The 72,089-nt window shown below is 40.0% G+C and overlaps 2 protein-coding genes and 1 pseudogene across 2 annotated transcripts in view; 2 read left to right on the top strand and 1 right to left on the bottom strand.

Annotated features, from left to right (window-relative positions):
• The window catches only part of GZMK (granzyme K), a 10,002-nt gene extending 2,035 nt beyond the window's left edge, over window positions 1-7,967 (bottom strand). The window contains exons 1-4 of the mRNA XM_055325822.1: window positions 7,864-7,967; window positions 7,390-7,537; window positions 1,020-1,170; window positions 1-258 (exon numbers count right to left, since the gene is read on the bottom strand). The exon at window positions 1-258 is cut by the window's left edge and continues 12 nt beyond it. Coding sequence (XP_055181797.1) covers window positions 1-258; window positions 1,020-1,170; window positions 7,390-7,537; window positions 7,864-7,927 — 621 coding nt within the window. The 5' untranslated portion in view covers window positions 7,928-7,967. The remainder of the gene's footprint in view (window positions 259-1,019; window positions 1,171-7,389; window positions 7,538-7,863) is intronic.
• Window positions 7,968-30,602: 22,635 nt separating this feature from the next.
• On the top strand, window positions 30,603-40,889 carry ESM1 (endothelial cell specific molecule 1). The gene is made up of 4 exons (XM_055325409.1): window positions 30,603-30,686; window positions 31,315-32,065; window positions 35,624-35,776; window positions 39,372-40,889. Exons 2-4 carry the CDS (start codon window positions 31,762-31,764, stop codon window positions 39,467-39,469), a joined length of 555 nt encoding a protein of 184 aa, XP_055181384.1. The 5' UTR covers window positions 30,603-30,686; window positions 31,315-31,761; the 3' UTR covers window positions 39,470-40,889.
• Window positions 40,890-63,490: 22,601 nt separating this feature from the next.
• Window positions 63,491-63,830, top strand: LOC129509378 (ATP synthase-coupling factor 6, mitochondrial-like; annotated as a pseudogene).
• Window positions 63,831-72,089: the final 8,259 nt, after the last annotated feature.

Genomic DNA, 72,089 nt, shown 5'->3' with positions numbered 1-72,089 from the left:
CTTCTGGCCTCTGGTGTCTCCTGCACATACCATGTCTGCAGTTATAATAGGGTTGTGGTTGTAATAACTTGGGCTGTTGCAAAGTTTTCGATTTATGACAGTAACAGTGACTTCGCGAAGGGTATCAGAGATCCTTAAACATTGTGGGTCGGTGGCTCCCCAGCCAGTAACCTGGCATTTTGTTCCAGCTCTGATATCATTTTTGGAGCTTGGGTGGAGCAGCTGGACATATTTGTCAAGCGTTGCAGCCGTGTGAAGCTGACAGATTGAAAAGAGAATAAATGATCATTCATTCCCAGTAGTATTCTGCTATTAGTCTGAGCAATATATGTGTGGTCCCTCTGGTCTAGGAAGGCATCCCTCTTCTTGAATCTACTTTGGTGGTAGCCTGCAGCTGTATTTGTGGTTGTTGCTTTTCTGAAATGCTCTCCAACCCCTGTAGAGCTCAATGATGCTCGGGGAGGGAGCTTAGACAGAGCAGGAATTTTGCCCAGTCTTAAGCAAACTGGCCTTTGCTCTGCATTGGATGGTTTTCTGTGGAATAACATCCATAGGTCATGACTTTGAGGGCTGGGCTGTTTCCTGCAGGATAAGACCCTTGAGTATGGTCTAGACTAAGTTTGAACTAAACTAAGTATGGTCTAGACTAAGTTATAACTCACTTATGTGTCCCTGAATTCACTTGTCTCTGTTGCATATAGGACTTGTATTTTTTATTTGTTAATGATAAAAGCACTTGGGAAAAAGGCTTTCAAAGGGGGATCCTTGGATTTGTTGGGATGTTCCCTCCCACATATATGAGCATCAGGGCTGCTTTTCCTTGTTTAAACACAGACCTGATGCATTGGTGATAAATTCTTGTTTCTTTCAAAGCAGTATGTGGAGTAAAATGGGCCCTTCCAGGATATGTCACAATTACCTCAAACATGTGGCTGGTGCTAACAAAATGTTTTTATGTAACAACTGAACTATGGTGTATAAGAATGCTGGAGAAATGGAAGGAAGGCAACACTACATACCTTAATCAGCATAATGTCATTTGACTTATGATGTGATATTAATCTTGAGAATGGTATGAATTTTTCAACCTCAAATGTTTGTTTGGAGGCTTCATTCTTTGAGAGAGAGTGTGCTCCTAAAATCACTTTGAAAAACTGGACTTTTTCATGCCTAAAAAAAGAAAGAATAGAAGTAATAGATCAAATCCCAAATAGCCTAGTGAGGAAGAGAAATGGTGGAAGACATACAGGAACAAGGACCATCTCCAAGGTAACCTATATGGATTAGGTGGAGTGACAGAGGTCTTAGTGGACCCAAGCATGAATGAATGATATCAAAGGCCAAAAGACTTTCTCTCAGACCCACCCCGCTTCCCTAGTATCGCAAAAGAATATCAGGACTTATATCCTACTTATATCCTACTGTGGGGAAAAGAAGTAAAATTCTAATTGACTGATATCAAGTTTACAACAAAATTATATTAATATATGTAAAATGAAATTATGTTTCTCAAGTTGTGGGTTGAGATTTATACCCACCATTGTTAATTTTTAATTAAGGTAAAATATACAGAACATAAAATTTATAACTTAAACCATTTTTAAATGCACAGTTCCATGGCATTAAATATATTGACATTGTTGGTCATTTATCACTACCATCAATCTCCAGAACTTTTTCATCTTCTCAACATTAACTGTTTTAGTAACTAAAAGGTAAAGACTCAACTGTGCATTTGCTAATCTGGTATATCCAGACCTCAACCCAGGGCATCATGGGGAATAAGATCCATTATGTGGCTGTCAGATAAGCTATGTTCTGTCCTGTTAATTAGAAAGATAATTCAGACAAGGATAGAAAGCTTTCCTCAAGGTGAAAAATCACTCCTGATTTGAAATATAGATACTGTAGGGTTAGTAGCCACTGATAACTCCATTGTGGAAATTTAGAGGATATAAAAAGATGAGTAAGATAAAGAAACAACAGATGTTTTTCTGTTTTGTTTTGTTTTGTTTTGTCTTACCCCAGTAATATACAGCTCCAGTACCAGTGTTTTGATAGTGCCACAACTGATTTGATTCACTGCATGTTGAACAAAATTATATTTACCTCTAGTTATGAAAATAGAAATAAGTTTTTTTGAGATCTTGACAACACCTTGGGGCATTCAGCATACTATAAAAAAAAATCCCATTTTGATGTGTGCCATTAGGAATCAGCTACAAATCCGTTAGAAAGCAGGGAAGATTCTAAAAAGACTTACACTCGTTTACATTTAACTGCTTCATTGTCACTTGGAAAAGGGATCAAGATAGATTACATTAAAAACTTCCATACCCAGTCAGACGGAGAAAGACAAAAACCATAGGATTTTGCTTATATGTGGAATCTAAAAAAAACAAAGCAAATGAACAAACAGAAACAGATTCACGGACACATAGAACAAACTGGTGGTCACAGAGGGGAGGGGTGGGCGGATAGGCAAAATAGGTGAAGGGAATTAAGAGGTACAGAATTTCAGTTATAAAATAACTCAAGGGGGGGATCCCTGAGTGGCGCAGTGGTTGGGCGCCTGCCTTTGGCTCAGGGCGCGATCCTGGAGACCCGGGATCGAATCCCACGTCAGGCTCCCGGTGCATGGAGCCTGCTTCTCCCTCTGCCTGTGTCTCTGTCTCTCTGTCTCTCTGTCTCTCTCTCTAAAAAAAATAAATAAATAAAATAAAATAACTCAAGGGGTTGAAAAGTACAGCAGAGGGAATATAGTCAATAGTATTGCAATAACTTTCATGACAGTATGTGAGTATACTCATAGTGAGTATTTCATGATGTGCGTAATTGTCAAATCACTATGTTATACATCTGAAACTCATAATATTGTATGTCAACCATACTTCAATTAAAAATAAAAACAGAAGCACCTGGGTGGCTCAATGGTTGAGCATCTGCCTTTGGCTCAGAGGGGCAATCCCGGGGTCCCAAGGTGGAGTCCCACATCTGGCTCCCCCCGAGGAGCCTGCTTTTCCCCCTGCCTATGTCACTGTGTCTCTCATATGTAAATAAATAACATCTAAAAATTTTTTTTAAATTAAAATAAATAAACACACACATTCATTCACACACTCAGATTAAAGATTAATAGGAATTAAAAGCCACAGAAACATACAGAAAAAAGAAGAAAGTGTTGTATCAGGTTTGAAAAATAAGCTCAGGACTACAATGGGGTAGGTTTGCATATGGTAGGGCTCTGCTGGGAATGACCACTCTTCAGTTTCTACCAAAAGAGTTTATTTTGGTCTATTTTGGGAATTTCAGCTCTATTTGTTGAAAAGTTTGCCTATTGCAAAATCAGGATGGGGATGAAATTTCTCAAAGGATGTGGATCAGATTTCCTAGGATTGATTTAAACTCAAATTCAACATACTCATGAAACCCAAACTTTGGGGGGAGGGGACAGTGGAGAATGATAACAAATCCCCAGGACTACTGCTTTAACAGAAAAGATGGATACATGCATAAATAATGAACACAAGGATGGCTGTGGAGTATAAATGCGGGTGTAGAAGATGAATTTTGATTAGGGGATGGATGCTGAGAAAATTTTTGGTTTTCCTCATCTTTTGTCAATTTCCTTGATTAGTTAATGCCTTTGAAATATTTTGGTTATTTTTCTCTCCACTGGGACATGTTACTACTCAAAACAATGCAAACAGACCATGAATGGTTTTGGACTTTCCATTTCCTGATACACTTCAGCTGTAATCTATACTACGAAGGTCAATTTTTCTCCCCACAGGATACCTGGAATTACCTGAGTTCTAGGATGCCACCTCCTTAGCTAAACACAGGTCTGAATTCACACAGAGAAGTAATAAAGCAGTGTTTTCATTTGTTTATTGTAGGGTTTCTCCGCGGGTGGTCTTTGTTTCAGAATTATCTGGAGATGCATGTTTAAAATGCAGCTTTCTGAGTTCCACCCTGGACTTACCTAGAACAAAACTACATGTAGAGCAGGAATCAAGGTGTTGCTTAAATAATCTTTTTCTATCTACTGAAACATCATTTCTTTTTTTTTTTAAGATTTTATTTATTTATTTGAGAGAGAGAGAAAGAGCACCAAATAAGGAGGGTGGAGCAGAGGGAGAAGGAGACTCCGCACTGATCAGGAAACCCAATACCGGACTTGATCCCAAGACCCAGAGATCATGACCTGAACAGAAGGCAGACAGTCAGCCCACTGAGCCATCCAGGTACCCCAAAACATCATTTCTACTGGGCCTAAAAAGAACCCTTTCACAGTGTTGTTCAAGCTGATGTACTGTATAGCCCTAATTGATGGAAGAGTTCTTTGGCCAAAGATGACACACATGATAAGTAGGGAAACCGAGCTTTTGTGATTCCAAGTCCAGTGTTCTTTTCCATGAAACTTCTGGAAGCCCCATGCCAAGCCCCATCAGGCCCCTTATTTCCTCTGCCAGTTTACCTTGACACTGAGCTGTGTTTCTGCTTTGGCCCACTCCTCCAGGGCTGACAAAGACAGAGTCCTTACTCCCTGGAGGTCTTTTTAGTCTAAGAGTGGAAGGAATTACTTGGCTGTCAGAGAGGGATTGTTACAGTCCCATCCTCAACATGCCTTGGTCATCAGACTTGTGCCTCAGTGACTACCATGGAAGGTACAGATAATAACATGATGACATGATATAAAAGTTATTATGTTGCTCTGCTGTGCCATGTTTTGTACTAACAGTTTACATATTGTCCCTCAATATTAGGATTATCCCCACTTTGCAGATGAGAAGACTGATGCTCAGGTAACTTCACAAACTTGAGAAAGCCCCATCGATATTAAGGGGAGGCTCCAGGATGCAAATACAAGTGGGATTGCAGCTCATCTGGTTTGAGCCCAGGCCTGAACCTTCACCATTCCACTCTGGATGCCCTGAGTGGTCTGAGATGGGGTGAAGCCACATGAAAGGGGCTGTGCCAGTTCATCTAATTTATAGCCCAGGTAGGTGAGAGAAGTGGGGCTCAGTGTGTGTGGGGAATTCAGGAAGACAGTGGAAAACAACTGGTGAAAGTTTTGCTTCTGATAAATTGAAATGTTGAAAAGATTAGACAAGAAGTTTTTTAATGGGTTTCCTTTTATAGTTGGCAAGGCAACTAAATAGAAGGGCCAAGAGATGCAGTAAGGACTGCGTGGATGGGTAGAGAGAAGGGGGCACCTCAGATTTGGCTTCCTTCACCATGAGAGCTGAGCCTGGAGTTAGTAAGCTATTCCCCCAGGATACTTGGGAGTACATTTGTGGGAAGCCACCATTAAACTATTTCATAAATATTTTGGATTTCATAAAGCTTAATATTTTTCCAAGCACCAAACCGCCTACATTTTTACACCCAAGTGTCCTGGAGAGGAAATTTGATCCACATATTCTGGAGTTCTTTAAACTCTGGCCATTTAAAATGGTATTTAGCAAGAGTTGGTTTTTCTTTTCTTTTTTTCTTTTTTTTTTTTTTATTCCAAGATCTCTTTTCCCCAATTTGTCAGTTTGAGGACGCACTCCTATCAAGTCAAGTTCACTTGACAAAATTTTAAATTCAAATTAATAATATTATTTACTTTTGGATAGCACTTTATTGGCTTGTGAAGGACTTCACACACTGTGTTTATGGCTTAGAAAAAAAAGAAAGTCCTCTGATTTATCTTCTTCTTTCTATCCAGCCTTTGTTGAACATTTATAATAAGTCAAGGTCTGTGTCTGGGGAAGTTAGAATCCACCTGAATGTGTGCTGTAAGGATATTTGAAGATGTACGTATTTTGAAATGAATGAACATTTTTTGATAGTCACCCTCTGTCTGGCTGGTCCCCGGGAGACAAGTGCTCTAAAAGGGACAGAAATGATAGGGACACAATAGTGATTTCTATGACAGCTAAAACTCCATTTGAATGAAGTAGCCATATTAAGCTGGAGATTAGTAGCTTGCTATTTAGAAATAAAGCAGAAATTCTCACTTTCTGCAAGCTTCAAAATTTCTAAATTTGTGACTAGTCTTATTAAAATGGGGGCAATCGACATGGAGAAACAAATCAATTCAGTTGTTCCATAGCCTGGCAAGCAAACTATTATGGCTTTTCCTTTTGTAAAGGTTGCAGTTTCCCAAGAATTTGGGACTTTTTTAGCTGGGGTAAGAGAATCGCAGACTGAAATGTACTTTGAGAAAGTTTCTGTTCTAAGCATCTCAGGGAAATAGATCTTTCTTTCCTTGTAGAAATCATCTATAACTTTTTTTTTTAGCCTGCTGGGAAGCTTGTTGCCCCCTTACAGCTGTGATTCCCAAACTGTGGGCCTCAGGCCTCTGGGGTGGGAGGTGGGGCATAGGAGTTAACATAAGAGGTCTAAAAATCTATAACAAAGCAGGCTTCTCCTACATATAGCAATAACAGCTGCAACTTATTTGTGCTTACTGTATGCTAAGCATATTAAAATATTCAAATAGATACTATTTAATTCTCCAAACCCCATGAAGCAGGAACTACTATTATCATTCTCCTTTTGTAAAATGGGAAAGTAGAGGTGCAAACCCAGGCTGCCTTATGAGGTCAGGAACACCGCTGCTCCAATTCCTACCATTGTTGTTGCCTTCCCTGGCCCTCCACAGAGGACTTGGATCTGTCCAATGGCCTGCCTGGGAGAAGTGCCCAGATCTCCTTGAAAATGAAAACTCGGATGTGCAAGAGAGAAAGTAAACTCCATCTGTTGATCAGTAATTAGAGAAGCTGAGAGTAGATCAAAATCTTGCCATTCACCACAGCATGGATGGACTTAGAGGACATTATGCTTGAAGAAAAAAGCCAGAGAAAGACAAATACCATATGATTTCACTTATATGTGGAACCTAAAAACAAAACAAAACAACAAAACAAACAGTAACAACAAAAAAGAGAGAAACAGACTCACAAATACGGAGAACAAAGTGGTGGTTGCCAGCAGGCAGGAGTGGGAGGATGAACAAAATGGGCAAATAATTAAGAGCTACAAACTTCCAGTTAAAAATAAGGAAGTCACAGAGATGAAAAATACAGCACAGGGAATTGAGTCAATAATACCCTTAATCACGGTGAGCCTATCATAATGAACATAATTATTGAATCACTATGTTTTATACCTGAAATTAATTTTAATATGATATGACAACTATATTTCAACGAAAGAAATACACATATATGTATGATGGAACTGTTATTCATACCCCTTGACATTACATCCCTGTTCATCAAACATTACTGTGCTCATTAAACTTAGAATGTTAGAAACATAATTCTCTTCTGGGAGAAGTGAGCTTCGCTTCTAGCCGGTGGAGGTAAAACACACAAGCCCAGAGTAGGTACTCACCGAGGGCGGCAGTGGGCTGCTGATAGCACCCATTGTGGGTGAATCAGCACTCCTCCACAGAGATGTTGGCCGCGGTACTGAATGGAGGCCATGAATGGCCTGGAATGTGCCAACACTTCTCTCCCTCCAATAATCTCCATGCTGAAACCTGCAGAAGAAGACCCAAAGATTTAATATGAAAGATCCAAGAAGATTATTTCATGTAATTCTTTTGACAGTCATTATATCATTTCAAAGATTTAAAAAACACTACAATCACCTAATAGCTATTATAATTTTACTGATAAGCAATTGTATAATACACTTAATAATATATAATTGTATATAACTTAATGATTTAATGATAAATATAAGTCATAATAAAGTTTAGAGGGATAGACATGGTTGTGAAAAATCATTTTAATTTAACAGTAACAACACAATCACTAGAAATTCATTTAATGCACAGATGTGGTAGGTATAGGAGATACTTACACTGTGCAGTCATGTAAGCTCCAGCAATTAGGAAAAATAGAGGAAAAGAAGAAAACTTCATCATTTTAATAGCTGTAAGAAGCTTAGATGAAATATTCTGACTGGTGAAGGGAGAAGGTTCTGAAGACTGAGCTTTGACTTTGAAAGTTTAATCTTTCTCACCACAAGTGTTCCAGACAGTAGTGTTGGAACGTGAATGTTGGTTTTTCACACCTATGTTTAAAAGTGCTTCTCAATTTGAGGAGACCAGATCTATGGTTTTAGCACTTTTTATATGTATATGCAATAAAGAACTCATTACAGGAGGTAACTATCTTCAATATCTGTATGAGTACTCATGTTATAAATGGTGAAAAAGTAAAAAATATCCAAGTGATAAGAACTTAATAAAGTTGCAGACAGAATCCAAAGATGTTCATTGCTCTATGGCAATACATATTATTTTTCCTGGTGGAAAAAGGTGCCTATCATATTTGGTTTCTCTCTATTTTCAATTTGGACATAGATTTATTATGTGGAGAGACATGGAACCTTGCACAAATTGTGATTACATTGTAATAGGGCTTAGGTAAAGTCCGAACATCATCCAGAAAAACCCATATATTTTGTAGCAAACTTATTCTTACTCATACTATTTACTCTAAATTTGACCAAAATTGTATTAATTTTAGTTACACTTTTGAGAGGTTTCATAATATATTAGAGAGGAACAAGAGTAACATATTTTTAATTCCAAGTCTCTCCTTTATACTCATTTTTAATTGAAAATAATCATGTGATTATCCAGGGCATTGATAATATCTTTTAAAAATCAGAGACCACATTCCATAATTCTCCCCAAGAACAGATGATAATCTTTTGCCAGGCTTTCTATGGTACTTTCTCCTTCACTACCAAAGCTATTAGACTTAAGACTCTACAAGATTCTATTTGTGCTTCATATTGATCATCAGCACAAATTTCATAAAATGAGTACAAATAGATAAATCTGGCACTGAAACCCTAATCCAGAAATACTGACCAAGATTTACCTTGAATTAATAGAACTTATTTTCTTTTTTCTAAAATGTATGCATCCTATCCTCTTTTATATATATATATAAAGGAAAATTGAAGTCCAGAGCTGTTATACTTGGCAGGTTGCAAGAAAGTCCTACCAAATTGTTGCTTTTTTAGCATAAGACAATAGGAATAATAATAAACAATATTATAAGGGTATATGCTATATAATTTAATTATATAAGTGCAGTGTCTTAAATTATTTTCAAAATTCTCTTTACATGATTATTTATATGTTTTCATGTCTTCTTATGTTTGCGAGGCAGGCAAGTCAACTATTATATTACAACTGAAGAAACAGGCTCAGGGAGGCTAAGTAGTTTATCTAAGTTTACACAGCATATGGAACTGGAACCAAATTATTTGCTTGACCAAAATAATTTGTATGTCAATAAATACACTGTCAGAGCACAGAATTTGAAAAATATCCTGTTTTCACCTTACAAGGATACAGCAATAGTAAAGTTCTTCTGCATGTTAAATAAGTGGAATTAACAACAAAACAAATGTAGAATAGTGACTTCCTGTTGCAGAGTCCTGTGGGTGAGACAAGGAGGAGCCGGATTAAGAAAAGCCACAAATTTATTATATGTGCTGCTGAAGCGAGCATGAGAAAAGCCACAAATGTAAACCAATTTGTTAGTGCCAGCCTAATGTCCTTATGAATTTTCAAGTCATCCTTGTCACTGCTAATGTACCTTAAGGAAATCCCACATAAGCCACTTTTCCAAGCTGTAAAGTGGACCTGATGATTCCAATTATCTGCTATATCCCAGTGATGTTGGGCACATAAGGGAATTAACGTGTGACCTGCGGAAGTGGTTTGAACTCTAAGGAGGAAATGAACTGTGTAAGAGGCAAAGCTTCATTTCTGGAGGAGTTGGGAAGCATGGTTAAAAACATCTCTCAGCTGCTTATTTCTGTGTAGAGAAGACTAATATGCACCTAGCTTTTTCCAAATTGCTAAGCATTTTCAACTGAATTTCCAGGGAGGTGGCCGTCAGTCTTGTTTTGTGGATGGAGACTTGCTGGAGATTACAGAGCTAGCAGGTGGCGGAGTCGGTTCTTAAACACTTATGTGCTGGCCCCGGGCTCGGGCTCCATCGTTGCTTTCAACCTGACCACATCCCTCCACTGCCTTGGGAAGTCCCTGAGGTTTAGTCGTGCTGAAAGATAAGCTGGCTCTGCAGAGGGGGAAAGGGATTTAGCCATATACACTGCAATTAGACATGGGTGAGATTCAGTTCAATTGGGAGGACAGTCTCATAACTCTTTCTTGTAGCTGACCTGGAAAATTCTGAGAATCAATTTGGTTTATAGTAATGAGTTATTTGCTTTTGGCTTCAGACCGATGGACCAGTTAATAGTATCATTTGTTATTATATTCAGGATCCTGGATTTGAGAACAGTGAGCTGTGTAACGTGATGAGCTCGGCGATCCAATTTATTTCTGGGTGTTGGTTTTGTTCTGTTGAGTCTGCTGTGGAGAGAGCCGTGTTTGCTTTGGATGGGGCTTTGCAGCAGCTGTGCTGGGCTGAGCGAGTGTGAGGTGGTGCTCAGCGCCAGGTTGGCTTCTCGAACCAGGGACCTTGCGTCTGCCTTTGCTGCGTGATGTTCAGCAGTCCTCATTTGCTGCTCTGAGAGATGCTGTTTTTGAGCACAGAGTTTTTGTTTTCCTTCATCCCTCCTCTCTCTTTTGATCCTCCAATGTTTTAGGAGACCCTCATAGAACAGCTGTCTGCCCAAAGACCACGTGTGGTTCTCTCCATTAGGCTGCTTTCTTTACCAGACTAGACACCTGCTTCATCACGTTCATTAGCCACGCCCTCTAAAGCCATGCTGCTCAGAACATGGTCCCAACTGTCTCCGTCCGTGACCTGTTCATCACCCACCAGGGGCAAACTGAGGACAGAAACCAAGTCAGTTTAGAAGAAATTATAGCCATTTATCAGGGCTCCACACTAATTTATTTTAGTTAATGAAATTCTACTTATTATCTGTTCAGTCTAACCATAAAACAGGGCATATATTCTTTATGCCTTTTATAAAACTTAATTTTTCTATTCACTTATGTTGCATCGTATAAAGTATCAGTCCACAGTGGACTGACTGAAACCAAACAAAATAACAACAAAAACCCAAAACACCTGGTCTTCTCTGCAGGTAGTTTGACCACTGCTCTGCAGGCACAGCTGCAAAGCAGATCTGTTTCAAGCCTTTCCCTTCTCTTCCTTTTTAGCCTCCTTTGAAAAAATTTCCCAAGAGAAATTTTTGAGTCTTGGAGATTTCCAAGACTCCCCTGGCTGCCCAATCCTCCTCAGTCCTAGAATTTGGCAGAGTTCCCCTGGGTCCTTCCTTTATGGCCCACCACCCGAAAGCCTTGATTTCTGTCCAATAATGGCTTAACTCATTTGGTAAATGAATCTGCTAACAATTATAATAAAGTATGGCAGTTTTGAAAATTGGCTGGGAATGGTTACTGGGGTGCCATATGATGACAATGTGTCCAAAGGTCCTAAGAAAATATACATCCACTTTCACATTCCACCCATGCCTCTCTTGAGATTTCTTAAAACGGATGAGCTTGAGAACAATCATTAAGGAAAGCAAAGTTCCCCTTGACTGGGACCTGGGCTGGGGCTTTGGCCTGAGCCTCAAGAGTAGAAGGTTTCTCAGTGGTCTTGGTAGTCAATGGTTTCTCTTTGGCAGAGACATTGGGTGAACTGGGTTGCAGCTTATGCAGTTCTGCTTTTTCCTGAGCTATTCAAATGCTCCTGAAAACCACTCCAAGGCCTCCTCTTGGTGGAATGGTAGTGGGGATGAGAGTGGGTTGGAAGGAAATTTGTTGTATCTTCCTCCTTCTTAACTTTCTTCGTCAGAACATATTTTGCATATGAATCACCTTCCTTTCTTAAATATGAATGTTTCCTACCCACCACTGCTGAGTTAAGTAACACAATAGTCCTTTCACCTCCTCCTTTCTTAACTCCAAGTCAGTTATGGGATGGTAGCAGTGGACAAGAAGAGCAATGGCTAAATACAGGATGTAGGCAGAAGGATCAACCATGGGAAAACACCTCTAGAGTTGGCTCCAGGCAACTGCCAAGCTGGGTGCCTGGTCAGACACTGTCTTTCTCTCAGCTGTTTTTCCAGGTACAAGCTGACATCTCTTTCTTTTCTTCTTCAGGGTGGCTTTTGAGTTCATTTTCACTGAGCTGAAATGTTATGGGAGAGATGAGGGAAGTCCCACTTGGGGTGGTCCCTGAGATGTCCTGGACCTGAGGCAGATCCAGAAAATTTTGCACTCATGCTGTCTGCAGTCTTTGTCCTCAAAGATTTACACCTGTGAAAATCCTTTCAGCAGGAATGACTGCCAAAGGAAGGTTTGCAGCCCTGACCTCTCTTCCCAGCTCCAGGCCAATGGGGAAATAGGCCTTGCACAGAGGAACTGAGGACTTTTGAGCCTGGTGGGGTTTTAGTGAGAAAACTGGGGTCAGCATGTAGGTAAAATCAAGGAAAGAACCAAAAGAAAGGTGGAAGAGCAGGAAAAGAAGGGAAGGAAATAAATATTGTAGAGAAAGAAGGAAACAATCAATCAAGGATGAGAGAACACATTCACTTATATTTAAACATCTCAGATATGTACCAAGCCAGATATATCAGCTTTCTACAATAGAAACAGATCTTTAGAAAGGAATCATCTTATTATATTGAAAGCAAGTCAGCTGTTTGAACTAATCAGAAGGGTTTCATAAAGTCACAGTAGGCAAAGTAGTAGGTATTTCAAAGAGGATGATGAGATTTTTTGATGAGGCTATGGCCCAGCTGGAACTCAAAAACTCAGTTGTTTCATTTAGATGAGATCAAGTAGAAATTATCATGTAGTTCTAAGTATGATAGAAATACTCTTACCAAAGACTGATGCTTGACCAAACAATACACACGCACATGTGCACACACTCTAGCACATCTCCATCTCTACCCTCACTATCCCTGAAAGCCTATCTACTCTTTATCACAAATTTCAAGTGGATCAAGGATTGTCTATGAAAAAAATGAAATAATTATAAATCTAAGTGAAATGGTAATTTTTTAAAAAAGATTGATTTATTTCAGAGACAGTGAGTACACAAGCATGCATGAGCAGGGAGAGGGACAGAGAGAGACAATCTCAGGCAGACTTCCTGCTGAGCTCAGAGTGGTCTCTTGATTTCATAAACTCTGAGATCATGACCTGAGCCTAAATCAAGATTTGGACCCTTAACCGACAGAGCCACCCAGGTGCCCCTGAAATAGCAAATTTAAAATACTATTTAATAGGGGAAGGCAGAAGGGAAACCATCAATGTTAGAGCATATAAGATTTTATGACTTAATGTAAGGCAAACAATACTGTAGGTAATGTCCAAAGACTTATGACAAAATGTCATTTGTATTGGAAAACATTCCCCTCTGAAAGATAGTATCTTTAATATATGAAGTGCTCTTACAGAATTGATCAAAAAAGATAAGAATAGTAATAAGTGGGTTCAAATGGTGAGCAAATAAATATAAATACACATAATATCTTAGTTGAGCTTCCTCACATAAATAATATTTTAAATCTTAGTGATTATAAAATAAAAAATAAAGCACAGTGCACATTTTTTGGAAAGCTTAGGAAGTATAGGTTTGATACACAAAGAGCCTAACAACAATAGTACACTGATAAAAAGATCACTAGACTAAGAAAAGAGAATTGAATAAAGGCATCATCTCCTACGTTTTCATGGTTGGTGGGTCAGTTGATGGATTTTTAGCAACAATGTTATTGTGATATTTCTCTCAGATCTTGAACTGTATAAATTGTCTTTCCAGTTCCTTAATTCACTTTTTCTTCTTCTGAAAGTCAAAATACACACTTCTATTCTCGCCAGAATTTCAAGTCACCGGCCTTCTTATAATGTAGTCATGTCCATTAGTTCTTCTGCAACTGCCTGACTTCTTTTTAGTCTGAACAAGACAGTCAAAGTAACAAGGCCCACCTGTCAACTCCAGGTTTGTCTACCCTCTTACTTAATCTTCTACTATGGAATTGTCCAACTACACTGCACCCTTAAAATTTCCTTTCTCAGATTCTGGCTTAAAGAGTACTGCTGCAGAAATCACAGATCTGAGTTGGCTACCGCAGGGTAGGGTGTTCACTGTGCTCTAGAAATTCTTTTACTCATCTCTTGTTCATTCTCTAGCTCATGGGCCAAAATACCCTTTCCAGACTTTCTTCATCTTCTCCAGGACCCTTTTCCCCACTTTACTAGATACTGTCCTGTCACATTCTACTTCAGAAGTTGAAAGAGAATCTGTCTCTTTATCTAACTGCTTATCTTTTCTTCCTGCTTATCTTTTCTTCCCTCTATACTTCTGTAGAGGGACACCTTTATTCTTCTCATCTCCTGAGGACTTCATGTTTTAATTATTTCTTTAAATTGCAACTTGGATTTCTACATGCTCTCTAGTTCATTCCTTCAATATTCATTCATCATCCATCTATCTAACTAACCCTACATTAATTTTGTATGCAAGCAACCAGACCTATCTATTCATGAAAGGTATTCACTTGAATATATTTGCTCCTCAGTTTATCATTCCTTTTCTTTCTTTCATAATCAATTTTTCACTCTCTTGTCATTTTGACAGACTGTTTTCATTTCTCACTTTGCTAGTGAAACACAATTTCAGTGACTCTTGTGGGCTTCTCTCAGTCCTCATTCTTTTTTATTTCTTTGAATCCTTTTGCTCTGCTTACCAACTTTTCCTGGAAGCATCTTCTATCCCTAACTCCTGATACCTTGTCCTTATGTTCTTCACCCCTTTGATCACTATTTGTCTCTTTACTGCCCTTCCTCTTCCTGTTCTCCAAATTCCGTCTAGAAGTCTCTCTATTCTCTACAGCTCAGCCTTTTTCAAAGTGGGTGCTACATTGCACTAGCCACATGTGTGATGATAGCAGTTGTCCTGAAGCAAAAAGCATTCTGTTGTCCAAGAAGTTTCAGAAACAAGTAGGCAATTCAACAAAATTAAGTGTAGTTCTGGTCTTTAGGACTTCTTTGAGCTTTTAAACGCTTATATGCATTGTCAATATCTAGGGGGCTATATGGAGTTAGAATATGCTCAGTTTCTCAAATTTATTTTACCACAGAACATTTATTTTTACAGAACGTCTCAAGACACCTGAATTCCATACAACTCATGATGGAAAACTGCGTATATCTTCAGCTTTCCATTGTGACCTTTCTTCATAATCTTGCTCCACCAACTTTTTCTTCTACTACTCTCCTGTAGCCTCTCCTGCTAGCTTTCATTTGTTATGCTTCTAAATATTCCAGGTGGAAGTTCCTTTTCCCCTCTTTCAAGTGCAAGAAGAAGCTGTAGAAGTAATGTTAACTTCTTGCTCAATATTATTATGATATACTTATCATATTTAGCCTATTCATCTAAGATTGTTACCTTCTTGAGAACTATGTCTGTGTACTTTGTACCAGCAAGGAATCATTTCAGCTGCAAGTAGCAAAAAACCCAACCCAGAGGGACTTAAACAAGGAAATACACTTTCTCTTGTACAAAGAAGCTCAGGGGCAGGATAGCACCAGGGTTGATTAATTCAGGGGATCAGTGTTATTGTCAAGACTCAGGTGTTCATCCTCAGTCCTTGTGTTCACTAACCTCATGACTCCAGGTGTCACATTTGGGTACAAGGTTAGAGGAAACATAAAAGTCCACAGCAACTCCTTCAGGTGCATTTTAGGATGCCACACCTTTCTCAGAGGCACACTGGCACCTCTCCGTCCACATTTTGTTGAACGAAACAAGATTACGTGCCTCTCTAAAAGCAGTTACTAGCAAGCAGAATATGGTTCCCTATTTCCCACTGGACTGGCTTAGATGTACCTGTGGAGCTGAGGTTTGGGTCATCTTTGAGAAGGAATAGACCTGAACAAAATAGGGATTCTGTTAGCAAAGTGGGAATGGACAGAAGTATATTTATATCTTACTATCTTGCTCTGCTCCTCACAGAGTACAATGAACGTTCTATGGACTTGCTAAGTGAGCAAAGAACAGATAGAAGGTTGAGCAAAATTATGGGCTTAGTCAAGATTTTATAACTTGTTACTTGTCTACTACATTTCCTGATTTTCAGGAGGAAGACTCAAAATTTACCTGAAAAGGAACATTCATAGGTGAATATTTATGGTTACTAACTGTACTTCAAATATTAAAGACTTTGTCCTCCCTATACCCTTTACACCAGTAATATCACAAACCAGCAATATAATAGAGCCATTTTGAGTAAAGTCTACAAGGGAGTTCACAGTAATAAAATCAAAATAACATAAAATAGATTCTAAATTAAGATTTTCATTGTTTTCATCAAAAAATTATAACTTTGGGAAGCTTCTTTTTATTTTCTCTCATATTCAAGATAGCAACCATATCACATTGTAAGTGATTTGATGCCAATAGTTGAATCAGTCTGTATTTTAATTTAGTATTTCCTCCAGACATTCTTTGAACATGTGTCAACAGGAAAGAACATGTTTCAAAATCCACTTCTAATCATTTCTCTCTTAATAAACAAAGTTTGAATGTGTCTTTTAGTTCTCTCTATGCTTTATGAAATTTGCCAAAAAAAGCAAATAAACAAAAAAAAAAATCTGGAATTATCAGAACTGGTCAAGACCAAATTCCAAAGAAGGTAAAATTGACCATGGGGACACTTTCATCTCTATTCTCAGTATCTTGATTTCTCTTAACAATCCTCATCTGCAAAGATTTATTGTCAGCACATACCTGCTGATGTCTCATACCTCAAAAATATTTTAAGGTGTTGCCTCTCTATAGTGTATTCTCATTTTATTCAGTGTTTCTTAAATAATAATAATAATAATAACTCTACAGATTCAGAGGAAACACCTAGAATGATGGACTATCAGGTATGGTGTCAAGGATGAAGATAGTTTGGGTAGAGAATATTTTTTGTTTTGATCAAGTCACATCACATCAGTATCATTTACTCTGGCTGAGTAAAAGGCTGGCTCTGGACATATATTTTGTTTTTGCATGTTATTGGGTGATTGATAAGTCAGAAGCTCCCAAGCTGCCAATGCTGGGATGTTTAAAATTGTTATACTAGAAGTGCTAAGGCGTATGTATTTCTATCTAATGTGTGTGTAGATTGTGTGGGAGGTGGCCAGAGAAATACTTTAATGTTTGGATTTCAACCAGAGTACTCTTCTCACTAGAATCAGTTTTAAAAAACTGATTTGAAAAAACAAAGAAGATGAAGAGTGAAGATCCCAGGAGCTATGGGCTTCTGGTTCACAAACTGCATCCACACACACAGAGAAGCCATTTCCTCGTAACTTGTAACAAGAACATAGGAAGCTGGACAATGGGATAGCATGATGGTAAGAAAGATGGCCCTTCTCTGAGTGGCAGTGGTCTTGTGATAGTAACTGCCAGACACCTGCTGTAAGAATAAAGACTCATGTAGTCAGAAGTCAGAAAAGTGTCCTTGTAACTCACTTGATAGGCTCAAAGCCAGTAGGTTGCAGCACCAGCTGTCAGTATTCAAAGACATCAATTCTACCAAAGCCAAAGATGCTTGGTGTGAGATTATGGTGCTCACTATTCTATAAGATGAAGAAGCTTTTAATAATTCATAGTTCAGGGAAAAAGAAAAACTCTCCTAACACACCCATCCATCACCCTTCGATCCCAGACATCTAGAAGAGTCTTGTTTGTTCTTTAGGCTTTTATTTTGTAAAGGGGTCAGAAGAGATCCATATAGAGAAAAGACTGGTGATGAGAAAGATCATGTGCATCCAAATGACCAATCCTCTTGGAGAAAAGGGTTGAAAAATTGACATGAAATCTCTTGGTCAAAACCAACATGTGGTAAATCTATTATTTTGTCTAAAAAATAATTTTCTGGGGGAAAATCTCTTCCTTCTCAAGTTTTAAAGTACTAATAATTACCAGTGGCAACAACTGGCATCCTGAACTATATTTTAAACTTATTAAATAAAAGATTACTGTTCCAGTGGGAAAACAAGGAATAAAAGCAGTAGGCAGCCGGCATTTTGCCAAATGCATCAGAATTAAGCCAAGACTCTATGATAATTTAGCAGTGAAAGTTTAGTCCCTGCTGGCATTCATTTTCTAGATAGAGAATCAAGGCCTGGACACAGAACAAGATCAACATGGAACGTCCATAGAAGGATCATCCAAATATGGACAATGCAAGTAGGAGACAAGGGACAATCCAGACAAGTCTATAATAGGGATTAGTGTTTTCTCCAGTTCATTAGTAAATGCAAAGTTTATACCTGAAGTCTTACCAGTAATACTATTTAGTTGAGATATATGTCTGTATTTATATATGTGATTTTCAAGGTAACTGTTTAGTAAACTTGACATAATTGGACTTAATCATTATCAATAGATCCTTTTATAGTGTAAAGTCCTGAGTTAAAGAAATAACCCATGTACAGTCATTTTCCTACCTGAATCAGAAGTCATTCTGGTGACAGTAACGTACCTCTTTCAGAATGTTGTTTCAACAAAGCATACATATGTTTATTTGGACCACAAGTGTGAAAATCACAGGATATTATTGCTGAAAGTTACTGTTTTGATCAGATCTTGACAGGAAATAGAATCTGACTCAGGAGGTTCAAATGAAGAGATGTTAATGAAGGGATTACTCACAGAGGTGTGGGCAAGGCAAAGAGACATGAGCACAGGGACATGAAACAGCAGGGAGCCATTGCTACTCCTGCTCCTCTCAAGAGAGCTCAGCTGTGGAGGAGGGCACCCAGCAGGAACCGTGAGCATGGAAGGACATAGCCCCTGCCATAATCTCAGGCTAAAGCAGGCAGTGAGTAAGGAAGAAATGCCAGACCTGTCCCTCCTCTCCTGATCCCCATCAGCCCAAAGATAAGTTGGAAGGCAAGGGAGCCTAGGTGATGTGGTCAATGGAAGGCGTGGAGCATGCAGGAAAGAGCAGAGACTGGATTTGGGGTGGGTGGAAAAGGACCTCAGAAATCCATCCTTTACATTCAGACAGTCCATAGATAAATCCATGATGGGCAGAGTGGGTAGCAGGTATGTGACTGCATGAAACAGCTTATACCTGGTAGAGGTAAGAGTTCACTTGTTAAAGATGAGGCTGGCCCCTCCGTGGATACTGGATGCCCCAGCGCCTAGAGCAATTCATCCTGGTCAGCCTGTGATCATGCCAGGAGATGGGCTGATACTCCCCTAACCACTGATGTCCATAGGGAAATTCTGCAGCTGGCTTGTGGCATCTCAGCCCTCAGCCAGTAAAGACCAGTCTCTCCCTAAGCATGAATGCTGAGCTGGTGGGATAGGCCTGGAGTTGAGGTACTGACATGCTGTGTTGGTATTGTGTACAGTCTCTGATGATACCAGTTAAGAAGCTGGTGTTCTGGGCAGCCCGGTGGCTCAGCGGTTTAGCACTGCCTTCAGTCCAGGGCCTGATCCTGGAGACCCGGGATCAAGACCCACATCAGGTTCCCCCCATGGAGCCTGCTTCTCCCTCTCCCTCTGCCTGTGTCTCTGCCTCTCTTTCCTCTCTGTGTATTCTCATGAATAAGTAAATAAAATCTTTAAAAAAAAAAAAAGAAGCTGGTGTTCCCTCACCATGCAGCCCAAAGTATAGCTCTGTTGGGCTTTCGGTGCACTGTTCTAGGATGGACCACAGGGAAGTTGGTCTCATCTCCCCAGTGAACTCTGCTTTGTAAGATCGGGGGCATATGTACTGCTTCGCCAGTTGCTTTGTTTATAAGAAACCCAGGCAGGAACCAACAGGGTAGTGTGGATGGCAGCAGGGCTCCCACAGCAGACATGGAGAGTCCCTTGTTCCCTTTAGCCAAAATCTTTTTTAATCAACTATACGGCCATTCATGAGGCCAATTTATTGTATAAATTAAGCTGAAAAACTCATCTACAATTGCTTTGCAAAGTGAGGTGATTAGTGGGTAAAATACTGAATGCTGTGATCCAGCCTGTGTGACATTACTCTGCCACCTGACCTGTGGCTGGTGGGCAGACATCATAATGGAACAAAGAATTAAACAGGAAAAGCAAAATACATGTGCCCTTTGAAAACAGTTACATAAGCGTCCTTGAATAAATAAGTAACATTTATTTGTGGTGCATTGCAGGTTGCTCAATGTCATCCACGTTTATTTTTGATTGCTTGACACACTACTAAGTTATGTCTTTAATCTCTTCAGCCCAAGTAAGATTTTGACTTCCATACATTTTGCTGTGAGGAAAAGATCGCTTTTTATTATTCCACTGAAGCCCACTTTGTCAGGGCTCTAGCAACTAAATCTCCTGTTGACTATTCCTCTCAACTCAATCCCTGAAAATTAGTTGGAACAGATTAGAGTGAGCCCTCCGAAAGTCATCTTTTTGTTTGAGAGGGGCAGGGAGCTGGAAGGCTCATCTGTTCTTTGATCCTCTGTGACTTCTCTGATCCTGGGAGTCGGTATGACTCATCTCATGCAAGGTCTTGTTGTTCTGCTCACTTGGAAACTTCAGGCTGTTATAAATAAGGCCCACTCCTGGCCGCCTTGACCTTCAGCCTTGCAGCTGGATTCTGCAGACCCCAGAGCCCCCCAAACCCTGGACCAATGCTGAGTGCTCTTTCCACATGTGCAAGGCCATGTCTACAGAAATAAACTACTTTAACAGTTTGGGGCTAAATTGACTTTTTATTGTATAAATTAAGCTTCATCCACACCTGCCCCCTGCATAAGTAAATGGCATCAGAGGGGTTAGTGGGTGGTGACACAGTCAGAGCTTCTGTCGCTTCCTGGGGACTTTCTCCCTCCCTTCTTTTTCCATCATGTGCATCCACTTGGGTGCTGTGAGACCCAGGAATCATGGGGTCATGGAGAGCCACGGCAGGAGGAGGCATCTGGTGGAGGCCCAGCCCAAGGCTATGCTATTATTAACATATTTTGAGTGCTCATCACTTGCCAGGAGCTGGGTCCCACGGATCAGTTCAACCCAATAAAGTCAGCATTCTCGTGTGTTTCTGCACCTGGGGAATTCAAGGCTTATCGATGTAAATGTCATGCTCAGTTTGTGGTATTAATAAGTTGTATACTCAGAATTGGAACTCAAGTGATCTGACCCTGGAATCGGGCATTCTTAGCCACGGCTTTATATGGTGAAATAGATTTATTGCTTCCTCCCTCCTTCACTCTCTGACAGAGGAGTTAAGGGTCACAGGAAGTAGTGGGCTTGGTGCCGGAGGGGGTGGTGAGGCAGCAGGCACAGGGCAGAAAGGAAAGTGATCTGATCAACATATCCAATCATGTGATGCAATGCTGGTGCTGCTTCTGCCATTTTAATTTTAGAAGAGGATGAAGTAAGAACACAGTCCTTAAAATATGGCTCCTTGAGACTATAGGCAGCATGGGAGTTCGCTGGGGGTGGAGGTCCATCCCCTTCATTATCACTTGGGGAGCTGGGGTTCATGAGGCTGTCTCTGAAGTTTGCTTATTTCTTCTCAGAGCTATGCCATTTCTTAACCCCCTTGTATGTTCAGGACCTGAGCCAAGCACTGTGAAGACCATGACGATAATCATAAATGATTTCTGCTCACAGGAACTGGATGGCTCTCCAGATATAAAGGACAGTGCTAGAAGTGTAGACATACCTAGTTGGATGAGGGATCAGCAAAGAGATCAGTGAGAGTGTCACATAGCCCCTTGCATCTCAGCCTCAAGAGGCATTTTGATGGATGGAGAAAAAGAACTTAAGCAGGTGGATTGAGAAGCAGACCCAGACCACATTGGCCATTGACTGTAGCACACATTTGCTCACAATCTGGTCTTTTTTGTTTTCTATGAAGAGAACATTTAGTCACTTACTAAACTTATCAGTACTTACAGTGCATAACTACTATAGGGCAAGATTTTTTAAAAAACTGAAAAGTTTAAAAAGTATATTGTTAAAAAATAAATTACAAAATTCCAAGGTATTAAGTGTTTCTTAACTTTGGTTTCTTTAGCAGTTGAGTAAGCAACTTACCCTGAACCACTTCTTTAGTCAGACTTTTTCTGGGTATAAGCTCAGAGCTCTGGTGTATTTAGGGCTTGAGCGACTCCTAGGGATGAAGTACCCACTTCTCCTCTTTTGAAGTGTTAAAGGTTTCTGATTACCTGTTCATGCTAACTGGCCTAGCAGTGAGTGGGACAATATATGGAGGAAATCATTACTTTGCATTTTGAAGACTGAACCCTCCTAATTGAATGTCAAGTGCTCTGATGAGGCATCCTGCCCCTCAGAGGAGAAGCATGTCTTCCTACGGCAGATTTGTGTAGTCTTCCAAATGCAAGTGCATAATTTTGAAGGATCACTATGTAGGATTGTTCAATAGAGTGGGTGTTTCACTGTTTTTGGCTTGTATGGTGTGTGTGTGTGTGTCTGTGTGTGTGCGTTTCAGCCAGTTAGGAAGAGGTTATCATGGCAAATGTGCCATACTTGTTATTTCCTTTTCAAACAGCTTTACTAAATGGCTTCCTTGCAAGTCCCTTCAAAAGCGCTTGCCAGCTATTCTCTGGGAGCATTAGATACATTACAAGTTTTCAATATAGACTGTTGTTTGGATATGGCGTGCTTAGAAGGTGATCATTCATGGCCTTATTTGAGGTTGCATTACTTTAAAGTGAAGGCATTAATAATAGAAAATTAGCATGAGTCAGTGCTCATCAAATTGTCTATTATAGTAAGTGCTGATCCTTTATAAACCAGCTTTGTGGACTAGACCACATAAAGATTAAAATTTTGATTTGCAAAAAAAAAATTTTGATTTGCCATCTTGAGAACACTTTGAATACAGAAAGCCAAAAGTATTTTGGATTCCATTCATTCTTGGAGACACTGTTTGGTGTTTTATTCAGTGAATACTTCCTAGATATATTTACAAAGGAGCCAGGCTCAGCATGTTGTCTGGAAGTGTGGTGTGTACATAGGCCCATGATGCACTGTTAGAAATGTAAGCCTGATGTGTGTGCACGTGGGTGTGTGGGTGTGTACTTTGGAACTGAAAGTGGGATATCGAACTTGGGTACATCATATATAGGCACATATATATACAAATACATAGATATACATATATGTACAATATGTATATCTCACCCTAAAATACCTCTAGTTTGATCAAGTTAGGATGATGTTTATCAAGGCAGCCTGCACAAGTAAGGTTGATTCCATCATGTCAAGTTGTAGTGGATTAAAGGTTGGTAAAAACATTTGCTAAGCAAACTGTTGATAGTAGGTCAACAAAACTAGAAGAAGGTCTATTTATTTGGACAACACCTGTATTTCGCTGAATCTAAGATGTTATCAGTATAATATATGACATTAAAGGAAAAAATTCTTCCAATTAAATTCTGACATATGCTTCTATAGCTTTTGAATTTTTATTTATGCTTTAAAAATTTATTATTGAAATATAGTGTTTGTACTTATTGAAACCCTCTTTTTAAGTTTATTTGGACAAAGATTTCTATCATTTAGAGCTTTTGAACATTCATGGGGAGAAAAATATAAATTCAATAAATTGGTTAAAATATTTCTAAATGACTCCAAATTCACATCTGGAATGTCATGTCATGTCAATATCATGTCTTTTTCACAGAGTATAGGCGCTGGGCGATTAAGATCATCAGTAATGCAGCATGTCTTAAAAGCTAGCCCCACTACTGGATTCTCTTTCAAGTAACTGATACTCATCCTGCAAGTTTTGATGTGTACATGTAGCAATGACTTCCATCATAATGGCCAAATTTCAACTTCAGTGATGTTAACATGTGAAGATGTGTGTCTTAAAATCAGGGAAGTATGCTAAAAAAATTTTAAGTATATGATGTAGTTAAAAATTCTAGGTCAACCCTTCAAAGAGAAGTTTTGTTTATCAGAAATCTCTAGAGTAAAGATAAGTACTAATTCTGCTAACATGTGACAGGGAGAAACCAGTAGTGTAAAGGTTTATCAAATTTTTGAGTTTGTCATAATCAAGTATCTTGTTAAAAATGTTGATTCTTAAGCCTGCCACTGAACCACAGAGCTGTGGCATTTTGACATTAGGACACTGACACAAGTGGTCTGGGCAACCGTGCTTTTTTTTTTTTTTTTTTTTTAGCATGATGGTAAAGAGGGGTGATGGGGAGGGGCAGAGGAAGAGGGAGAGAGACAATCTTAAGCAGGCTCACACCCAGCAGGCTGATGCAGGGCTTGATCTCATGACCCTGAGATCATGACCTGAGTGGAAATCAAGAGTTAGATGCTTAACCAACTGAGCAACCCAGGCGGCCCAGAGCAATTGTACTTTGATGTGCACTGCCCCAAACCCTGTCCGAGGCACCTTCCGTGTGTATTAAACTCTCAGACTATAGACTTGGAGACTTCATAAAGTCCATGGCAGTCAAAAGAAAGCAAAACACTTTTTAAAAAGGAAGAAGAAAAAGAAGGTCACAATGTGGCCCTTCACTGGGAGGATCCCAGGAAGAAAAGAGCCAAGATCTTTTGACGCCAGATTAGGAAGTGAGTCAGTAACTGCCAATTCCTTAAACATTATAAATAAGGGGTTTGGAAGTTATACTTCTTGTTTCATCTTCTAGTGCTTACCTTGAACTTTTTTTTTAACCATTCATTTATTTATTCAGCCCACATAACATATAAAGACTAAGGCTCTTCATCACTAGACAAACTCCAATGATGAGTCTGGTGAGGGTGGTCCTGACTAATATTATATTACATTATAAAAGGGGTCAGCTTAAGGTTAGGCCAGGGAAATGCCATGTTATTAGAGAAACAAAGTAGCAGAATCGTTTCCTATGATTCGTGTGTTAATCAGAAATCCCAGTCTTTCCAAAATGCCTAATGAAAATTCCAAATGTTTTAGCAATCACTTCTAACGTGACTTTTTAAACCTATGTTCTCTTATGTCAATAGTTCTAACTAATGTCTAAATGACTTCCAATGCCTAAGCTAATTCTTCAGTCATTTAGGAAACTGATGATTAAAACAACAACAACAACAACAACAGAACAAAATAAAACAAGAGGCCCTTTGGCCCACAAGAGCAATCTCTGAGCTGTCTAGTCATCCCATACCAGGATGGGGCAAGGAAGGCTGCAGGGGAGAGGAAGTAGAGTCTTCCTAAGGGGAACGTGGATGCTTGGCCCTCATTCTATGAATGAAATGAATGACAAATCACGCCATCTTGCAGAAGGTGGGAGGAATGGAGGAACGGGTGAGGTCTGAGATAGATCACCACAGGCTCATGTCCTTTCATGGTATGTAAGTTGTCTTCTAAAATAAGTTATACCGTTTTACACTTGTATGGTATAGTGGACAGCCTGTTTTTGCACCTACATTAACCTCTGATCTTCCCAATGTCTCCGAGAGAGGGACAGTGTTTCAATCATTTAAATTTTACTAAAACAAATGGTTTCACATTACTCAGGAAGGCTAGTTGGTGTTTCACCCAGGACCGATGGTGGAATTGAGACTCAAATTCAGGTCTTCCAGTTCCAAGTTTGGAGCTACTTTTGCCACTCATACTGCCTTTGGTTTTGTATCAGGGTGGCACCAGTTCTTGGGGATGTGGCTTTATATTTAGAGGTGGAAAGACACCATATGACTGGAATCTCTTGCAGATGAATTCCCAGATTCAGAGCCCTGATTTGAGAAAGAGCTAGCTGTTAGAAAAACATTCCTGACTCTTCACATTAGGACCTTCCAGAATCCAGGGTGGAGAGAAGTGGGCAGACAGTAAGAGCTCCTCACTTGTTCCCATGTCTAAACTGTCTCAATTTCAAAAAAAATTCCTGGCAGTATGAATGCAAAGGAGAACTTTCTAGATTTGGTCAAGGTTAAAAAACAGCTGGATCCTGCTTGCTTTCTCAGGGGACATCTTTGGATCCAGATCCCTGGATATGGCAGCAAAGCTCTCGGAGGGGTGCCCAGATATCCAAGTTTGCAGCAGACAATGTGGGTGTCCTGTTTTTATCTTCTCAAACTGTACCACACTCACTATTCTTGCAGAGCGATTTGTTCCCAGCTGCCCGGAGGCTCTATCTGCTTATTAAGATACACCAGAGGACTTCATGCGGACAATAACACGTGCACTTCACTTTACTTTTCTGGGCAGGTGTAATTTTATTTCGTTTTGTTTTTAAGTAGGCTCCACGCCCAACATGGGGCTTGAACTCATGATCCTGAGACCAAAGAGTTGCATGTTCTACCAACTGAGCCAGCCAGGCACCCCTGAGGAGGTAGAGTCTTTAAAAATTGCCTGTAACATCCAATCCCCATTTACTATTAAGGTTATCTTTGTTAGAAATGAAAATTTAGAGAACTGGAGAGATGCTATTTCTTTGGGGAAAGTATTTGCTCTAAGATGTAAGATCATTTTTAAAGAATGAAGGAAATCTTTAGAAATTTAGATTTTGATAAAAAATAGTGAGGATGACCCTTTTGGTCTTCTTAACTCATTACTGAAGTAGAAAGGAGAGATGAGGGGTCTAATGTGTGTGTCATGTGACTTGCCTAAGATCACATAACTTGGTAGTGGCAGAACTGTTTCTAGAATTCCTGCAAGTTGTTCCCAGGGGAAAAGGCTCTGGGAGGAGTCCCCAAAGCCTGTGTGACAGCCAACCTGTCACTGCTATAAAAGTCAGTTTGGCAGATGTGTTTCATCAGGGTCTATAAAAAATGAGGAGCTCCGGGATCCCTGGGTGGCGCAGCGGTTTGGCGCCTGCCTTTGGCCTGGGGCATGATCCTGGAGACCCGGGATCGAGTCCCACGTCGGGCTCCTGGTGCATGGAGCCTGCTTCTCCCTCTGCCTGTGTCTCTGCCTCTCTCTCTCTCTCTCTCTCTCTCTCTCTCTCTCTCTCTCTATCACAAATAAATGAAAAAAAAATTAAAAAAAATAAAAAAAAATGAGGAGCTCCCATGAACTTCTTCTCAGGGTGAGTGTGGTGGTGCCAGACCCCCGGCTGGAAGGTCAGGAGGACAAAGTTGGTCAATTGTGCAAGAGCGGACATGATAGGACTCTACTTGGACCTCATTCCATCCCCAGACACTTCTGCTGTCTCTGGAAACCTCTACCTCATTCTCCAAAAGAAGCACTCAGTTCTGCAGCTCAGTTCAGCCTGTTCAAGAACCGAGGCCTCACTTTGCTTCCCCTGGGGAACACATTGGTACACATTTTAACTTACTACTCTCTGAAAATGATTCTGGGAAAGAACCAGTCACGTTTACATGTTTACTAAATATTGAGCTCTTGTACGTGCTAGACCATGCCCTAGGCACATGCAAAATTGCCATCAGCTGGTATCAAAGCAGAAAGACTTTCAGATGGTAGCAAAAACAAAAACTAAACAAAAAACAAAGACTCATACACCTAAATTTCTCCATTTGCCCCTTGGAGATGTTTACCTTCAAGGCTGCCTTCATAATTCAATTTAAATTAAACCTGTCATGGGGCACCTGGGTGGCTCAGTCAGTTAAGCATCTGCCTTTGGCTCAGGTTATGATCCCAGAGTCCTGGGATTGAGCCCCACATCAGGCTCCATGCTCAGTATGAATCTGCTTCTCCTTCTTCTTCTCCCTCTATGATCTCTCTCATTCTTACTCTCTCTCAAATAGATAAAATCTTTATAAATAAATAAATAAATAAATAAAAATAAAACCTATCTGGGGGTACCTGGCTGGCTCAGTTGGTAGAACATGCGATGCTTAAACTCAGGGTTATGAGTTCAAGCTTCATGTTGGATATGGAGATTACCTTTAAAAAATTAAAATTTAAAAAATAAACCTATCTGGTAAGATGTTTGTGAGAAAGGCACAGTAAATATGAGACAATTTGACTTGACCATGATGGTTTGGAATCCTTACAGAGCCTTTCCCACTTTGCCAATCCAGAAGTAAATGCTGGGTATTTGGTTACAAGCAATCAGAATGGGCAAAATTAAACACAAATTGCCAGAGCACATTACCTAGGCTTATTTTCCTTCTTGACATAATACCAAGTTTGAGGGAAAAAGTTCATTTTAAGTGAACAAGGTGTACGGGGTTGAATAGTCTATTCAGTTCTATTGTTTCTTCGGTTCCTGTTGCAGAAGGCCACATGAGTTGGACTCCAAGATGATATGGTTTGACCCGTTACAACTTGAACTTATGTTTTCCGAGTTGTGAAAACCTTATGTGATTCCCTTTGGCCTTTCTCACTCTTTGGCCTGACACCTGATGCACAGGTAGAGCAAGATTAGAGATTTGCCAGCTGCAGCACAAAGCAAGCAAACCAAGGTGGGCCTCATGCCCTCATCAACAGCTTTACCTTAATTTGTTTTGCTGCAGATTCAAGTTGCAGATTTTTTGTTTACTTATGTTCCAGTTTCCTAACCCTTTGTGGCCATTGCTAATTTCCCTCCAAAGAATGGTTGAGCTGGGTTCCTGGTTGGGAAAGAAGGCAATACAGCTAGATATAAATCCCATAGGGATCATGCTGGGACAAACAGTTTTTGTCGGGTCTTGGAAGGAATGGAACGTTCCCCAAGAATGAGTTGTTAGGAAGTACATGTTGAGATAGTTCCACCACTTATGAACTCTGCAGAGAGCACATCTCCTCCACTCTTCTGGGCACGTGTTTATGCCTACTATTATTGTGGATCTGATACCCTCAGCTTCCATTTTCTCTCTGTTTACTTGTCTTCTACCAAAGTATTATCCGTTTTTGGAAATGCAGAAGATGGTTGTCCATGAGCTCCTCTTCTTCTTCCTCCACTACTTGTGATGTTGACATCTGCAAGGCCTTTATTGTTTCTTCCTTAAATTCCTATAAAAGATGAGAATGTTCTTATGCTTTGTTTTTCTTTATTCACTGCCAACTCTATGATGACAATATTTTTAAAATGAAGAATAGCCATCATTTAGTGAATGCATACTATATTAGACACTGTCCATCCCTTTTTATCAATCTTCACAATGGCCCTATAAAAAGGGTGTTTGTCTAACCATACACAACGACAAAAATGGAGGTTTAGAAATGTTAAACTAAGTTTCTGAGTCTCTTAGATAGTAAGTGGCAGAGATTCAAATCCAGCACTGTCAGAATCCGAAATTTATAGCAAGACTAAAATAATGCACAGACTGGATTCTGCATATGAGAAATAAGGGTGCATGTAACATTTTATAATTTGAATGAAATAATGGCCAACATTTAAAAATTAGAGTATTACACTTAAAAGTCCAGATTTTACCTTCTCTTAAAAAAAAAACAGAAGATTCGACCCAGTGGGCTCATATTCCTGCATGACAGCAGCCAGCCACTTCTAAGGAGTAGCCTCTTCCCTTCGTGGAGGCATGTGCTCTAAGGCGAACAACTCTGCTCATTCCCATTTATATCTGATGTATCTTATCACTTTACCTACTTGGGCCACTGGATTGGTACCTGTATATGTTTGATCCTTACTCCAGTCTCTAGAAGCAATCTGTTTCAGGGTTTGTGTCCTTGCTTCGCTATCTGCTAATTTTGTTTCCTTGGACAAGTTACTTAACCCTTCAAGACCTCTGATTTCTCACCTCTAAAGTGGGGATAAGAATAGTACCTACCTTTTGAAGTTGTTTTAAAAATTAAATATAGTAACACATATAAAGTGCTCTGCACACAATAAAATTTCTATAATAGATATTATTTCTATAATAGATATTATAATTAGCCATTATTCCAGTTAGCCACTCCTTTCTCAGAATGTGGTGTGCAGTAACCTTTTCCAGCCTAAATTGTAAAGAAAGTAGGCCATCAGAACCATTAGCCAGGGAAGCACCACTGTGTTATAATAAGCAATGGAACATGTGGCTTTGACTTTAGACTTACTTGGTTCAAGTTTCAGCCCTGACCTTATGGGGACCCGAGTTCATTCTGACTCAGTTTCCTCATTCATAGGATGAGCAGGATGATAGTCCCTACTTCATGAGGTTGTGGTAAGGAGCAAGTGAATCAGTACATGTAAAATGCTTGCAAACGGTGATTGGCACATACTGTGCACCCAGAGGATGTTACCCACTATTGAACACAATAAAATGAGTGTGCATTTGCTAAGTGTGTGTTTGCTTCTGGGAAGGTGCAGATAGACTATTTCAAATTGGATTGCATGGAAAATTTTGGAAAGTGGAAGATTCGTGCCTTGATTTCCACCCCCTCAATTCCCTGCATTCCAGATTCTGTTCCTTCCATTTTCTACAATTGCACTTTTGAAGGCTGATCATCAAGTCCTACCCAATGGCCTCAGCCTCATCTTCTGGTGGGGGTAAGAATTTCAGAGATCAACCAGCCTAACACTGTCAACTCTCAAAAGCGGACGGTGAGGCTGAAAGAAGTCCTATGACTTGCCCGTAGCTCATTTGTGACAGACCAAGAGTCAGCCATCAGCTTCATTGGTTGAGTAGTTGCTAGATCACAGTGGGTTTATGTCAATTTTGACAAGCTGGAGGTGCATCACGCAGCTGATGTAAGAGCTCTGCTCTCTCCTCTTTCACCTTGCTCTTTCTGCCCCCCTCCATCCTTGCTTCATGAGGCGCTGTTCCAGCTGATATTGCAAGAGGACTGCTCTGTCTTTCCCAGTGGGACCTAGGCCCTGTGACCCTCCATAGCTTGAAGACCCTGTTTCCTGATGGGTAATGTTTTCCCTTCCCAGTGACTTGCCTCTCTGGGCCACGTTCCGATTTCCCTGCTGGCTCACTTGTTTCCTTGGGCTGGCTGCCTTGTTTGGCGGTTTCTAGTGAGGGCTCTGATAGATGCCAGGAGCGAGGGGAAGAGCTCCGAAGGGGCTCAGTCATTGGACAGGCACACTCGGTGATGGATGAGCCCTCTCCCCAGGGAGTTTTGGGTCAGAAGAAGTCTGATAAGTTTTTCCAGAACCCAGTAACGCAGAAACGGTGCCAGCAGCATCTTACCTCTTCCGTGGGTTTTGTTATTGAGTTTAAAGAAAATTCTCAGGGGCCGTTCCACATCTTATTAGAAATACAGCTCCATCCACGATAAACTTAGCTGTATGTGCTATGAATTGTTTTAGAGATAACGTTTGAGGGGAGGGGTGGGAGGAAGGAAGAGAGGGGTCTTTAAAAAAAATCTCTTTCAAAATATTTTCCTTCTTCTAAGTATTGAAAATATAACCCTTTCTTCTTCCAAATGATCTCATAGCTATTTATTGAGGGGGAAATACCAAATGTTTATTTATTTTGTTTAAAGGAGCTTCTTTCGGCCTGATGATTCACGTCGATATCATTTTCCTCCCCACTCCAGAGGCTCCGAGACAAAGCCACAGCCCAAGTGATATGCCGGTGTCAGAACAATTCCTGTCCTGAAGGACGGTATGCAACCTTCTTTATTCCCCCTTCGCAGACGTCCTTGAGCCCTTGAGACGGATGTGAGCGAGTTTTTCAGTGCTCATGCAAAACAACCATCTAAACATAACAGATGACATCAGCTTGGGCTTTTCAATTCCTGGATGGCAGCGGCGTGTTAATCCAGCCTTCATCCTGGATTTCATAAACTAAAACAAGAGCGCCTGGCAAGAGGACAGCATTGCTGCTGGGTTGAGGAAATTGATGACGGGGAAACATGCGGGCAACCCAGTGTATAAAACTCATAAACGTGTAGGCAGAGGCTCAGCTACCACTTTGGACAGCTGCTTCCCGCCTGCAAGGACCACGCCGCCCGCGGGAAGCCGAGCCAGAGCCCGGGGGAGACATGAAGAGCCTCTTGCTGCTGCTGGCCACGCTCCTGGTCCCTGCGCACCTGGCGGCGGCCTGGAGCGCCAGGTATGCGGTGGACTGTCCCGAGCGCTGCGACAGCGCCGGGTGCAAGAGCAGCCTGCGCTGCAGGAGGACAGTGCTGGACGACTGCGGCTGCTGCCGCGTGTGCGCCGCGGGCCCCGGCGAGACCTGCTACCGCACCGTGTCGGCCATGGACGGCGTCAAGTGCGGCCCGGGGCTCAGGTGTCAGTTCTACAGTGAGGAGGATGACTTTGGTGACGAGTTCGGAATCTGCAAAGGTAAAGGGTGACCCCTTGCCTCTACCCCGGCCCCGGGAATGGGGGGGCGGGGGGGCACCCCTGAGGGCTGTCAGCCAGCGTGGGAGGTGCGGAGGCTTCGCTGGCAAGGACAAGAGGGAAGATGCAGGTGGCTTTAGGGACAAGGCCCAGCACAGGCCGTGTCACCGGGAGAGAAAGGAGGAGCACTCTGCAAGCAGCACTGAACCCCTGGTGCAGGAAAGCATAGAAAGCAGGAGGGCGTTTCCCTCCAAGAGGGTCGGAGATTCTAAGAAAAGCATCGCAGGGGATCCCCGGGTGGCTCAGCGGTTTAGCGCCTGCCTTCGGCCCAGGGCGCCATCCTGGAGTCCTGAGATCGAGTCCCGCGGCGGGCTCCCTGCATGGAGCCTGCTCCTCCCTCTGCCTGTGTCTCTGCCTCTCTCTCTCTCTATGGCTATCATGAATAAATAAATAAACTATTTTTTTAAAAAAAGCATTGCAATGAAAAATTATGTTACCTCCCTTTCTGGAAAACTTTAGGAACTTGACAAGTAATTGGTTTGCATGGTTTAGGTGCTCTCTCTCCTGCAACGCAGTGATTACAGAGGTCTGCACTAGATAACCTCTAGCGGCCTCTAGCCAGAGGCTTAGTGATTCTTTGATCCTGAAAGGGTCCCCGCGTTGGAGGGCATCTCTCAAAATCAACTATTTCTGATGAACACTAATGCGCTTTGTGCAGTAGGATGGGCTTAAGCCATCTAACAGAATGATTCACCTTCTTGAAAGAAGGTACCCCGAAGTATAACACAAACCCCATGCCACTTTATAAAGGTGTTCGGTCATCTAGAAGACTAGCAGATGGTTTAAGACACGTAAAAATAACAGCAAAGAAAGATTAAAAAATTGGAAGTCTGTGAAGAATGAGAGTTTCTAGACTTGAAGAAAAACGTCATTAGGCTGAAATCATAGCTAAACCATGTATAGTTAAAACATTTGTAGAATTTATTTCAAACTTAGTGACTGTAGTTTAAAAGGTTTAGAATCCAAAGGATGGTGATTTTGAGATATTCTCTATGGGGATACTTCCTGGTGTCATCATTAAAAGCCATTATCAAGATGAAACACTTAGGCTATTTGGCCCCATTCATCAGTTTCTTAATACAAAGAAGTTTTTAAGATGGGACTGGGAAATTTATTTCTTGTATTTTCTTTCTTATTTCATTCTTAGATTTTCTGTATTTAATTTGTATTGTATGCTTTTATGAGTGATGATCATCCACCATGGAGCCAGTCTCATGAATTCACCTACCTTTTAGACAAATATTTTATAAGCTAATTTACCTTTTAATCCACAACATATGCTAATGATTAGGAAATACATGCTGGGACTACTAGGAGAATCTTATTTTTTGCTCAGTTTATTTTTGTTTGTAACCAACGAAAGGCAGAATAGTGAGGAAACTTTTTATTTTGGGTGAACACTCACAAACATTTAAGCTGGATAGGAGCTGTATTTTCTGCAAAATCACAGGATTTCACATAAGGAAATTAGAGAGGAAGTGGTTAATAGAACCATACTTATGATATAGCAAGGATATGCAGTGCATCACTTTTTCTCTTGGCATAAGAATCGCCTCTATAAGTGTGATTGTAAAAAAAATAAAAAATAAATAAATGTGATTGTAAATGCACTGTCACATATGGGTAAAGAAATGTTGCAAGGCATCTGGGATCTTTTGCAGTCTAACGTTCTACTGAATGACTGAGGTAGCTGTTAATGGGATAGATTTTTTAAAATGTATTTAAGATTGTTCTTTTTGGCATGATTCACATTGCAAACGAGTCTCGTTTCAAACATTTTTCTCTCTGCTGGAAATAGTGACCTTGTGTGAACCTCAGTAACTCCACACAGAGACATAGAATTTTGCTGTAGGCAAACTCCCTCCTCCTGCTTTTTCACTGAACACGCATAGGAAAACTGTATACTTTAGCGGCACATCCAGATGTTTTCTAAATATTCAGACATTTGGCATTATGCTGCCAAGCTAACAATCAGCCAGCCAACACATATTTACTGGACACCTGCTATCTGGCCAGCACTATTCAATACGCAGGGGGGCGGGGGGGGGGGGCTGTGCAACAGAAGTATAACTAGAATTTGGCTAAAGTTTTAGTCTTTGATATCACTAGAGACACAGTCAAACCCCAATCCTGTGTGCTTTTCTGCAAGGGGCTTTTTAAGATTTTTTAAAAAGAACTGTTCTTCCCGGCAGAGAGGCCAGTGTTTAAACCCAGGCTCCTCGGCAATCTGAAGAATGCCAGGAAGCATCATCCTAAATCTCCTCCAAAAATAAATTTCATTAATGTCTACATTGATCATTCCATGGAATATTAGATTACTAAAGGCTCAGCTGCTTCACCACTTGTTTCTTCCTCTAGGTATGATTGTACACTTATGAGAATATTCTCATGCCAAGAGAATAAATGTTCTACATCCATTCCACTTGATTGTTAAAAGCTGGGTGGTCAAAAAAAAAAAAAAAGACTGGGTCACCTATTGAGATGCTGTTTATGTCATAAAGACCCTGCAGGGCAGCCCCGGTGGTGCAGCGGTTTAGCACCGCCTGCAGCCTGGGGTGTGATCCTGGAGGCCTGGGATCCAGTCCCACATTGGGCTCCCTGCATGGAGTCTGCTTCTCCCTCTGCCTGTGTCTCTTTCTCTCTCTCTCTCTCTCTCTCTCTCTGAATAAATAAAATCTTAATAAAATAAAATAAAATAAAATAAAATAAAATAAAGAATCTGCATTTGTAATAAATGGGTTTGTCCACTTGAACATACTGAAGCTCAGATTTGGGGGAGGTATACAGGTAAATTCTGTGTTCTTGTTCTTCTTAGAATGTTGCATATTAGATTTGCAGAAGGTTTTACTAATAAATCCTCTTAAAATCCAGGGGAGTTAGGTAAATTGTGCGGCCATTTCAACAGAGAAGGTAGTTGATAAGAGCTGGAGCAGAGTGAGGACTGGTCACTTCCAGGAGAGCTGGCATGACAGCCCGCCCAGCCCCTTGCCTGTATATCTAAAATGTTCACATCGTTTCTGAAGGCAGTGGATCCAAAGATCACATCACATTCTTTAAACTCTTGGAGGAGCTGATGCATGTATGTGTCTGTTCCACTGCCCACCTCACCGGGCTGTCATAGGAACAGTGTTAAGGAAATTACGAGAACCTCTGTGTTGGTAAGCAGAAAGTGAACAGAAGTAAGGCTGGTTCAAGGATATTGGTTATGTGTAGCTGTCTTCCACTAAGCTTCACAGCAGGACACGACAGTGGAGGTGTCCATTATCTAGTCTCAGTGTGTGATTTCACATTTGTGGCTGGAAATTCCAACTTTCAAAGCTCAGGGTTTTTTTGTTTTGGTTTGGTTTTGTCTTTTTGCTCATTTGTTTAAGAATTGGATTTTATCTGACAGGATTCGTGAGATTTGTGGAGATCTGGAGGCTGTGTGCACAGGGTCTGTGTGGCAGGGGGCTGGGGCCCAGGGAGCAGCTCCCCCTCTAAACCCCCCCTCTTTGTCCTCAGACTGCCCTTACGGCACCTTCGGGATGGACTGCAAGGAGACCTGTAACTGTCAATCGGGCATATGTGACAGAGTGACCGGCAAGTGTCTGAAATTTCCCTTCTTCCAGTATTCAGTAGCCAAGGCTTCCAACAGGAGATTTGTTTCTCACACAGGTAAGAATTGATTTCGGGGGGTGCCTGGGTGGCTGAGTCAGTTAAGCATCTGCCTGTGGCTCAGATCATGACTGAGCTCCCATCAGACTCCCTGCTCTGCGGGGAGCCTGCTTCTCCCTCTCCCTCTCCCTCGAACCCTCCCCCGTTCATGCTTGCACTCTGTCTTTCTCAAATAAATAAAACCTTTTAGCAAAAAAAAAAAAAATTGATTTCTGTATAAACACTGGAAAAATAATCTCATTTTCAGTTTGAGTAATTTAAGAAACACAGATGAGAAGAAAGCACTCGTTTGATTTTGTTCTTTATTTATTTCAGGAGAAAGGGGTGGTGGTTGAGTTTGGTTCTGTTACTATTTTGTTTTATCTTTAAGATTTCATTAATGATTTGGGGGATTATACATTTTTCCATAAAGTTTATCCAGTTATATGGAGAATAAATATGATTGATTACCAAAAAATATAATAAAACAACCAATATATACAAAGTCCTTCAAATTCTTCAGTGATCTGTTTTATATACATTCTAGACAAAGCTACTTCTTTCTCAGCTTCATACAGAAAAAACACACTCAGGAATTTATCATATGAGGGTTAAGAGCCAAGATAGAAAATATAGAACATTTTCTCTTCTTTTTTTTCAAACAAAATGGAAGTATTTAAATGGAATATTTCCAAGCATGTATTTTTATGGGTTTTGGAGAGGATAAGAGACAGTATCTGTGATTAAATTTGGGAATTATCTCTAAGCCTTTGAATGAAGTTGTAGTAATAGTCACATGATGCTTGTTCATGCATGTGTATTTCTTTTTTTTTTTTTTTTGCATGTGTATTTCTTACTCAGGTTGTTAAAATGTGAGAAATACGGCATATAAGATGGTGCTGTGGACATATTTGGTTATCTTGTAGATATAACCAGTACAGCAAAGCTTCACTAAATTGAAAGTAACTCATTTAAAACAAAATGTAGCCATAGTAACTGCTAGCATCAACAAACTATGCAATCCACCCCCCACCCCACCCCCGCCCAGGTATAAATAGTTGACAATCCAAGTTTTTATTTAGTTTTTGTTTCTGGTTCTTTGCACTTCAAGTTAACTAAGATTTGAAATATTTGGCAAATGTATTTATTACCCAGCTTTACCTCCTTCTTACACATGGTTATAATTAAGTACATTAAAAGAAAGAGGAAATACTATACTTTTAAGTGAATTATTATATTGAAATGTGTCTATGCCCTTAAACATTAATTTAAAATAAACTCCCCCCTTTAAAACTATTAGGTATATATCTTTCTGAATATTTGATCTGGAAAATGAGATCATCATTAATACTTTAAATACTTATGACTTGTCCTACAGTCCTTGAAAAGCAAAATAGAGGGGGCACCTGGGTGGCTAAGTCAGTCAAGCGTCTGCCTTCAGCTCAGGTCACGATCTCAGGGTCCTGGGATCCAGCCTCATGTCAGGCTCCCTGCTCAACGAGGAATCTGCTTCTCCCTCTTCCTCTATAAGATCTCTCTCTCTCTCTTTCTCTCTCTCTCTCTCTCTCTCTCGTGCATGCTCTCTCTTAAATAAATATATAAATAAATAAATCTTTAAAAGAAAGGAAAGCAAAATGGAAAAAGATTTTTAAGTCCTAAAAAATATTTTGTATTGAGGTGCAATTTACATACAAAAATTGACCATTTTGAAGTGAATTCAGTGACAGTACATTAACAATGCTGCATAGCTGCCACTTTGGTCCAGTTCTAAAACATTCTCATGAGCTCAAAATAAAACCCCAATTAAGCAATTGCCCCCATTCCTCATATCTCTCTCCTCCCAACTCCTGGTAACCATCAATCTACTTTCCGAGACCTGCACATTTTTTGAATGATTTGATTACTTCAGTACAGGTTTGAAACCTATTGTCTTAGTACAGCTAGCTGTCTCAAACACTTGCATCTTCCTATGTCTTATTTTGTTTTCTTAAAACTACGGGCTACAAAGTACTTTTTTTTTTTTTCTACAAAGCACTTTGAAGAACAACGTTTGCATTCCTCTCCATTCATTTATGGTTGCATCTAAACCTTTCCCACTGAGAGAGAATTGAATCTTTTGTGAATTTTTTTGGTGTTTGGGATGAACGTTTGATGGCTGTGAGAACTCCTTTGGAATAATCCTCAAGAAGGGAACCCCCATCCCTTCGACTGCACACCCAGCCCCCACACCCTCTTTTCTACTAAACTTGATTGCAGTCCCCTTCTCTTGAGCCTGCCACCCTGTGTTATTGCATGCGGATTTTGCAGATATCTTGACTACTGTATAGATGCCATGGACACAGTTATTTCGCTGGGTGGAAGTTACATTAGGGGTTACACAAAAGATATTTCTATACCCAAATTAGGTATCAAGATTCTTGGTAGAAATTTATGGGGAAAGCATTTTCTGACCTAAGATATTAGCTTCATTAGCTAAAGGAGCAGCTAAAGAGAATTACTAGTGCAGTCTTGGTAAACCTTAGTCAGGTTCAGGCTGGAGAGCAGACTGTCCTAAAGACCTCATGGAGAGGTTGCCCAGGAGCTCCTCTGCTCAGTGGTCCATTGCCTCCTTTGGACTGGCCAGGGTGCATGTGGCACCACTTAGAGGAGAGGCCTTGGAGGCTCAGTCCTTCCATGGGTCTCACATCTCCTCTGAAGATCTGTTTACAAATCCTTTGTAAGTGGTTCCAAGGTTTGTCCACACAGGAACCTCTGGAGGTGCCTTCCATACCCTGATTGCAAGAGCTTATCTTCTCTAGCTTTCTACCTACTGGCTACTGCCTTCTTGGCAAGTGGGCTTCCTGCCTTCCTATTTCCACTTGTTATTGTTGTTATTGCTGTGAGATTTCCAATTTTCTAAGACTGGGAATTTACAAGTGACTTTTTTTTAGGGGAGTGGGGGTTACTATCAAGTATCTGGAATATTTGATTTCTTTGCACACTTTCATTTGCCGGGTTGCACTAATCATACAGCATTCCATTTTAGGAAGTGCGCTTTGGAAGTAAACATACCTCGCTACTATTAGAAGCAGACAAATCTCACTTTGGAAACTTCTAAATATTACAAACTTTTATGTAGAACGAGAGCTATCCATATAAAAGTGCTGTCCTTTGATCTGCTATCTGCCTTCTGAAGCCACACAATAAGCTAATCCCTCTTCCATAACAGACTGTATGAAATTCTTACTTAGAGAGATACTCTTACATTTGCTAATTACATAAGTGTTTATTAGGTGCCTGCTATGTTCCAGGCACTGTAGTAGCCGCGAACAAAATAAAGCCCCTGTCTTCTTGGAGCTGATATTCTAGTGGTGGTATGAGACATTACATGAAAAAAAAAAGACAAATGCATGTATAAGCTAATGGCTGGTGATGATAGATATATGAAAATAAATCATTCAGGGGGTGCTGATTAGACGGGAGGTGCCAACTGACAGAATAGGTGAATGCAGTGAGCACAGACTCTTTGAGCCTATTAAAGATTTTATTGTAAATCCCTTGTAATACAAAAATAAAACTGTTCTTCATCTTAAAGTTATAAGCATCTGGACATGATGTGCATTCCTTCTAATTTCAGAGCATGACATGGCATCTGGAGATGGCAATGCTGTGAGAGAAGAACTCGTAAAAGAAAATGCCCGTTCTCCTGTAATGAAATGGTTAAATCCTCGCTGATCCTGGGGGGTGGATTTCTGAGAGAAGACTCTTATTTTAATGATCATTCAACACACAGCCAACATTTTAGGAACTGTCTAGATTATAGCATATGGACATGTGATATTGGAAGGCCAAGTGTGTGGGTCCAGGAAAAAAAAAAAAGTAGGCTACTAACAATCCATAAAATGCATATGACTGAACACTTTTAGATACTTGTTAAATATTTGAATGCATATAGGTTTGTTAAATATGTGTTTATAGTAATACTGAAGAACTGAAAATGCAATTTAAATCATCTTAACATGGATGCAGATCAACCAAAGAGAGAGCTAGCCAAAACTGAAGACCAGAGTGGGTTCACGCGTCCGTGACTCAGATGTACATTGATGTTGGGATACAGGATGGAGGGAGAGTGAGGAGTGAGAGAAGGTGGGGGCAGGGTGGGGGAGTATGATACTTAGGTCTTCCTTGTGGTAGCATCAATAGAATTTAGTTGTGCTTTTTATTTACTTTGGGAAAAGGCAAAACAAAACAACCCCTGAAGGAAGTGGGATGTTTGAAGCTTGTGGGAGGTTGAGTAGCAGCCTTGAACTGAGGCAGGTTTCAAAGAGCTGCTACTGGTCATGCCTAGGTTACCATACCTGAAGGATGATTCTGGAGCAGAGGGCAAACGTACACGCCCATAAATGGTTTTAAAGAATGCCACTTCAGACTGAGAGAGCTAGGAATTATTTTGCCCCCTTGGAAGACTTGTGAAGGTAAATATTTATATAATTTTGTAACAATTTAGTACGAATCATCCTCCATACCCATACTTATTACTTTCTTGAGAAGATGAGCGAAATACTGTTTGTTTAAAATTGGTAGAATAAAGGTGTAACTCTTCAAGGTTTCCAAACACCCAAGGTATGGTAGATTTGTTATTAATAATTATAGTAATATTACTAGTAACAAGCATAAGAAAAATCTAGAAAAAATAGTCATTATGGTTTTATAAAATGTCAGAAAATGAGCAACAGAAGGAATTTATTTAATAGTAAGTGCAGTGACTTAGATGAGTTTCAGATTTAAAGGAGAAAACACGTTTTTAGGAGGTTTGGAAGAGAGTCAATTTTCAGTAGGAAACATCAACTTTAAAATATTGTTCATTTTCTTATTTTTCTTTCCTTTAAGGTTGGTTGATAAGTGGAATTATGAGTACACTTGGGAGGATCTTAGCACAAACAGGACTGTTGTATTAGATTTTGTTAGGAAATATTTGCAGAAGTATTTTATTTGGAGTGAAGATTATTTAAGAATTATTTCACTATTTACCTATATTTTATTCTCAAAGTTTGCCAACAGACTTATGAATGTGTGTGGGGGGGAGGGTCTTTGAATGTAAGCTGAATAAGCTGTTAGGATTTGTTTTAAAAGGCAAAGTTTATGATTGTTCAATAAAAAAATAAGACAGCTGTTTTGAGTCCATTCATGACTTTGTTAAATCATTGTTATTTAAAAGATTCATCCAATGAACAGGAACTCTCATATGCATATTGAAGTTAAGCTTCTCAGTCGAATTTGCTGCCACAGATAAGCATTTTCTGTCAAACATGAAGCTAGGATATTTATTTCTTTGCCCCACATTTTTGGTCTTCTCATGCCTTACAGCTTGCTGAAAAGTAGGTCCCTATATATCAACCCATTCTATAGAGGCAAAGACAAAAGAATCCTTCTGTTAGTGTTTGAAGATGCTTACACCTTAGAGGAAATAGGCAAAGATAAAAGTTTCAGTGCCTATAAAAGAATAGAGTAGCATTCCGTTCAGCTTTGCAGTTTGGAGTGTTGTGTCCAAAAAGAGGGTAGGTTCACTCAGCCTTATGATGGGCAAATTAGGAAAACATTTAAGTGATTTGACACATGCTAAAAAAAATGGTATTAGCAAAAACATCAATTTGCCTGAGTTAATCTTTTTCCTTTTTTTAAAGTGGGAGAAACTGGATGTGAATGAGATAAAAAAGTTATACTAATGTAAGATACTCACATTATTATTATTATTAAATAAAAACAATGCACTGAAAATCTTTACTTTCACCAGTGTGCAGTGAAGTTCAAGACATGCTGTCGGGGAGTGAGGTTACTTAAAGGTCCCCCTACTTGGCCTGAAGCCCAGATCACAGTCCAAATGTCCCTTTGGAGAAGGGTGTACAGTGGAATAAGAGCTAGGCCAGGGCAGGACTTGCCTCTGCTCTTGCTCTGCAGCATTGCAGACCACGGGCAATACAATCAAACAAAAGTGGGCTCATCTGTTCTTACACATGTTTTCTATCTGACCAGTTTCCTGGTACCGGGACCTTTTTGTGCCTTTCACCTCAAATGCTAGTCCCTGTCCATCCCAAATTGCTCTGTAGCCTTCTGACTCTATTCTTCATAGCAGTAGAATCCAAAATTTTTGGACTTTGCACTTTTTGATTACAATATTTTTGAGCATGCAATTTTAAACTATATACATAACACAGTATTAAGCACTGTGTTCTTATAAAACATACTCAAAGTAGAAATTTTTAGGGGTTGAAATAAATATAAATAGAAGTTCTGAGATTTTTTTCCCCTGCATCCATATGGATTATCCTGGGAAACACTGAAGAAGTAAAAGGAAATGCCATAGGTCAGTGGTCTCCAGTGAGGCTCAATTTCATTTGATGTTGAAGAGAAACCAAGCTAGCACTATTCCACACAACAAATATCTCTGGAATCAATGGATTAATGAATGGGTGGATGGATGGGTGGATGAGTGGATGAGTGAAAGAGTGAATGGGTAGATAAATGGATAAAAGGATGTTTGGGAAGAAAGATGGGTGAGTGGATGGGTAAGTGGATGTCTGGAGGAAGGAAGGAAGGAAGGAAGGAAGGAAGGAAGGAAGGAAGGAAGGAAGGAAGGAAGGAACAAAAGAAGTGGGTGACAGGCCTGTCTCCAGCAGAGCAGATGGAGCAGATGACCTCCCATCTCTTTCACCTGCCAGCTCTCATCTCCCTGATGGCTACTTATCTTGCCTGTGGGGACTCAAGAAGATCAAAAAAACTGGAAGCATACATGAGAGTCAGTGAATCTGAAAAATAGGGTTGTCCAGGGCAACAGATACAGGGAGTGCTTCTCCATCAGGCAGTGGGGACATCCCCCGTGGTAACAAAAACTGTAAGGTATTATTAGCGGCAGCCAGATTGAGTTGTCATTTTCTGTGGAAGGCAACTGGGGAAGCCTGTTGTTTCCATCCTGTATTTCATTATTTTCCTTTATCCTGAGGTCCCTAGGAATAAAGGATCTATAGATATAATTCAATATCGCACAGATACTTGGAGGGAGAATTGATTACTTCCGATCACCCATAGTTAGCATTAATCATTGAATCAAGGCCTGGCTTTAAAAGGGTGCATGTTATAGACCAGTGATTGTCTAAATTTATTATGCATTAGAATTACCTGGAGGCCTTGTTAAAATACAAATTGCTGATTTAGTATGTCTGAGATGAGGCCCAAGGATTTTCCATTTTAACAAGTTCCCAGGCGATGTAGATGCTGCTGGTCCAGGGACCGCACTTGGAAAATCACTGGTATAGCAAGATCTAGACTTGCCTAGAAAGGAGATAAATTGAAGAGTGATCAAAACCAATCATTCCTGGCCTTACGAAAGCATGCACTGCAATACTTCTTAACCAGTTGATTCATTCAACTTGCTTTTGTTGTTTAAAGATACTTAACTATTTAAGCAATTGAGAGACTTGAAAAAATATCAGAGAAACTTTAAATCATGGGGACTTATAAGGGACAAATAGAAAACCATCAAAGGGGAATGGAGGTGGAAGAACCAGAGAATTAGAAAATGGCCAAGGAATCTGTGGTCTCGTAGGAAGAAAAGCATTCAAGAGCAGTAACTGGTGGTGCCATGTGTCATGAAGAGCTTAAGCAGACCTAGAGTCCCCAGGAGGCTCCTGGGGACCACAGAAGAGCAGTGTCCCTGGAGAGGTCAGGGTGGAAGCCTGAATGAAGGGTGCTGATAACTACATGGCAGGTCTTCTGGGAAGGACAGAAGGGCAGTTGTAGTTGTAGTCTGCAACTACAGAGGAGAACACCTGGATATGAGGGGACTATTTGTTTCTTCCTGTCCCCCCAAGATTAGGGAGAAATCATTCTGAAGCAATGATAGTGTCTGGTGTGTTTACATTAATCCAAATTATACACTTCCATTTATATAGATCCTTGTGACAGCATTCTCTCAAATAGATGTGTTTGTACATTTTCCAGCTCTCTGGAAAATATTAGAGTACATAGAAATCTGAAATATTGGAGTTGAAAACGGGCCCAAAGAAGTCTAGTCTAAACCTTTTATTTTACAGATGAAAACCCCTAGACCCAAATAAATTTGGTGATAAAATCTTGTGTAGTGTGGTGAAAACTACTTGTCCAATTTAGCCATTCAATTTTTTTAATGAAAACATTCAAATCTGCAGTTTATCTACCACATAGTTAAAAAAACATATATCTATATGAAGACTTAAAATACATACATCTTTTCAAACAAAAATTCTCTTATGAATTTATTCTAAGGAAATAATTTTTTGAGTGTACAAAAATATATACAAAAAACAGTGGCAATGTTTTTACAGTATTAAAAAATTGTAAGTAACCTGAAAAGGCCATTGGTAGAGTATCCGTTAAGGGAATGACAGCGTAGCCAAGAACTGACTGTGCTTTAGCCATTGCAAGTGATGAAGCGTGCTTGAAGTGACTGACATAGTTGGCATTCACTCCAAAGTGGAAAGGGACAATGTAATCTGGCCAGGAGTCGGTCAGGGAGTGCGGCTGCCTAAAGGGTGCTGACTACTAGATTTTCATTAGTCCTTCTCCCCTGGCTTGAAAGCAGCTATTTTTTGATAACTTTATCAGGTTTCTCTGAAACATTTGCTTTAGTTTCCACAGTAACAATCCTCTTGTTGTGTTTGTTGCTAGCTTATTGATCTACATTGAGTATTTAATTTAGTTTTGCGACAGTGATAACTGGCACAAACAAGTTTTGGAAGAAATGCAACAGACTCTAGGTAAGCTTTTATTTCAGCTGGTAGAGAAATGAAAGTGTGCAGGTGCGTTCCCAAGAGAGGCCTGTGGGCCTGCATCCTTCTTCATTGTACACCGTGGACCTCAACAGTTGCATGTCATCCAGAGAGAAGGGGGACACATGGTGATGGTAGTGAGATGAGTAAGTGGAGGTTGGTTGAGAGCACTTCTACAGTATGTTAGGTGAAAAAAGAAAACATGCTACGATGCCATAAGAATAATCTCATTTTTCTGAAAAAATTTGTAAGTGGGTATAAATACAGACATTAACAGGGATGCTTACCTTATTCTTTATGTTTTAGCTCTATGCTGAAATCTTTTGCCATTAGTTTGATAATTGGGAAAAAGAATAACGCTCTTTCCATTTTTGGAGATGTAAATTGCAAATGCAAGCAAATGAAAATGAATTCGTGGTTTATTGCATACATGGCTAAAAAACATAATCCTAAATTTCAGTAGTTTTGAGATGTACTTTTTCATCTTGGTACTTGGTTAGATATAGAAATGGGATTTCAAACCAAGGAAAGGTAGATAAAAAAAAAAAAGCACATTATAAAAATTAAAAACTATTAAAAAAAAAGAGTCGGTAAGGGATCCCTGGGTGGCGCAGCGGTTTGGCGCCTGCCTTTGGCCCAGGGCGCGATTCTGGAGACCCAGGATCGAATCCCACGTCGGGCTCCCGGTGTATGGAGCCTGCTTCTCCCTCTGCCTGTGTCTCTGCCTCTTTCTCTCTCTCTGTGTGACTATCATAAAAAATAAATAAAAATTAAAAAAAAAACTATTAAAAAAAAGCACATTAGCACAATATACTTCTCTTCTGGGAAAATAAAATCTCTGGTCCAACAGAAGCAAAGCCAGTGAATCCTTAGTAAGTATAGGTGAAGGTCTCTGGATCGTAAGTACACGTTTCAAATTACAGTGTACCTTCTGTACCTATACACAAGAATGCTATCTGCTTAAGCTGGTGGTTAGGCCACCAGGGTTTTTAAAGTATTTCCTGACACCTGTGAAGTTGGTAAATATTTCCTGTTTTTGTTGTGTCTAGAGAAAACAGGAATTTACAACTTGGAAGTGATTATTAAACAAACGTAAACGACATCTACATAGGCACTTCCCTGGTATGAGGCTTCATTTTCTTCAAATCTATCATAACATATTTCTCTTAAGGGAAAAATGCAATTGTCTTACTAATCTGACAACCAATTGAATGGTGGAAGACAAACGTTATAACCAGGAGGAATGGCACGCATCTCAGTCATGGGGTGTATACCAAGCATTTTCAGAATTTACATATAAATTCAAGTATAGGTCTTTAAAAGTAAGCAAAAATGAGAAAGTGAGCAATGAATTCCTGCTGATGGCTCTGTGCTAACTATGCATAGTTAGCCTATTTGAAAAATATTTTTGATTATTTTAAGTATTGTGGAATGTTTTTGATTATTTAAGTATTAAGTATTGATTCTAAGTCTTTGAATCAAAGGGAGCCAGGATTAACTCTTTGCAATATTCACTAATTATTGACTTGGGTTTGTTATCTACCCATGCTGCCCCTTAGTGTCCTCTGTGAAGAGCGTGGGTAATGGCTCATGGGCAAAGTTGTAAGGACCTTTGCACATGTTGGCACATGTATGCCATTTTCATCCTATCGTTGTGCCTGGCATGCACTAAGCTTTCCAATAAACAGCAGATATTTAAAGTATTGTCATATCAGCCAACTTTATTATTTTTTTTTCATTTCAAATGTCCATTAAGTGCAAGACTGAAATATCTCCAATATTTCAAATGCTCCATTAAAGATGGATAAAGAGGTCGAAGAAAATCGACAGTCTCTTTAACACCCTTGAAGATGTCCGTAAAAGGTAAATAACAAATGAGTGAAATTCAATTAATGTAATTTGAAACTCTCTCACAATTCTACAAAAGAAGTGACTATTTTTAAAGAACAAATAATAGTGTTCTATTTAAATCTCCAAACAATTATTAGCATGCTCCTGAAAGAAAAAAAAAAGGTACAATGCTCCAGGAGAATGCAAGGGAGCCCCACAGATGTGGCACACATCCCTGTTGCTATTTTTAGTTTTCTATTCCTGCCTTTTATTTTGGGACTTGGCCCGCTTCCTTTGTAGTTTCCCCTTAACTTGTTCATACCTTTCTTTCTTATATAATGCATTTTAAGCTACCTTTTTTTTTTTTTCACCTCTCAAAGGAAACTCAAGGAATGTTGGCTAGCTCTGAAACCCCTGCTAGTCTTGGCAGCAGCCGAGTTCTTGGTTTGAAAACAACCTTGGAAACCCAGGATCATGGTTGACTCTCTAGTTATTTAATGAATCAGAGCTATGGAGGCATCTGAGTGCAGAGATCAATGGATTTGAAATACTGTTTTCCTGAAATTGTTTCATGGCCTCTAGAAACCAGAAGAACTGGTAAATGGACCAATTTTTGTTAGATTTATACAAAAGCAAAATCCAGTTTCCAAGAGAATGAGGTCTAGTAAGTGTACTAGGTGTTTCACTCTTTACCTATGAGCAGTTAGGCAGTCTGCTTGGGGGAGCATTTGCTCTGCAGAGGGTTAACAGAAGCAGGGTGAGCAGCTGAGAAACTGTGATCCTGTCTTCAAAGAAGACATCCCCTCTGGAGATGGCACAGACAGAAGGGAAACACACAGGTGCCCCACTCAATCATTTGGGGTAGCTTGTGGCTGTTGGGTTGCAGGCGAAACAAAACCAAACAGTGGAAAAACTGACTTCAGCCAACTTCAGCATAAATGTAATGTATTTGTAGGATGGGGTATCTCACAAAGTGGGACAATAACACACCTGCTGAATCCATTGGTTTGGAGGATGCAGAGCAGCTGGGGAGGTGCAAGTGCCAGGAGCAAATAGACATTACACTGGGGAGCTGCTGGGACAAAGAGCCGTAGTCATTTTGTTCATATCCTAGTGCTTCTTGATGGTTCCAAAACTCTCTCAAACTCCTCTTTTTGGGATTTTATCCTCTGACCTTATGGCCCGTTTTAATAAATAGCTAAGTCGTGACAAACATTCTTCCTTTGTAGTTGGATTTCAGTTTTGGATGTAGCCAAAATTCTTCAGAGCCCAGTCTGGCCAATAAGATGTTGATCAATTTCGGCAGTACTGTTTTGGTGAAAAACAAGTTGCATAAGATAACAAGAAACAAGTAGAATTGTAAAATTTGGGTGGGAAGGAGTGCCTTAGAGAACCAAGAAACTCACTCCATGGTCTTGGAGATTTAGGAAGTGGAGGCCCACTGGAGGTCATTTGTGTTATTGGTGCTTTTGGGAGAAGGACTGAATGTGTTAATCAAGTGTTTCTGCAGGTTGATTGAATCTTCTTGATGGATGGAGCAGAGGCATGACTAGGTTCAGATGAGTCCAGGATGGGGATTGTGGCTACAATGTCACTGGCAGGAAGCAGTTTGCTCTCTTTATCTATGTCATAGTCTGGCCAATGATTTTTTTTTTTCTTAAATGACTTTGTTTGATACCAAAGACAAAAATGTTACTATTGTCTTTAAGGCAAGATTGTCTTTTAAAAAATCTAATTATTTAACATCAATGATTTTTGTTCTTCATCTTGAAGTATTATTTTTGAAAACCTTCTTCCTTTCAATCCTACCCAAATGGCTGCAGTTTATGCTCAAAGAGGAAAAACATACATGTACACATATTAAGAGAAAGAATGTTAATATTTGGGGAATCTGGATGAAAGTTATGTGGGAATTTTTTCTCTTCTCCAAATTTTCCATAAATCTGAAATTAAGACAAAGTTAATGTTAAAAACACAATCGCTGATAGTTTGATCAGCATTTTCATGCTGCTTCATTGACTGTCTTTCCTCAGTGTCTTTACAACAATTAGATCAACATAACACTATTTAAAACCTTGAAAAGCTCAGGGTGGTGACCATCCTCTTGCTTCTGAGGCCCTGGAAACCACTACCTCTCCATCTCTAAGTCTGCATGGGGGACTTACCCTGAAGTAACAGAAAACGGCAAGAGTGAATCATTGAGAATGATGGACTGGAACACCTACTTTTTGCAAGTAGAGGGCAGCCAGGCTGATGAGGGCCAAGTCAATACAGCTCTGACACCTGCAGCAAGGCAGTAATTGGAGGAGGTGTCCACACCCTAGTGAGATGATCATTGGAAACTGACAGCTGCAAGGCTCCTCTTGATCCTATGATCATTGTCACCTATTGTAAAATACCACTTCTGATCAACGTTGCCTTCTTTTATTTGTACAATTATTTGCCATGCAATAAAGGACATATGGATCCAGTAATTCCACTTCTGGGCATTTATCCAAAGAAAATTAAAACACTAACTCAAAAAGATATATGGACTCCTATATACAATGCAGTATTATTTACAGTGGACAAGACATGGAAACAACCTAAGTGTTCCTGGATGAATAAATAGATAAAGAAATTATGATACACACACAATGGAATATTATTCAATCATTTAAAAAGAAGCTTTTACCATTTATAGCAACATGGATGGATCTTGAAGACATTTTACTAAGTGAAATAAGTCAGAGAAAAACAAATACTAAATAATCTCACGATATGTGGGATTTAAAAGAACAAAACAAAAAACTAAGCTCGTAGATACAGGGAACAGATGGGTAGTTGCCAGTGGTGTAAGTGGCAAAAGGGCAAAATGAGTCAAGGTGTCAAAAGATCCAAATTTCCAGTTATAAATAAATAAGTCATGAGGACAACCACAGCATGGCAACTTTAGTTGGTAACACTGTATTGCATCTTTGAAAATTGCTAAGAGTAGATTTTTAAAGTTCTCTTCACAAGAAAAATAAGCGTGTAACTAGGTATGAGGATGAATGTTAACTAGTTACTATGGTGATCATATCACCATGTATGCAAATACTAAAGCATTAAGTTGTGCACCTGACACTAATAGAATACGATTTATATAGTCAATTATGCCTCAATAAAAAAAGAATTCATGAATTATGTTTATTTGTTCTTATTTAAACAAGATTAATACTCCATTTTCAGAGATGAAGAGGTTTTAATAGATGGGGAGATTATTACTATATTTATATACTTCCGTCTTTACAGGTGTGACTGTGCTGGAGCCTGCTCTGGCTTGACAGGTCTGTAAATCTGAAATTGTGAGATTTAAGATAAACATGAATTTTGACTGCTCAGTGGGTGAACACTCAGATGGGAAAGCTGGATCAGATGTTTTCACCTGGTAAAAATTACTTGTGGAATTTTTTATATGTTCTGAAGTAAGGACAAAAGGAAGAAAGGGAGCCAGTGATCAGGGGAAGAGAGCATCCAAGCACAGTGGGGGATATCTCAGGCTCTATGGCCAGCAAGGGGGCTGGAATGTGAATGGCTTTGGGATTTCTTCTTTGGGGACATTTCATACGTCTTTTGGAATGACACACCTTGGCTGTGATGAAGTGAACTGCATTCATCACACTGTGGGAAAAGTTTTTCCTGTAATGACTCAAAAACATGGGCTTGTTATTCTGAAAAAGCAGAGCACATCCTCATTCCACACAAACAATGTGACACAGACCTGGAGCCAGGCCAAGGTTTTCTATGAATAGAACTCAGCAAAGAGAGTGCTAGAAACACTTTGGATTCGCATGGCAATCCTGGCTGCTTGATCCCAGTAAAGGAAATGATATACCTGCTCTTCAAAGGTGGAAATAAGAGGATTCCCTCTTGAACTCCCACACATTCCTGGACCAGGGCTTCCTGGTTAGTTCCTGTAGTTGTCTATAGGACTGGGACAGTGCTGGTGCCTGCCATGAGAGGTATTTGCTTTTGAGTGGCATTTCAAGAAGTAAGATGGTTTTCAACAGAGCGAGTACACACAATTGAGATACCCTGGGGGCAGTTGATGGTGTTGAACAGGGAAATGCCATCTGGTCTGGCCTGCACTACACTCTGCAAAGTCTATGTTTTTGTCTAGGCTTGTTTGATTACAAGAAATAGAAATCCAATTAAAAGGGCTCACATTAAGAAAAGGGGGGGAGCTTTATTTTAAGGACAGAGAAGTCTTATGAAGTAGACTGGCCCTATGGGATTTGAGAAGGCATCTGGAATAAAGACAACTCCTCTCTCTACTTCTGTGGTCAGTATTCTTGTGACTTTGTCCCTAATCTTGTTTGACTCTCTGTCTCGTTCATTCTCCTTACTGTCAATTGGTTTCTTCTGGTTAACCATAATATTAATAATCGTAGCATAATACTAGTAGTGGCTAATACTTATTGTGTGTTTGTTCTGCACAAGTCATGTTCTAAGAGTCTTTTATGTATTAATTTGTTTAATCTTCACAACAACCCATGAGGCAGATACTACCTTTATACTTGTTTTCCAGCTGAGTACGAGACATAGCAATCCAGATAGTTTGCCCAGGATTACACAGCTGGTATGGGCAGAGCTAGGTCTCAGATTGGGCAGTTTGGCTCTGTTTTGAGTCCTCCATTACTTTGGCTTGCACAAGGAATTGCCATGTTTGGGCAGTAACTCCTACTCTAGCCCTACATATTTTTTTTTTAAATTCTAGAGCTACCACACACTGGCTGACTCCAGAACAATCTCTAAGCATATTATTACAAATTTGTGAGAGAAAAATTCAGTTTGGTCACAGGTCAACCAGTTCACCTTAAAAAAAAAAAAGTGTCTATCATAGCTCTTTCAACATGAATTCAGATCCTTTTTTGGTGGCAAGTGACAGAAACTCAGTATAAAATCATTTAAATAAAAAAGGTTAGGTATTGGCTCTTGTAACTGGGAGGCCCAGAAAGTGAGTCTTACTAGTTTCAGGCTTGGCTTAATCCAGAATCATCAGGATTCTGTCTCCAACTTCATCTTTTAGGAGCAGGGGATCTGGGATTACCCATTTAACGCGGTCCCAGAAATAACTCCCAAAAATTCCCCCAATTAACTATAGCAGAAAGTCCCAGGAGGTGCCTTGGTGGAGTCTAAGTGACCGGACCAGGGCTTAGAGTATCTATGGAAGAATCTTCTACATTCATAGTCAGCTACACCTGCAGGTGAGATGGGGCATATTTCACATGCTACCAAATGAATTTAGGACCTGAGGGCTGGAGCCAGGAGGAAGTCTCTAATAAGTCTCTAATAAGTATCAATGCAGTGATACTTGCCTCACACAGTTGGCATTGAGACATCCAAATAGATAAGTTCTGGGAAGCATATCGAAGCACCTGGCCTTAAGAGAAAGAAACACTTAGGTGCCAAGGATGTGAACCTGGTCTGTGTTGCTCAACTAACTAGGGGTATGACATCCAGCAGATAACTCGATCACTCTGGATCACAGTCTACTCATCTGGAAAATGAGGGGCTTCATTGATTGACCTCTGAGACCTCTTTTCTATTATCCTATCTTAAAACTATTGAATTAGACTTTGATCCCTGAAGCTGTAGTGATTAAACTAATTGCTCACGATGATTGAGAATAAAAAGACTGGGTCAGGGGAGGATGTGTGTATGCAGGTAGATCTGTAAGCATATTGCATAGTTGGCTTCCCATATAACACAATATGAAGACAAGAGAATTGTTACCTGCCCTCAGATTTCTCCCAGTCTAGCAAAGTGCCTAAAACTCCAGTAATGAGGTGTTTTCAGGTTTGGGGTCCGAGACTCAAGTTATTTACCACTATGCTTGTCTAGTTGTCTCTAATCACACTGGCTTTAATGCATCTTATTCTCTTGCCTGTAATGTCCCAAACTCCTATCCTCTGCTGAGCTAACTCTTAGTCACTTTTCAAATTTCAGTGCAACCATCCAATTTTTAGGGAATCATTCCCTGGATTCCCAGACTTGGCTAAATTCCTGGCTGATATAAACCAGTGTCTCTGCAGGCATCTGTAGCAGCTGCAATTAGCTATCAATTAGGTACACATCAGTCTCCTTTCATGAGACTCTAAGCTCCATGAAGATATGCATTGCACCTCACTGTTTTTGTTCACTACTTATCTCTAGGAAGTCCATAGTAGGGACTCAATAAGTGTTTGCTAAATGTTTAATTTCAAAGTGGCTTACTTCATCAGGGAAAATTGTATATAGCAAAGTTTCCCTTCTTGTGCATTTTTCTTCAGCTTATGTTTTACAAATATGGTCTGTGATTGGTTAAGAACAGTGACAGGTGAGGAAAGAAAGTCCCAGAGCTCCCACTCTTTCATTTAGTCAGAAGATAGCAGATGTGATCTTCCTGGACATTTACCCTTTCAATATAAACTCTTTACACCAAGCTTCATGGACCCCAAAAACTCTCTAAAGAGACTTCATGTTCAATTCTCATTTGATAAGATATGAAAACCAACCTGCCTCTCCTGGAGAAGGCAGAACTCACATACCCAGGGCATGCTCCTTGTTAACAAATGTTCAGTGACCAAAGATAGAGCCTGATTGTTCCCCACATCTCTTCACTGTGCAAGAAAGACCATTACCTCCACGGATCCTTGATACCTGGGTCATGCCATCTAAAGAACAGATACAAAAGCAAAGTAGGATGTTAACTCTTGAGTTTGCCTCATTGCCTCTCATTCTCCTCAGGATCTAGGAGGACCTGAGGTCTGACTGTATGGTCTTAACAAATCTTCAGAGATAGTCATAGCTCTGGGAAGCAACAAGAGTGACAAAGTGGAAAGCATTGAGAGGCAGCATAGAGGGCCATCTACAGCTAGAAAGGATGTTGTGCACATCTGCAGTGGGAATATTAGCACTGTCCGGAAACTCCTTCAGGAATGGAGGACCTACTGCCCATTTGCTGGGAGTGCTGCCAGTAGGCAGGTGCCCACAGCAGTCAGTTTCCAACATTGCCCCTGCTGAAGAGAGTTTTTCTGAGGGGCTGTCTGCATCCACAGACTAACCAAAATGGGGATCTAAAGGTCCTGTCCCCTTGCCCCACTTGTTATAGCTATTAGGGCATACCAGCTTCAAAACTTTTAGCAGGCTTCCCCAAAGTTTCCATGGAGACTCCATGACAGCTCAGCTTTCCATTTATCCATCTGTCCAATCCTGTTCCCTTCCTTCTCCTCCTCTCCCCTCCCCTCCTTTTCCCTTCCCTTCCACTGGTGTTGCTTCAAGAGTACTCCCACCTGCACATTTATCTCCATCTCAGAGTTGGCTTTACAGGGACTTCAACCTGGGACAAGGACCCAACCTAGAGGGGTAGTGGGGGTTACTACACTCACCAAAGGGCATCTGCCTTTCTGTGAATCATTTGCCCCTTGGAACCTTCTTTGAAACTCTTCTGTCTAGAGGGAGCACCTTTGTGTAATTCATCAAATGGGAGGAGCCACCTTTAAAACCCATCTACCTAGTTGGTGTTTTGCAATTTTCATTAAACCACCAGAAAAATGTCTTTTGCCAACCCAAGCTCTCTATCACCAGGGTGCAGGCCTATCACTTAAGTTTGGATAAACTATAAAAAACATAAAAATATTTCTGGGAAAAAAAATCAAGGAGGAAGTGAAATATAGTGTCTTGAATTTGAGGAAAAAAACTAAAAGGAAATTCCATAGGTAGTTCTTCAGGGTTCAGGTCCTTGGGATTTTATGAATCTGAAGGAGAAAAATGCAAAACGGAAATCACCCTTCAGATTTAAAGGCAACTCCTCAGGTGGCAGGAAAATGGCTAAGGAATCATTACTGCTTGCTATTTAGGCACAATCAAAAAATATATTTTTGTGTTTTGTGGTATCTCCTGGGTATTGCGATAGCTCACCACTATACTCAGGGGCTCTTGGCAAACAATAGACAGGAACCAGAGAAAAGGCACAATTCCATCAGGACTACTTAAATTTAATTTTAGGCCAAGTAAAAGAAACTCTAGATGGAACATCCAAAGTGACCACAGAGTAAAAATAGAAAAAATTCCTTTGTAAATAGGACTTAGGACAATGAGTTAGGTTTGAAGATTTGCCTTGAATTGTTTTTTGTATGTATTACTATGCTGAACAGAATGTAAGCTCCTTAAAGACAGGGAAGGTCATTTTGTAGCCTTGATAAGCCTGGTCCAACATTTCACATATATTAGAGGAAAATAAGTGCTTAGTTATGAATGAAGAGTGAATGAATGAATGAATCAGCCCCTACTTATCAAACTTAGTCTTCCACAAGAAGTGTTTTCATTAATTTATTCATTCAATAAATTTACTAGCTGCTTTCTATAAATCGGGTCCTGGATCTACAAAAGGAGCTCACAGTTCAGAAGAAGGACAGACTATTCTACAGAGGATAACACACTGAGCTAAGCTCTGAAGTAAGGTGTGTCCTGGTCTACCAGGACCTCAGAGAAACATCTCAGGAAAGAGAAACAGATTTGTAGGGATCTGATCAAGAACAATGTAGGTAAAGGAAGTTTGAGGCAGAGGGAACAGGATATGCAAAGGCCTGGAGATTTTGTGAGATTATGGCACTTATGAGGATTTTAAGTAATTCTATGTGAATAACATATGTCTAGGGGATGGGGAAATTTAAAATGAAGCTGTCAAGGTAGGCTCAAGACAGATAGTGCCAGGTCGTTAGTGCTATATATAGGGAGTTGATTTTCTCCTGCAAAGAAACAAGCAGAAGCAGTGCACAATTCTGTGCACCATCATATATAATGATGAATTCAATTCTATATGTATAGACCGGTGTAACAGACATAGAATGGCAGGTGGAAAAGTGTTCTCTTAGCTTTTTAAAGGTAGCTGTAGTCCAGTAATGAAACGATGAGGATGGGAAGTACCACGAGCAGGAAATTTGACCTGTCGGGCTGTTTATTTTGTTGTGGGATGACCTCACATCCAGACGTAGATAAACACAAATAGTATCCTTAATGGGTAGAGAATTTCCAGTCCTCAAAGCCCTTCTTTATGTAATACCATTTGGATCCCTATGCTAGACTAGGAGATGGGCAGAGATAGCGATATTTCAGACTCCCCACTGGGGAGTAAAATGGAAAATCATGCAGTGATTCATGGAAGATACCTTCTCTCTGTAGAAGTTTATGGTTGCCAGAAGTCATCCTTTTACTGGAAAGGCCTTTCCACACCATTAGTTAATCATCTCTGGGGAAATGTGGCCCTGGGCCAGTGGCCCCACTGAGGAACAAACCTAAATAGGAGGCATAGCAGAGTAAGGTTACCTGACATTCAGAGTATTGAAGAGGTATGGTTGGGGGTGTTTTGTGATCACAGATTTACCTGTTACTGATACTCTAGTTAACCATCTGCAGCCTGTGTTAAATTTTACTGGATCTGGGCAAACTAGTACAGTCTTCCTCAGCAAGATTCCAAAATGGAGATGGAGAGCCAACAATAGTGAAGAAAGCAATAATCCAGGGGAAGAATAGAATTCATAAAAAAGGAAACAAGTGCTATTGGCTCCAAATTCTACTGTTAGATTTTCACTGGAGATTTTCACTCGCCAATGGCCAATGGCCAGTGGTGTAATCAGGCCTCTGTAATGAGTCCTCCATACAAACCCAAAAGGATGGGGTTCCGAAAGCTTCCAGTTTGGGGAAGACATAGAGATTTGGGGAGATCGGCGCCCCTGGAGACGGCATGGGAGCTCCTCACCCTTTCCCCATACCTGGCCCTACGCATGTCTTCCTCCTGGCTGCTCCTGACTTCTACCCTTTTATAATAAACCAGTGATCTAGAAAGTAAAAAAAAAAAAAAATAAAAAAATGTTTGTTTTAACATTTTGTACAAATGTGAAGGTTAGCAAAGTAAAAAACAAAAACAAAATAAAATAAAAGTAAATATTTTAAATATGTTTGGGATCAAATATTAGAATAAATAAAGACTCACACTGCTTTTGAGTTATTTTTATTTTTATTTTTCAAATGGAATGATTGCCAAAAGAACGATTGCATTTTTAAAAGTTTGGCCAAAATATCCATAGATAGATGTATTTTGAATTTCTTATCCTACTGTTTAAATGGAAAATCTTGCCATATATTTTTGTGGCTCTCCAAAGCAATCATTAGCTTTATACTTACTATGATCAGCCTGGAATTTAGTTCATACAGAGTGTGTTGCCAGGACAGTCTTTTATTTTATGTTGGATGTTTGTTTTTTTTTTGAAAATGGAATATATTTATGACTTAATAGTCAAGAACCAAAATTACTGTAAAACCACATTGCCACCAACATTTTAAAAATGTCTCCAGAAATAACAAATACTTAACTTCTCTTCTTAACAGAAGAAAAAAAACATATTGAAAATTTTAAATTACGAAGTTATCTTTTACAATTTAAAATGAGTTTCCATTTCATATTTTTTTACCAGTAGAGCTAAGATTTAAAAGGAATGTGTTACTTTTTTAAAAAAAAAGTAAATTCATTTTTCTTTTTGTCCTTGAACATAAAATTATTGAACGATTTCTCTCAAAAAGTCTCAATAGGTTCCTGTTTGAGTAATGAAACACAGATACTGAGAAAATAAAAAAGACTTAGTGAGATTAAAAACAAGATAAATACCCTCATGAAAAATCCTCACAAAATGGAAAATGCTTGAATGTGGTGAGCATGGCTAAAGCCATGAGCCTGCTGAGCCATATCTTGGTTGGAACTGAAGGTTTCCTTTTTGCAAGGATAGTGGGGACAAGGAAGCATTTTAAAAGGCAAGTGAGGAGGACTCAGATTCACTTGAATTGATGGGACCAGGTGGGCTTTCGCAGATGTTGAGGGAGGTTGAAACCTCTGCCAGAAGCTAAGATGTAAGGAAGCTTCTGAACTGGGGAAAACCTGCCAATGTAGTTCTGTGAACCAAGATGTCCTTTGACTGGGTAGATGAATCTGTAGTCTCTCCAAAAACAGTCACTTCAGAAACTCCCCAGACCCTTAGGTTATACGCAGGGCCAGTGGCATTTGATGGAGCCAACTATGAAACTACTAAATTGGGATGGGAGCATGGAGGAGGAAGAGAGAGAGAAACAAAAATTCCACAAAGACAAAATCCTAAAACTTTCCACTCAAAAATATGCCTCCACACTAGAATTCCAAAATACATGCTAAGAAAGACATCCAATAAAATCAACAATTGGAGCATGAGTTCTCTGAAAAGGAAATTAATTCTATAAGCCCTAAGTATACATTTAAGTTTTTACATAGAAATATATACACACATGCAAATAGAACAGAAGGAAATGTGTTAAAAATAGATGGTTTTAAAAAAATCAGTTAGAAATCTCAAAAATATAAATTACATTTTATATCCCTGAACTACATCTTAGTAAAATTGCAGAATATTAGGAATAAAGATCAAAAAAATCTGAAGTTTCTAGAGTGAAAAGAGATTACTTTAAAAAGAATAACAATTGATCTGGACCAGTTGTTGGTCTGGCAGGGATTTCCTACTGGCAACAATAGATGCCACTAGAAACTGGAATAATATGTTCAGTGTTTTATAGAAAATGGGTATTAACAAGACTTTTTATATACAGATAAATTGTCACTCAAGGCTAACAGCAAAGTAATGGCATTTTCTGACATACAAGACAAAAGGACTTTACCATCCATAGGTCTTTATTTTTTTTTTTAATTTTTATTTATTTATGACAGTCACACAGAGAGAGAGAGAGAGGCAGAGACACAGGCAGAGGGAGAAGCAGGCTCCATGCACCGGGAGCCCGACGCGGGACTCGATCCCAGGTCTCCAGGATCGCGCCCTGGGCCAAAGGCAGGCGCCAAACCGCTGCGCCACCCAGGGATCCCCATCCATAGGTCTTTAGTGAAAGAATTGCTCCTGTATCTACTTCAACAAAAGGAAAATTGCCAAAGAATATGCATGGAATCAAAGACATAACCATTAACACAGAAACAAATTTTTTGAGTTGGCAAATTGAATTTAAAACTGACAGGAAAATAATCATTATGTGTATGTACATGTGTTCAACATAGGTAAAACTAAATTTTGACAAATTGCAATAACAGATAACGTTGAAAGAGTAGTTAAAGCACGTTCAGATCTTTCATTTGTCCGGGATAAAATAACTTCAAACTGAGCAAGAAAAATTTAAGTCATCCAAAGAACATACATATGAAGAGCGACCACAAAAAATAAAAATATGACCAATAACTTCAAAACTCACTGAGGAAAAAGGGAAATAAATAATGAAACTTTACAATCCTTTTCTTACTGTTTCTCCCTTCTGTTGAATTTATAAGTAGAAAAAATTTAAAAAATAGAGGAAGAAATAAATTCAAATATATGAGTAAGTTTAATAAATGGAAGTGGATTCCCTCCCCCTCCATTAAGAAAATAGAAGTTATTAGATTAGATAACAAAAAGAATCTTTTTGCTTTCAAAAGTTGTACTCTGACATGAAGTAATATGAAAAGATTAAAAATAAAGAAGTGGGAAAAATATATTTTAGGCAAATCTGGAAAGTAATGCTTGCATATGCATATACTTTAGGATTATTTTAAAACTTCAATATGAAACTGAAGTAGCCCCTGCCCCATACCTCCAATGACAGTTTCGCGTATAAAAGAATGTGTCCTTGGATTCACCAAAAAGCCTTACATGCCATACCATACATCATACCGAGCAATAGAAGATGCAATTTGTTCATATTGTCTCTGAATCATTCAGCTTCTAATAGGCTGTTGCCTAATGACAGATTTTGAGAGCTGAGTTGGCAGGGGCAGTTCTGGGTTCTGAGGACCTGTCAGTGTACCGCCCACTCATTGAGGAGAACAATCTACATGTGAAATCTTAATATTAGGAAGACGAAATTTTTATCCTGAAAACAAAAGTTACTGGGCGGTGTTTTGCCTTCTAATAGATGTCTTTCCCCAAAAGCAGACCCTGTGATAAAGTCTTACATGTAGGTAGTTTTAAGCTCTCACAGAGAGTAAGAGAGAAGCGCAGAGAAGAAAACAGGGAAGCAGAAAAAGGCATTTATTAGAATATGCTATCAAGCTGGTCAGTTTGGGGCAATTGGTCCTCCATCTCTGGGTCTCATTAGAAACTTTAGGAAATCTATCTCAGAGCAGTACTCCTGTGAGGTGACAGGTGAAGCATTTATGCCTGAGCATCTATCTCCCATTAGTAAAGGGAAACCCCAAGGGGTAAAGCACCCTACATTTCTTGGTTGTGCAGAGCCCCATTTCAACCACTTCAAAGTGATGGAAAGCCAGAAGCCACAACGTGAGGGGTCCTTAGCCTGGATCTAACACAGAAAGTTATATCTCATGAAGCTTGTCAAAACTCCAATAAGAACTGGTATTTGGCTATTTGCAAAGAACACTTTGAGTTTTCAGACAAGATATCCTCAAACTGGGTACCTGGATAGCTCAGTGGTTGAGCCTCTGCCTTTGGCTCAGGTTGTGATCCCAGGGTCCTGAGATAGAGTCCCACATCAGGCTCCCCTTGGGGGAGCCCGCTTCTCACTCTGCCTGTGTCTCTGCCTCTCTCTGTGTGTCTCTCGTGAATAAATAAAATCTTTAAAATATATTATATATATGTACATATATATACATATACATATATATATATATATATATATATATCCTCAAACTGTCTATGCAGAAGATGCAGATTATTAGAGTAAAAAAAATAGAGGATCACTTTGATGGATTAGATCATTAGATTATCTACCCAATTTTTTTTTTAAGATTTTATTTATTTATTCCTGAGAGACAGAGAGAGAGAGAGGCAAAGACACAGGCAGAGGGAGAAGCAGGCTCCATGCAGGGAGCCTGACGTGGGACTCTATCCTGGGTTTACAGGATCAGATCCTGGGATCAAGGCAGCACTAAACCGCTGAGCCACCCGGGCTGCACTTATCTACTCAATTTATATACCTAGACTTGGTCACCCTCCATTTGAATAATAAGAGCCCCCAGTGGTGCACACCCTTTCAGTAAACAGAAAAATACAATTTAGGAGGTGGAGGGGAAAGATTCAGGTCAGCCGTAGAAAAGGAAAGCAGTCAGTATGGATAGATTTTGCCAAAATTAGATTTAAACCATTTCAGAACATTCACTTTCCCATAGTTGATTCTAGCATTTGACTGTCCCCAAAAAAGACTTAATGGGGATAATGTGCCACCATTCAACATGGAAGGCCCTCATTATGCAGAATTAGTGCACATCATCCCTAGGAGACTGGTTTTCCCGGGATGGCCCCATTCATCCTTGCCCTTCATTTAACTCAGGTGCTGAGCTCTGTTCAAATCAGCTGTGGCAACATTACATTAGATGGCTTGGTTTCACTCAGGGGCAGTGGTAAAAATTAAAGATACTTGGGTAGAAACGTGCTGTTTAGAGCCTTTTCCCTAAAAGAGATGAGGTAAGTGATAGGCATGCAAAGACTTTGGTGACCCGTCCAGTATACTTTGGCTTCTCTCTCTGGTTCCTGACTTGGCCAGAGCACACGGACTGCCTGCCCTGGCAGACTGCCCCCCGCCAACCCTGAAGGAAGCCTGGCTAGGATAAAAGTGTGGATAAGTAGTAAATAGGACTGATGATGGAGAAAATATTACTATTATAACATCTGACACCATAATTTCCCTTAGGGAAGAATCAGTCGGTGAGAAAAGCAGGATCCCCATAGCCTAGAAGTGTTGTGAGGGTTTTAGGCAAGTGCAAATTTCTCCCCACGGTGCTATCTGGGTCTTACAGATTCAGTAAGCGCTTGTTAGGTGGAATTGACTATGAAAATTCAAGAGGGAAGAGGAGATCAGCTTACATTGGCACATATCTTCTGGGTGCTAAGATCTGGGCTAGCATGTTAAGTGGGATAATGTGTCTTCACAACATCCCTTGGAAGGCAGGCAATTTGCGGATGAAGAAACGGGAACAGCAAGGCTAATTGCCTGTGAATGACAAATTTTACACCAGGAAAGAGAAACAATTGAAACTGCAGGGCAATACCCTGTGTTGTCCAACAGAGAATTTGGCTCTGTAATGACATTTAACATCACCTTGTCTGTGTATATCCCCGGGCAGTGGGGAGGACCAGCAGGATTGTGCTGGAAGCCTGGTCAGAGATTTGTTGCATAAACTCCCTTGAATGGTATCGTCCTGGCAAGAATTCCATTTCATGAACTTAAAAATCAATCATTCTTTCATCAACAAGGAAATCCTTCTCCTTAGGATCAAATCTGAGATGACTAGGTACAAAAGGGATAGAACAAAAGTTATTTTTCTCTTTGCTTTGAAAAGAATCTTCTAGTGAAGGTTAAGTAGAAAAATAGAACCAACTGTGTATAAATTATAAGTACTCTATTTGGATAGATGTTTCCCCTCCATTCTTTCTCATTACACTATGATTTTGTTTACTCTGTGATGCTTATGATTATGCTACTTCTTATTGAATAGTTTTGGAAACAATACCCAGATTAAGCGAGCTAAATAAGGTCGTATAAATTAGATTGCATTAGTGTCTAATAAGGAACTTCAGTGTACAATGTTGGCAGCCCTGAGTGCCCAAGAACTGTAGGGTCTTGGATAAGCATTTTAATGCTGAGCATTGATTTTACTCATCTCTAAAGCAAGGTGAAAAATATTGAGATAGCATTTTAGAGTTGACAATGAGTTGACAGGTCTAGGTTATCTGGGGTTTTCTATACATTGAGAAATTCAATGGTTCCATTTTCTTTGCATGTGACTCCCAGGTACTGTGGTCTTCAGAACCTCACTGCGGGCCCATAATGCAAAATAACTAGTAACTACAGCCCTAGCCTAAGGGGTGTGCTCTACTACTCACATGCTGTCATCACATCTGTCATCTCATGCAGCCTTCACAACAAGCTGGTGGAGCAGTCCTCATTTTGTAGGAGTGGGAAGTTACCTCTCTGAAAGGAGAAATCGCCTGCCCAAGGTCACAAAGCTCAAGGCCAGTGGTAGATCCAGGACTCAAAATCTGAACTAGAGGCTTTTCCCGAGTACTCCTCTTTACCATATTTAAGGGATCCACAGGCTGGAGGTGAGTCTGGGGTTGGAGAGATGGGCAATAAAATTTGAGAGACCCTAGAAGGAAAGGGCTCTATGCAAAGGGCAAACAGATCATAAAGGTGATTTTCAAACAACTGACTTCTATATTTACAGGCTTTGCTGCTCACCTAAGTGTTGCACTTAAGTTTGATGCTCAAGAGGAGGGGGAAAGAAAAATGTATAAGTGTCAGGCAGATTGTCAGTCGGCCATGGTAGGCGCTCTTGCCCCAGGATGCAGTATTGCTTCGCGATCTTTTTTTTTTTTTTTTTTTATGTTCCTGATTCATTTTTCAGGTTTACCAGATCTACATGTTTATTAACTTGCTTCCAAGATGAAGGAAAACTGACAGGGTCCAAGAAATGAACAGAGGCCACTTAGATTGCAGGAAGTTTAAAACCAGAAAAGCTTCAAACCCAAGTTTGAAGTTTAGCTGCAATTTCCACTAGTAAATGTTCATCTCAAAAGGTATCGGATTTTAATGCAAGTTGAATCCCATTTTAGAACCTTGCCCAAGGAGAGAAATGTTCAATAATGTATGCTTTCTAGAAGATAGCCTCTAGCTGCATGTGGCTATTTGAATAGCTGAAATGTAGCTAGTGTGACAAAGAAACTCAATTTTTACTGTTATTTAATTTTAATTACCTTAAATTTAAGTAGCCATGTGTGGCCAGTGGCCATGGTATTGGACAGTACAGTTCCAGATAGTATTTGCTGATGTCAAGCTTCGGCTCATGTTCCGTAAGCATATTAATATAGGAAAGAGGATTTATAAAAACAGCTATGTTTTCCAGAATGTTTTGATGATAAGGATTCTTATTTTTCAATTAAAGTGGGCACTGAAAATCTGATAAATATGTATTTAAGTGAGGATAAGAGAACTTGTATACATATCATACCGTTCCAAGTTTTGTAAAGTCTCAGTTCAGTAGTTAAGTAGTATGAGGGGAGACTCTGGCAACTCGGGACTGAGTGCAAGTAACAGAATCACCATGATTCTTCAGAGGCTCTTCAGGTTCTCCTCGCTCATTCGATCTGCAGTCTCAGTTCATTTGAAGAGAAACATTGGTGTTACAGCAGTGGCATTTAACAAGGAACTTGATCCTGTACAGAAACTCTTGGTGGACAAGATTAGAGAATATAGAACTGAGCGCCAGATATCTGGAGGACCTGTTGATACTGGCCCAGAGTAGCCAGAAAGACCTGGAGAGGGAGCTTTTTAAGCTTAAGCAAATGTATGGTAAGGCAGACATGAATATGTTCCCTGATTTCAAATCTGAAGATCCCAAATTTAAGTCTTGGACAAACCCCAGTTCTGAAGAAATAATGTAAAATTTATGTGGCAATTTGTCCTAGATAGGTTGTGCAACTGGATCAGAATAAACTTCTCAACTGTCCAATGTTCTTTTAATTCTGGTACCAAATAAATTATTTGGTGATGTTGTGTGTAAAAAAATATAAGTAATATGAGTGTTCTACTTTAGCTGACACAAAAACTTTGGCTCATGAGAGCTCTAAGCTATATTGATTAGACTATATTGTTACTGGGCAGGTGAAAAAAATCAAACTTTGGATTCCTGTGTTTTAAAGCTCAGAAAAATCAATTCTTTCTCTTTGACACATCTTTAGAATTGTCTTCTATTTTAGTACAGACTCTTTCTGGACTGTGGAAATTCTCCTACATAATGTAGTGCACATTCACTAAGATAGCTATCTGCAGCACGTGGGAAAAATGAAAGAACAAATGAATGATAACCAATTGTCTGCCTATACAATTCCACAGCATTTGGCCCTGCCAGAGTGGCCAGCCTCTGATGAAAACAAATTTGTGAGGTTCCCAGATGATCTCCCATGACTGTGATAATTGTCACGTGCCTATTTATTTTTCCCTTGAGAAACTGAATGAGTTAAAAAAAAAAAAAGATCACAACTAAACAAAAGCATATCAATAACAGGAAACTGTTGGTGAGAAATACCCTGATGTTCCTGTAAATTCACGTCACCAGAATCCCCAGGGACAAAGGTGCATGAACTGCATGGGTAAATAATTATGATTTAATACAGAGACCTTGCAATGCTGTTTACAGTAAAACAACAAAAAAGAATTGTTTCTGGAGGCGCAAATAAGCAAATAATAGAAACACATATCAATATAATCAGGAAGTGGTGATGTTATGTCTAGGTCAGCTACTGAAAACAATCTGTAATCTATCAAAGTATCTCCTTTGCAATTGCAAGCAGTAGAAGGTGGGACCTTAAGAGGAAGAATCATCCCCAGGGTGATTAGAAATCAAGGACAAAAATGGAATATCCATCCTGGAGAATTTCTGAAAAGGTTTCTGCTTTGTGATACCTGTCTGTTTGCAGGGTTTTATTCTCATAGATGATAAGAGAGAGAATGACTCCATATTCTCCTTCCTTAAAAGGATTTCCAACTTGAGAGCTATGTCCACTTGGGCATGCATGCCCGCAGGTGCATGTGTATCCCAACTATGAAAAGAAGGGAGTGGTGGTACTTCAACTGCTCGATTATGTTCGCCTATTTGGGGCCTTGTAACATCTCTTTTTATTATAAATGATGTTTTCCTCGACAAAGATGGGAAACCCACAATATTCTACTTTTCCTCAGAATCTATGTATTATAAAAAGCATGAAGGTATTTGTCTGGTAGCCTGAAGTGAAACCTAACATTTTGCTGGGGAGTTTGGTCTTAGGCAAGAAGGGAAAAAGCCAGCAAGGAGTGAAAGTCCGCATAGAATCCACACCTAAAATCTCTCTGCTTTGCTTGGGTAATAGGATAAAACTCTGCAAGTCTCATTCTCAGGGTCTAAGCAATTTTTAAAATTTGCCCAGCTATTCAGCCAAAGGTAATTTCACTGTGATGTACTCTGCTACCATTTCTCCATTCTTAAAAGATTCTGTGGTAGGCAGATATCTAAGGATATCCACATGCTAATCTCTGGAAAGTGTGACTACATTACACAAGACTACCTTATACAACAAGATAGACTTTGCCGATGAGATTAAATTCAAAACCTTGAGGAGGAAAGATTATTCTGGATTATCAGGATGGGTCCAATATAATTACAAGGGTCTCGGATGCTTATAAGCATCTGAGAAGAAAATGTGACAGTGGAAGCAAGAGAGAAAGATTTTACAGATGCTGGTTTTGAAGATGGAGGAAGGGACCACAAGCCAAGGAATTTAGGTGGTTTCCAGATGCTAGAAAAGACAGATTCTCCCTTAGGGTCTCCAGAAGAAATGCAGCCCTGCCAATACCTTGATTTTAGTTCAGTAAAGCTCATTTTGGACTTTTCATCTCCAAAACTGTAAAATAATAAGTTTGTGTTGTTTTAAGCCAACAGATAAATTTGTGATATAGCAGCAATAAGAAATTAACATAGATCTAAACTGTACTTTTTATGTCCAATGGCAGTATTAGGTCTGTGAAGTTATTTCTCAATTTTATAGTTTTAATACTAGATTATAGGCTGCATGTTGGAATCATTTTGGATACTTAAAAAAAAATACAAAGGCCAGGGTTCCATCCCCAGTAACATAGATTTAGTAAATCTGGAATGGAGGTGATACACTGGTATTTTATGGTGCTGGCAGATGATTCTAATAGTCAGCTAAGAATGAGAACACCATTGTTAGAGGGCTACCTCCTTTATATGATCTCTCGGCTCCTTAAACTCAGGGAATGAGGCTTTTACAATACAAATGACAGGATCATTTTACTATTACCAGCGCAGTAAAAAACAAAAACAAAAGCATAGTCAAATTTCTTTGGTCTTTAACGTTACATTTGATTTTCATCTCCATCTGAACATAGTAGATGACTGGGAAGCAAAGCCCCCTCTGTCTCCACTTCTTCCAATTCCTCTGGGTCTCATTTTCTATTCAGAGGCAGTCAAGGATGACTCCCCCAGCCAGAAGCCCTCACAGCAGTAGTCGTGACACTTACGTAAAAGAGGCATTGAGTGGCATGGAGTATAAGGCAGGGATGGTGTCTTGGGATCAAGAGAGTGATACACAGAGAAGAGCCCACTCTCCCCTGAGCTTGTGTATTCCATAAGGAAAAGATGGAACTATGGCTTAGATATTCCTATTGGCCCTGTTTCCAATGAACATAATAGTGGAAAGGAACATGAACTGGTGCCAGGCAAACTGTACTCTAATCCTGGCCTTGACACTTATATTAATAATACCAGCTCCTCCTCATTGGCTACAGGCACTGGACTGAGTATTTCACACAGTGATGATCTTGCTCAATCATAGACATTTACACCTTCATTTTCTTGGTTCAGTTTTCAAAGAATGGGCACTAGTGGTTTCTGGGATCCCTGGATGTTTTGGTCATAAGTAAGAGTCGTAATTTGAGATAATTGAAAATGTACATTATGAACTCTCCCAGACGGTAGAATTTTGTATACTCTACCAGTCTCTGATTCTATATACAAGTCACCTTCTGACATCTTGTAACAGTAATTGATTTCTGTTGGGTCTTGTCGTTGTTTGGGTTGAGGAAGGAGAGGAAGGAGTTGAAGCAGCTGGCCCATGATCCATTTTCTCCCCATTACCGGAGGTAGAGTGGAAGGAATAGGGGGATGGCCCCAAGGGAAAGAAAAATAAATCAGGTGACCTCATTGAATCTCTTTGTCAGCACAGTAACTGGACCTCTGGGAAATAACTAATGGCATTTTCTAGGAGGAGAGTCTTTTTCTGTGGATTGGTCTTAACTGGATGTCTTTGGTTTGTTTAGGGAAACATACCTGGGATCTATGGATTATGAAGCACTGTTCCCTGGAGAATGTCTTATAAGCAACACAATTTTCTTGATTATGAAATGGAGGTACATCATAAATTCTTTGCTCCCTGTTATGTAAGGTGACCCATTACTGCACTTAGAGACTTTATCTACCCTGGCCAGAAAGTACACTTCTAGTGTGTGAGAAAGGACCTGGGGAGCCACATGGGATAATCCAACCTCCCTCTGCTTTGTCTGTTCTTCCTGAATGCTCATATCCTTGAATTATTAATAAAGTTTGATATTGGGTAAGATGTCTGATTCATGTGAATTTGATTTGAAAATCTAATCCTTTGCGTTACCTCAGTCTCCTATTAGACCGTAAGCTCATGGAAGGCCAGAACTATACACAACTGAATGGGCATGGCATTGTGTCTTTAGTACGGTAGCTGCTCAATAAATAAATAGTGAAGGGCCAATAAAAATATAGGAATATAAATTTGTACAGAGAAATGATGCACTTGCCAATACTCTATTATCATACCATTCTTTCTCCTCTGGGCATAATGTCTTTTAAATGTAAATGTAGTTCATTTCCACATAAAACTCAACATTTCTTTATATGAGTGCAATGAAAACTGTAAGATGGTCTGGGCTTTTAAAATTTTTTCCACTTAAATTGAATTATGGCGCTCGTAGACATATTTTGAATGCTGCTTGACCATTTTGGTTCATAGCAGGTCATCAATCAATGGTTGTATCTGGTAGTGCCAGTTTTGACTTCTCTCAGCTTTATTTTTTTTAATTTTTTTAATTTTTATTTATGATAGTCACAGAGAGAGAGAGGCAGAGACACAGGCAGAGGGAGAAGCAGGCTCCATGCACCAGGAGCCTGACGTGGGATTCGATCCCGGGTCTCCAGGATCGCGCCCCCGGCCAAAGGCAGGCGCCAAACCGCTGCGCCACCCAGGGATCCCTTCTCTCAGCTTTAACCACATTCACCATTTGCAGTTCAAATTGATTTCCACAGAGAAAAAGTAGTTTATATCTTTCCCTACTGAACAAAGCAGCTTGTTCAGGCATGGGACCTCCGTGTGTTCCATTGTGGTTATAAGTGTAAATAGGAGGGCATATTCCCCTCTTCACATGGGGCAAAAGCCTGTACATATGAGTTTACATGGGTGTTTGGAGTATTTATAGATGCTATGTGCCTGAAAGTGTCTCCACTATGGATGATAACTGTACTCCAAATAATCAAGGACTTCTTTCTTATTTCTCTAGAAGGAGTATCTGTAATCACTCAAGTATAATCTAAAAATGGCAACTTAAAAATACAATGGCTTGTTGATTAAGAATAGGTAATATCTCTTTGGACCTTTCCCTAAAGGCCGACATTTACACAGACTGATGCAGGCATTTTTTCTCGGCAGTGATTCCAGGAATATGGGAGGAGGCAGAGGAGAATGCCAGACAATGAAGAGAGAAAAGTTATTAAGAATTGTATTAAAGAGAATCACTACTGTTGGCAACTCCAGTTGAAGTTGAAAATCCTGTAAGAAAATTCAAGAAATGCACATTAGGACTATTCCTTTGGGACCAGGTGCTTATGCCCTGAGACCCAACCCTTTGCGGCTGAGGGTTTCCTCTGAGGGAGTGTAATCCCTGGACCACCCAGGACACCTGTGCATGAATTAAGTAAGCTCCTAAGGCACAGGAGAAAGCCCCTAGCAGAGGATAGCAGGATAGAAGTGCCAGATATGGACATAATGCACAAGCCTGCCCACTGCAACTGCAGGGAAACTCAAGGTGGGGTCTGCCTCATTTGGTTCATCCTGTGATCTAGAACAAAAGTGTGACAGAACAGAGCAGAGATCAGGTATGAATTGTTTTGGGGAGAGGAGATGGAATGAGGGAGGGAAATGTGAACAAAGTTGGAATAATAGTCCTCGAAGACAGTTGAAGTGAGTTTTCAAAGTCCACAGCTCTAGCTTAAGAACGCCGGGGAGACAGAAGGAAACTGGAGGACATGCTTCGAAACTGGGGTAGAACCTGTCCTGATCCTCTCAGTCCTTCTGCACTTTGGGGATCCTGTCAACATAATGAGAGAGTAGGGCTGCTCTCCCTGGTCTCATCACTCATCATTAACCTGCAAGTTCCTCAGCGCTCTCTTCCTTGGACTGTTGGGTATATCTGTGTGGGTGTGAGGCCAAGTGTACAAAACCCACCTTTCCATAGCATGCTGAGCATGGGCACAGCTGCAAAACTGGCTGCCATTCACAACCCCCTTGCTCTCTGTCACCTAGCTCTTAAACTCCTCTTATCTCCTTTCTGTTGGATGCCTGGTTTAGGCTTCTACCCAAATTCTACCCAGGCCTTCACATTCTCCTGCTTAAAATGTAGCTGTGGCCTCGTAATCTGTCTACCTGCCTTCCACTTCCCCTCCTCCAACTTTTCTTACCTACTCTCTACTCCATCAACAGATTAACCTTTTTCTAGCAGATCTCAAATCACTCTATTTTCCTGTTCAAAAGTATTTGGTGGCTTTTTTAGTGAAAACCAATCTCAGCACAATTTTCAAGCCTAGAAATCAAGTTTTTTTTTTTCATAAAATGGCCCCAGCCCAACCATATTATGTTTCCCATTATGTCCTACTGTTAACACCACATTAGAAGTTGCAGTAGAACTCCAGGCTACTTACTCACAGTCTGCAGACTTTGTTCAGTTTGTCTTAAATTACTAATTTAAATTGCTGATTAAGATTGTTAATTATTACTCATTTAAATTACTGATTAAATTACTGCTTGTCTTAATTGTTCACATTAAGACACTGAGGCATTTTAGGGCATCTGAGTGGCACACTTGATTAGGTGACTGACTCTTGGTTTCAGCTCAGGACCTGATCTCAATGTCTTGAGATCAAGCCCTGCATCAGGCTCCTGCTTAGCATGGAATCTTAAAAGACTCTCTCTCCCTTTTCCCCTCTCCTTTGCTCACTCTCTCTTCCAAACAAATAAATCTTAAAAAAAAAAAAAAAAAAGAAAGAACACATTGAGGTTTCTCTCTCTCTCTCTCTCTCTCTCTCTCTCACACACACACACACACACACACACACACATGCACACACACACAGATGTAGGTTTCTAGCTTCTGAAACATTGAAAGATCTGGCAATACTAGATCCATACCTCCGCAAGGTCATCATCAGCTGGATCTTAGTAGTGGCCATCACTTTTAGATCATCAAGAGAACCCCAGCATCTCCCAGGCCCCTACCTACACATGTCACTTGTTTACATAACCTACTAAGCCTCTAAGGGCACTTGTGTCCCCAACTCTAAACATGCCCCAATTCCATGCTCAACTGCTTAATTCCTTGTTCTCCATGTAAGCCCTCGCTTTTTGAGCAAATACTGTCAGTGCTCAGCCCATAACTCCTTGACACTCATCATTGCCTTAGATATCAGTGACTCTCTACAGAACTCATTGTGACTCTGCTGGAGGGATTCTCTGACTAGGAGCACCATCAGCCTACACAGAGAGCAGGCCTAAAGCCAAAGAGTTGATGCCACCAAGAGCAGCCCACAAGCAATGGCAATGAAAGTGAATGGAAGTGAAAGCCCACTTTTTCACCCTTCAGCAGGTGAGCCTGTGTGGTATGTTCTATGCAGTATGCAGTCTCCCAAGGTTTCCCGGGAGATCAGTGGCCACAGGGGTTAACCTGCTCATGGGACTCATTTGAATTGGCTTCTTTCCCTTTTCTCTCTGACTTTCTCTCTTTTCTACTGAGCTTCTTGTGATCACCTCCCAAATTAACCATTGTATTCAAACCCTTGTCTAAAGATTTGTTTCTGGGGGAACCCAGCTAAGGTGCTTTTCTGCACTAACCCCCTGTCACCCTAGTCCTTGCTAGAATGAACCTCTGTTTTCCCTTATTCCACAAACTCCACTCCTTTTCCACACCCCACCATCACTCTGAGTTGGACTCAAATGTTTCCTCAGCCATGAACATTTCCCTGACCCCTTTATTCCCAATTTGCTTTCCCACTTCTTTCTCTGAATCCTACAAAGCACTAGGCTTAATGTTTTTCTAATGGCCCTTTTTTATCTATATCTTCATAACTTGTATCACTATCCGATTTATTCATTTTGTCAATCACTCCTTATACACTGCTTCACGTCCCCTCTTCCTTAACTGTCTCTTGTTCCAGAGAGTAGTCAGCTCTGTGAGGGCTGAGAGCAGCTCTGTGAGGGCTGGGAGTGCCTTTCATATTGGTACACCAACTGGATCTTTCCTCATGCTCATTCCAATCTGCCTAGTCTTTAGCTGTGGGATTTCCCTGTGGGCTACTAAGCATGGAAGGCTCATGAACTTTGCTTCATAATGATGCAATCACAACCTAGAAGTGAGGAAAGTGAATCTTTGGCAAATGGAATACAAGAGCCAGTGAATCAACTACCTATCTTTCTTCCCTTGAATCAACTGTCTGTGATGTTATAAGGCTTCTCAGAGGATGATCCAGTGGTATTGCTTATTAGTCTCATTTAATAGCCCCTAAATTGGTGACACAGATTGTGCACTGCCTCTTCTTTCTTCCCTGTGAGTCTCCCTTGTCTCTTACTACTGCTCTCCGGGCTTATGCTCCCTAATATTGTAGTAACATAAAGCCTTTGCCTCAAGACTCTGATTTCTGAGTCCTCAGGCTAAGACATCTATCATCTTGTTGACAAATACAGACAGTTCTTTGAGAGAAGGAAAAATGACTAAAGCTCAGTAAGAAAACTGAAACTCGTGGTGTTTTTAACATGCCTTATTCTCACACTCTGTTCCTCAGCTCAGTGGTA

This window comes from Nyctereutes procyonoides, unplaced genomic scaffold (assembly GCF_905146905.1).
Source record: "Nyctereutes procyonoides isolate TBG_1078 unplaced genomic scaffold, NYPRO_anot_genome, whole genome shotgun sequence".
Taxonomy (NCBI): domain Eukaryota; kingdom Metazoa; phylum Chordata; class Mammalia; order Carnivora; family Canidae; genus Nyctereutes; species Nyctereutes procyonoides.
This window is presented reverse-complemented; position numbering and strand designations above follow the sequence as displayed.

What these genes read in the sequence shown, in the direction of transcription:
- ESM1 (XM_055325409.1), top strand. Translation starts at nt 31,762, where the DNA reads ATGAAGAGCCTCTTGCTGCTGCTGGCCACGCTCCTGGTCCCTGCGCAC. An exon ending in CGAGTTCGGAATCTGCAAAG is followed by an intron (nt 32,066 to 35,623) that starts GTAAAGGGTGAC and finishes CTTTGTCCTCAG; the next exon opens with ACTGCCCTTACGGCACCTTC. An exon ending in GAGATTTGTTTCTCACACAG is followed by an intron (nt 35,777 to 39,371) that starts GTAAGAATTGAT and finishes TTCTAATTTCAG; the next exon opens with AGCATGACATGGCATCTGGA.